At 32.9% G+C, this 52,733-nt stretch overlaps 1 protein-coding gene and 1 pseudogene across 2 annotated transcripts; both read left to right on the top strand.

The window, feature by feature from the left end:
- The first annotated feature begins 406 nt into the window (after positions 1-406).
- On the top strand, positions 407-43,904 carry LOC149093512 (crustapain-like). The gene is made up of 3 exons (XM_089268871.1): positions 407-487; positions 43,662-43,682; positions 43,755-43,904. The coding sequence occupies exons 1-3, from the start codon at positions 422-424 to the stop codon at positions 43,884-43,886; spliced, it is 219 nt and encodes a 72-aa protein (XP_089124997.1). The 5' UTR covers positions 407-421; the 3' UTR covers positions 43,887-43,904.
- A 7,555-nt stretch (positions 43,905-51,459) lies between these two features.
- LOC107362861 (procathepsin L pseudogene) lies at positions 51,460-52,525 on the top strand (annotated as a pseudogene). The gene is made up of 4 exons (XR_016199903.1): positions 51,460-51,544; positions 51,614-51,759; positions 51,846-52,248; positions 52,311-52,525. The product of XR_016199903.1 is annotated as a procathepsin L pseudogene (transcript).
- The last annotated feature ends 208 nt before the right edge of the window (positions 52,526-52,733 follow it).

Raw genomic sequence — 52,733 nt, 5'->3', positions numbered from 1 at the left:
ATGCAAAAAGACTCAACTTTTCATGAGTCAACTGGATACAATTGAGAAAGATTCTATAAAAATTTCAACCAATTTCTCTCAATCATTAATTAGATAATCGAACATGGACTAAACTTTTGAAAAATCCATTTCAATGTTAAAATTTTCGCAATCGATTGCAATTGTTGTGAATTTATTTTTTAAAAAATAAGATTCAGCATATGATTTGCCCTCATTTAATCTATCTATTTTGTAAAAATATTTGAATTAACTTAAAAGAGGATTCGCTGAAGCTATAAGTGTAACGCGTGTTGGAGCACAAATAATATCCTCTACAATGAAAACTACGAAAGACTCGACGATTCAAAAGGAACCATCGAGTAAACTGGTTAAATCTCGAAGTTCAATTCCATCTGTATCTACCCAACAACTACCAATCAAGATGATTCGAGCGGCTTTATTCATTGCTTTATTTGCCTTGGCCGCTGCTGCTAGCCTTTCCCTTGACCCCCAATTTGAATCATTCAAGTAACAGTACATAGTTTATAAAGTAAATAGTTAAAACAACTAACAATTAGTAGACAATAAAGTATGAAGCTTTAAGAACAGTTTATGAAATCCTGGGATATGTTGACACTCAATGTAATCATTTATCCTTAAAACTTTATTATCTTTTATTTTAATTCAGTTTAACGACCAACAACTGACAATGCTCATCGCTGATCTTTTTACGATCATGCAACTTGTTTTATCGATCGAGTATTCATATTCGTTCAAACGATTTAAACAAAATCGATTTACTTACTACAAAGCACCAGATAGTGTTTCCTTAAGCAGTATGGTCGAACTCACAACATGGTATAATTTCCATGTTGCTGGTGAAACAGTGGGAATGTACATTCCAAGAAGTGTAGCTAATTTATCCAACATCTTCAATTGGAAAGTAGTTAACCTAAGCAAAAATCAATTGATGTTCGTCTATAAAAATAAACCTCAAATTCTCATCGACCAAAAGACTATCGAAGATATGGAATATTCTGGTAAACTGAGTGGTTCAATAATAGCTTTCGGTGATAATGAAGCTCTTCATGTTCCAACAATATTCAATCCAAATTTAACAGGACCGGTTCCTAAATTGAATTATATTGAATTGTTGTATTTCGATGAAAAAAATACAAAGGTTTCTGTGCTTCGATCCTTATCTAGGCTTAAAGATGATGATTGGAAGTTCATTAAGGAATGGAAAATGATGGATTATATTCATTTCGACGATAAATTGTACCTTCTAATAAAGCGAAGTATTTGGAATGAAAAGAACGCAAATGTTACTCAAGAGATATCAATAATAAGATTGTGTCTTGATAAAGGAAGGGAACTTATTTCAAGTGCAATTGAGATTCGTTATAATCGACCAGAGTTTCAAACTAATCAAATTACTGGAGCCATTTTTATTTGCTTAACATTTTATAAACCCGAAAAAATATTACTGTTAATAACAAAAGAAGCTTCCAACAAGAGCTTGGTTCATACTCGATATTTCATCGATGATTTTGTTTCATTGTTTGATGAAACTGGACGAGGATGTGCTTCAGGTGCTAGTAATTACACCTTGATGCGATACCATTTAAGATCAGAAGCTCGTAGTTGTCAAAAAACTACTTATAAAAATTGTTCTTCTAATGAGAATACTGTACCTTCAGTTGAGCTCAATTTTGACCAAATGTGGGATTATCATTTTATCTTTGCTGATGGAGGGAGCAGAAATCCAGAAATTGAATATTATTACGATCATAAACTCAATCAAACTCATTTTTGCCATCAGAGAAGCGGCCTTTCACAAATTTGTATTAAAATTCACAAAAATTTCAATCAAGATAATTCAATTCAAAATGTTGAAGCTTTCTTTTATGGATATCCTGATTATAAGTTATATTTAATGTATAACAGTTTACTTCGCAGTGAAAGTCGCCAGTGTTTTCAATCGTATAACACATACCTAACATGCGAAAAAGATGGTAGAACATCTAACGATCTCGAACTCCATCATTATTTGAATCAACGACCATTAGGACATTTACAAATAACTAAAGATACCAATCAAATATTTTGGAAGGTGCACGATTTTTGTGCCGAATACAAAAGTTGTATTCACTGTTTGATGTATGGTCTGAATACGGACTGTATACTTAAAGATAATTCAAGATGTTCGAGGGATATAAACCACATTTCTCAAACTGTAGATATCTGCTTCAAAATATCTCGAATTTCACCTTTAATGTTCAATTATACATCACCTGAAACTTTAACTATAGAACTTGATAGACCACTGGAATTTAATGCCGCTCAAGAGTATTTAGTTATCAAAGCTGGTCCGAATAATCATTGCGCTAACATAACACCAAATCACAACGGATCAATCATTAATTGCTCTATGCAATCATCTGAATCGGGTAAATTCAGGATCAGTGTTAGTCTAAGAAATGATAGATATGAGGATACTACAAGTGTAGGTGCTGTATCAACGGAAATGGTTGATGTTATTGGACCCGAATTTGATTATTTACTAATCATCATTTTATTAGTTTTAGTTTTACTCTCAATTTCATTGATAGTTTATGTAGGGTGCAAAAAGCAACAGTCAAAAGATCCGAAAAAAGTTTCAACAAGAAAAGTAAGAAAATTTTCTGATTCAAAAAAGAAGCAAGGATTCGCTGAAGCTATAACTGTAAAGCGTGTTCAATCACAAATAATATCCTCTACAATGAAAACTACAAAAGACTCGACAATTCAAAAGGAATCATCGAGTAAACTGGTTAAATCTCGAGGTTCCATTCCATCTGTATCGAAACAATTGGATGTATCGAAAAGTCAAAACTCCAGCCCCAGTTTGAAGAGCACTAAAAATCTGAAATCAACAAACATTGCTGTAAAAAGTATGAAATCAAAAAGTTTGCCTGTTGTGATGAAAAGTATGCATGGGACAAACAAGTCGAAGTCCAAAATCAGTGTCTCAAATAAACCTAAATGAACTCGTTTAGTTTTGAAGCACAATACTATTTGTATCAATGTCTAATCGGGACAATTGCAATCGTCTTAAGATTCACCCTGGGATTTCAATTTTACAGAAATTGAAGCATTTTACGAATTCATTTCAGATTAATTATTAATCAATAAGTTCTGAGACTTTTTTATTTCTAACTTTCCTTCGCTTTCAAAATGAATCAGTTGAAAGCGTGTCCGTGCGAGTGATTGGTGTCAATTTAAGGTCTATTGCAGACTGAAAATATAATAAAGAAGTGAATTTTTAATAGATTTGTTTTTTTACTTTCAAAGCTCGGAAAAAATGCAAAATGTTGTTGAATAAGTTAAATGTTAGATTTTTGTGTGAAAATAGAACAGATTATGGCTAAAATCGAACGCTTTTTGTGCAAATGAATATTTAAAATCTTTGAACTTTGTGCCTACCTTTATCAGCACCCAAAAATGTTTATCAATGCCAAGTAAATGTTTTTTTGAAAGATCGATTTTAGAATCCTATGTCGATATTGGATCAAAATTGTCTTTATTTGAGACCTGCATTTCCATTGTACCTGCAATGTCTTGATTGAAACGGATAAGCTCGCGATACATAAAAATATGCAAAATTCCTGTAGTCGTTAAAACTTTTAAAGTAAACACTTTCTAGTTCTTTGTAGTATGTATTATATATCGATTTTGTTCAAATCTTTTGAAGGAATATGAATACTGAATTGATAAATCAAGTTGCGAGATCGATATAAGATTTGAATGAGCATTATAAGTTGTTGGTTGTTGAACTAAATTATAAAAGATAATAAAGATTATAGACAAATGGTTACGTTGAGATTAAAAACAAGCGGATTTATAAGCTGTGCATAAAATGGAAGTGTTTGCAGTCATAACTCACGAAGGGTTGGTGCTACGGACTTTAACCACAAGCTGAAGAGTGCATTCTCAAGGTCATTCAAGATCACTCCATTATTGAACTCTAAATGACATTTGACATTTGAGAGTACAAAATTTATCAGATCGATTAATGTTAGTCAAATGTTCATAACTCACCAATCTTACAAGCTTTTGGTCCAAGCCTGAGGTCTGTAGTATAAAGGCTTAAAATGAAAGAAAAAATGCCCGGTATTGTGCTACTTGCTGGTTGTTTGAATAAATTGGAATGCAAGAAAAATGATTTATAAAGCGGGAAAGGTTTAAGAAAAACTGTGTGGATAGTTTCATGATTCATTGCGAGCGTCATTCACATGATGTGTTGAAACAGTAACCTTTATCCAACGGGCTTATGCCATTCACTCAAAAATTGAATCATTTTATCATCTTTGAATGTCCGATTTGCTTTTATTATTAATATAAGTTTCCCTCTATTATTCATTGTTGAGATTTACGATCACTTTTGTTGGTAATTCTCTTTGTAATTAATGGGTTTTATTGATTAATGAAAATAATTGAATTAACTAATCGGATTGTAGACTAAGCTATCAAAAATGTTCAAAATTGCACTGATATAAGTCGAAAACTAAAAAACTTATCAGTTTAAAAGTTCGCAACATTGTAGGAACAATGGAAACGCAGGTCTCAAGTAAAGACAATTTTTATCCAATATCGACTTTTGACACTAAAAACGATCTTTCAAAACAAGATTTACTTAAAATTTAGCTTTACTTATATTTTGAATGGCTCTTCAAGTCTTTGATGATGAAAAAGATGAAATATTTATATTGTAAAACTGAAATGCATATTTATATGAAGACTAATTAATATTAATAGCTTTTAATTATAGCAATTCGATTTGATTTGTAAAATCAGTTTGGACACTTTGTGTTATCTCGCTAGCGTTTAGGCACCAGAAGATTATGCGTTTTATTTGTCTGAGTAGTCATTGAAAACATATACATCCATAGCTGGTTTGTGGTGCCTTCAACAAATCACTATGATAAATAGATGATTTGATTTTGACACACAAACTCTCTTGGCTGAAATCCAAATCTAAAGATGGCTAACCTTGCCTGCATAGCATAAAATTACCGTGAATTTAAACTAAAATTCATTATGAGTGTAACGCTCATATTGTGGGATAAACGAAGATCAAAATATTATAGTTTAATGATTTGAATTTCATCTTTCTTTAATTTCATGTCAAGAAGCTCTCCGCAAAGCTTTTCTACAATCCTTGGACTCTCTTAAACTTTATTTATCTATCACTTTAAATCTTATCTAAAAATCTATTAGTCCAAACAAGAAGTGAAATGTAGTTTATGAAATCCTGGGATATGTTGACACTCAATGTATAAGGTGTTCGGATGAACATTGCACAATTTATTAGTTAAAACATGAAGAAATAAAAAGAATTGTGAAGCTTTCCCTTTATGGAATGTTAATGAAATCCTAGACTCAATGTAGTGATTTGTCTTTAAATTTTATTATCTTTTATTTTAATTCAGTTTGACAACCAAAAGCTTAAAATGCTTATTCCAAATCTTATTACGATCATGCAACTTGTTTTATCGATTGAGTATTCATATTCGTTCAAAAAATTTAAACAAAATCGATTGACTTACTACAAAGCACCAGATAGTGTTTCCTTTAGAAGTGTGTACGATCTTGCATTGTATAATATTTATGTTGCTGGTCAAACAATAACTATGTACATTCCGAAAAGCGTAGTTAATTTGTCCGATACTGTCGATTGGAAAGTAGTTAATCTAAGAAAAGATCGATTGATGTTCGTCCATAAAAATAAACCTCAAATTCTCATGAATCAAACGACTATCAAAAATATGACATATTCTGGTAAAATAAGTGGTCCAATAATAGCTTTGGGTGATAATGAAGCTCTTCATGTTCCAACAATATCCAATCCAAATTTAACTGAACCAGTTCCTAAATGGAATTATATTGAATTGTTGTATTTCGATGATCAAAGTGAAGAGGTTTCTGTGCTTCGATCCTTACCTATGCTTAAAGAAGATGATTGGAAGTTCATTAAAGAATGGAAAATGATGGATTATATTCATTTCGACGATAAACTGTACCTTTTAATAAAGCGAAGTATTTGGAAAGAAAAGAACGCAAATGTTACTCAAGAGATATCAATAATACGATTGTGTCTTGATAAAGGAAGTGAACTCATTTCAAGTGCAATTGAGATTCGTTATAATCGACCAGAGTTTCAAACTAATCAGATTACTGGAGCCATTTTCATTTGCTTAACATTTTATAAACCCGAAAAAATATTACTGTTAATTACAAAAGAAGCTTCCAACAAGAGTTTGATTCATACTCGATACTTTTTCAATGATTTTGTTTCATTGTTTGACAAAACTGGTAAAGAATGTGCTTCAGGAGCTAATAATTACACCTTAATGCGATACCATTTAAGATCAGAAGTTCGTAGTTGCCAAAAAACTATTTATAAAAATTGTTCTTCTAATAAGAATATTGTACCTTCAGTTGAGCTCAATTTTGAACGAATATTGGATTATCATTTTATCTTTGCTTATGAAGGAAGCAGAAATCCACAAGTTGAATATTATTACGATCATAAACTCAATCAAACTCATTTTTGCCACCAGAGAAGTCGTTATAGACAGATTTGTATTAAAATTCACAAAAACTTCAATAACGATAGTTCAATTCAAAATGTTGAAGCGTTGTTTCATGGATATCCTATTAATCAGCTTGTGTTGATGTATAACAGTTTACGTTCCAATGAAAGTCGCCAGTGTTACCAAGGCAATGATACATACTTAGCATGTTATAAAGACATTGGATATGATAACGACGATCTGCAACTTCACTTTTATACTAATCAGCGACCATTAGGATCTTTTCAAGTTACTAAAAATACCGGTCAAATATTAATTTTCACATTGGTCGATCATTGTGACGAATACAAAAGTTGCATTCACTGTTTGATGTATGGTGGGAATACGAACTGTATTTGGTCCAATTCAATATGTACACAGGACAAAGAAAATGTTACAAAGACTATAGATTACTGCTTCAAAATAGCTCGAATATCGCCTTTAATGTTCAACTCTTCATCGCCCGAAACTCTAACAATTGAACTCGATAGACCACTAGACCTTGATGACACTCAAGAGTATTTAGATATCAAAGCTGGTCCACATAACCATTGCACCAACATAAAACCAAATCACAACGGATCAATCTTCAATTGTTCTATGCAATTATCTGAATCGGGTAAATTCAGGATCAGATTTAGTCTACGTAATGATAGATATGCTGATACTATAACATTAAGTTCCCTATCAACTGAAAAGGTTGATATTTTTGCCCCCCAAGATGATTATTTGCCGACAGTCATTTTATTATCTTCAGGTTTATTCATAATTTCATCTATAGTTTATGTAAGGTTTAAAAAACAACAGTCAAAAGATCCGAAAAAAGTTTCAACAAGGAAAGTAAGAAAATTTTCTGATTCAAAGAAGAAAAGAGGATTTGCTGAAGCTATAACTGCTGTAACGCGTGTTAAATCACAAATAGTATCATCTACAATGCAAACTACGAAAGACTCAAACATTCAAAAGAAACCATCGAGTAAACTGGTTAAATCTCGAAGTTCAATTCCATCTGTATCTAAACAATTGGATGTATCGAAAAGTCAAAACTCCAGCCGCAATTTGAAGAGCTATAAAAATCAAAAATCAACAAAAATTGCTTCAAAAAGTGTGAAGTCAAAAAGTTTGTCTGTTGCGAGGAAAAGTAAACGCAAAACAAAGAAGTCGCAATCCAAAATCAGTGTCTCAAATAAACCTTAATAGTTAAGATTTTAAGTACAATACCATTCTTTTTCATATTTTATTGGAACAGTTACAATCGTCTTAAGATTCGTACTGTTATTAAGCGAAAAAGAAAGAAAACAAAGATTAAGAGAAAGAACAGGAACTAAGCATTTTTGTTTTAAATCTAATTTTATTATTGTCATTATTATCATTATCATCATTATCAAGTAACTGCGTCTATGATAATCGTCGGCGCTTGATAGCCCGATCTATATTATCATATAAGTAGTCACTGTTGATGCTGTTCTCGTTATCAGCATCAATTTCGTCGGATTTGTGAGTTTGAATGTAACGAAGCTGAGGATGAAACTGAAAAAGAATATAAAACTTGTCCAGCTTTATCCTCAACAACGAATGCTGAGTTAACGAGGGCAGTATCAGTCATACTTTAGTTATCAAGATGTTGCTCAACACACGAAAAAATCATGCAATGACAATAGTTTTTCAACAATAAATTCGTATGCAACGTTTTGAAATCTGAACTTATCAAGCTCAGTGAAATTTATCTTGGTGATGAACACTAAATAGAAATTCTTACGTCATTAACGCTCCGATTTAGGCCAACGATCGTCTGACCTAGTAGATTTGTTTTTGTACTTTCGCAACTCGGACAAAATGAGAAACGTTAAATAAAATGTCGAATTTTTGATTGAAAGTAGAATGAAATCAGATTTATGAAAAAGATGAAATATTCTTATTGCAAAACTAAATTTGATATGAGTTTCTGTTGAAGTTTCAATTATGAAGCTCTCCGCAAAGCTTTTCTACAATCCTTGGATTCTTTTAAGTTTTATAATTTATCTATCATTTTAAATCATATCCACAAGCTATTATTGCAAACAAGAAGAAAATGTAGTTTATGAACTCCTGGGATATGTTGTCACTCAGTGTTTTCACTTGTCTTTAAACTTTATTATCTTTTATTTAAATTCAGTTTAACTTCCAACAACTTAAAATGTTTATCCCAAATCTTATTACGATCATGCAACTTGTTTTATCGATCGAGTATTCATATTCGTTCAGGAGATTCACACACACCCACATGCATCACTACAAAGCACTAGACAGTGTTTCCTCTAGAAGTTATTATGAACTAACATCATATGATATTTATGTTGCTGGTAAGACGATAACTGTTGACATTCCGAGAAGTGTAGTTAATGTGTCCGAAATCGTCAATTGGAAAGTAGTTAATCTTGATAAGAATAAATTGGTGTTCGTCCATAAAAATAAACCTCAAATCCTCATCGACCAAAAGACTATCAAAAATATGACATATTCTGGTTATGCATTAAGTGATTCAATAATAGTTTTCAGTGATAATGAAGCTCTTCACGTACCAACAATATTCAATCCTAATTTAACTGAACCATTTCCTAAATGGAATTATATTGAATTGTTGTATTTCGATGATCAAAGTGAAGAGGTTTCTGTGCTTCGATCCTTACCTATGCTTAAAGATGATTGGAAGTACATTAAGGAATGGAAAATGATGGATTATATTCATTTCGACGATAAATTGTACCTTCTAATAATGCGAAGTATTTGGAACGAAAAGAACAAAAATGTTACTAAAGAGATATCAATAATACGATTGTGTCTTAACAAAGGAACTGAACTCATTTCAAGTGCAGTTGAAATACGTTATAAGCGACCAGAGTTTCAAACTAATCAAATTACTGGAGCGATTTTCATTTGCGTAACATTTTATAAACCCGAAAAAATATTACTTTTAATTACAAAACAAGCCTCTAACCAGACCTTTATTTATACTCGATATCCCATCGATCATTTTGTTTCATTGTTTGATGAAACTGGACAAGGATGTGCTTCAGGTGCTAATAATTACACCTTAATGCGATACCATTTAAGATCCGAAGTTCGTAGTTGCCAAAAAACTACTTATAAAAAATGTTCTTCTAATAAGAATACTGTACCTTCAGTTGAGCTCAATTTTGACGGAATATGGCCTTATCATTTTTTCTTTAATGATGGAACAACTCATCATGCACAAATTGAATATGCTACCAATCATACTCTCACAATCAACGGCAGTTTAACTCGTTTTTGCCACAAAAAAAGTGGTTGGGACTATCATTGTTTCTATATTAACAAAAAATTTACTACCTTTAATTCAATTCACAAGGTTGAAGCATTCTGTCAAGGGTATCCTAATTTTAGGTTTTATTTAATGTTTAACAGTTTACGTTACAATGAAACTCGCCACTGTTATCAAGTCAACGGATCATACTTGTCATGTTACACAAGTGCAATATCTGAAGACGATATCCAGCTTCATAATTACTTTAATCACCGACCATTCAACGTTCTTCGAGTTACTAAAAATACCAATCAAATAATTTCCACTAATTTATGGAAAAATTTTTGTTTCGGATATAAAAGTTGCATTCATTGTATGATGTATGGTGTGAGTAGGAACTGTATTTGGTACGGATCAGGATGTAAGCAGGAGATAAAAAATGATACACAAACTATAGATTACTGCTTCAAAATAGCTCGTATTTCACCTTTAATATTCAACTCTTCATCACCTGAAACTCTAACAATTGAATTCGATAGACCACTGAAACTCACTGATACTCAAGAGTATTTAGACATCAAAGCTGGTCCACATAATGATTGCACCAACATAAAACCAAATCCCAACGGATTAATCTTCAATTGCTCTATGCGCTTATCTGTATCGGGCAAATTCAAGATCAGTGTTAGTCTACGAAATGATAGATATGCTGATGCTATAACATTAAGTTCCCTATCAACTGAAAAGGTTGATGTTGTTGTGCCCGAAGTTGATTATTTGCCGACAATCATTTTATTAGTTTTAGGTTTAGCCTTAACTTCATTGATAGTTTATGTTGGGTATAAAAAGCAACAGTCAAAAGATCAGCAAAAAGTTTCAACAAGAAAAGTAACAAAATTTTCTGATTCAAAAGAGAAGCAAGGATTTGCTGAAGCTATGACTGCTGTAACGCGTGTTAAGTCAAAAATAATGAAAATTACAAAAGACTCGACGATTCAAAAGGAACCATCGAGTAAACTGGTTAAATCTCGAAGTTCAATGCCATCTGTATCTAAACAATTGGATGTCTCGAAAAGTAAAAACTCAAGTCCCAGTTTGAAGAGCACTAAAGATCAAAAATCAACAAAAATTGCTGTAAAAAGTATGAAATCAAAAAGTTTGCCTGTTGTGGTGAAAAGTAAACGCAAAACGAAGAAGTCGAAATCCAGTGTCTTGAAAAAACCTAAATAAACTAGTCAAGTTTTGAAGTACAATACCATTTGTATCAATGTCTTATTGGAACAATTACAATCGTCTTACGATTCACCCTGGAATTTTAATTTTACAGAAATTGAAGAATTGAATTCATTGCAGATTAATGATTGATCAATAAGTTCGTTGACTCTTTTATTTCTGACTTTCCTCCGCTTGAAAGCTTAATCAGTCGACAGCGTGGTTCAATTTGAGGTCTATTTCAGACTTAAAATAAACAAAATTGATTTTTTGATAGATTTTTTTTTGTACTTTTGACAATCGAACAAAATGTAAAATGTTATCAAATACATTTCAAATTTTTTAGTGAAAATAGAACAGATTCAGGCTAAAATCGAACTTTTTTCGTGCAATGAATTTAAAATCTTTGAACTTTCTGCCCACTTTTATCAACGCCCAAAAATTGTTTATCAATGCAAAGTAAATATTGCTTTTAGAGATCGATTTTAGAGTCAAAAGTTGGCATCGGATCAAAGTTGTCTTTATTTAAGACCTGCGTTTCCAGTGTACCTACAATATTACGAACTGTGAAACTGATGAGTTCACAATACATTAAAATGTGGGAAATTCCTGTAGTCGTTAAAACTTTTAAAGCAAACACTTTCTAGTTCTTTGTAGTAAGTATTCGTTTTTGTTTCAACCTTTGGACGAATATGAATATTGAATTGATAAATCAAGTTGCATTATCGTAATAAGATTTGGAATGAGCATTAAAAGTTGTTGGTTCTAAACTGAATTAAAATATACAAAAAAGATTTCGATAGAAGATAACAAAGTTCAAAAACAAATGATATATTGTAAGTAAACATATCCCAGGATTCAATCCCTGCATCAGCGAGAATTTGATAATTTATTGTGCTACTTACTGGTTGTTTGAACAATTTGGAATGCAAGAATCAAGATTGATAAAGTGCAAAAGGTTTAAGAAAAACGATGCGGATAGTTTCATGATTCATTGCGAGCGTTATCCACAGGACGCGTTGAAACAGTAACCGAAAATAAAGTTCGATCTTAAAGGTATTTCTTGTTAGATGGCGACTATGAAAAATCTCGACTTTTGTTGACTTAAGTCTGACTCCTAATGTCTTAAAAAAATAACTATTAAATATATTATAATGAATTGTGGAGCTTTCTCTTTATAAACAGTTTGTAAAATTCTGAGATGTGTTAACACTCAATTTGGTGAATTGTCTTTAAACTTTATTATCTTTTATTTTAATTCAGTTTAACCACAAACAAACTTATAATGCTCATTGAAAATCTCGTTACGATCTTGCAACTTGTTTTATCGATTGAATATTCATATTCGTTCAAAAGATTCAAACACACTCAACTTACTTACTACAGAGCACTAGACAGTGTTTCCTTTAGAAGTTATTATAAAAAAACATCATATGATATTTATGTTGCTGGTGAGACGACAACTATTGACATTCCAACAAGTGTAGCTAACTTGACCGACATCGTCAATTGGAAAGTAGTTAACCTAATAAAAGATCGATTGATGTCCGTCTATAAAAACAAACCTCAAATTCTGGTTGATCAAAAGACTATTAGAGCGATGAAATTGAAACCTGGGGCTAATACTTTAACTGGTCCAATAATACAGTAGTTTTCAGTGATAATGAAGGTCTTCATGTTCCAACAATATTCAATCCAAATTTAACTGAACCATTTCCCAAATGGAATTATATTGAATTATTTTCTAAAACTATAAGCACGTGTTACACGTGTGCAAGCACAAATATCACCTTCTAACATGAAAACAAGAAAAGACACAACCCTTAAACCTAGACCGTTGACTAGACCAATCATTCATTCAAAGGTGTAACATGTTGCTATTGAAAACTAAAAAAGACTGGTAATTTATCAAGCATCGATTGATTAATAATAAAGACTTGAGTAGTTGGAAACCATACGCTTCCAGCACAGAAGAGACCATACGCTTCGAGCACAAAGTGAAGGTCTAATAAAAAGAAAGAAAATTAAACCTTGATGCGGTTTCAGCACTCAACAAGTTTAAGAGCTAAATGAAAAAAACAAATTAATTAAAGAATAATGAAAATTAAACGCCCAGGCTGATCTCGCTAGATTAGACATTTCAATAGTTTACTATAGTTTATAGTTTACTAGTTTAGTTTACTAGTTTATAGTCTATAGTTTACTATTTTCAATAGTACGTTGGATTCGCGAGATTAGGGATATCGTTCAAAACGCGAAGAAAATGAAACCAGTTAATTGTGAGACAGATGAAATGAAATATTTATAGCAATTATTTATTCATGTGTATAGTAAGCACAATATTTATTGGGAATAAAAACAGTCTCGATTTGCTCCCAGAAGACTTCAACTAACAACAGTCTCGATTTGCCCCCAGAAGACTTCGACTAAAATCAGTCTCAATTGGCTCCCAGAAGACTTAGACTTGGTCAAAGCCTTTGATGAGGAGGACGTGACTGTGTATGCTCGAGGTTACACTTTCCGCTTCTGTGGCGCAGGTCTCAGCACCAGGACCATCGGCATTCGTCATGAAAAAAAGTGTAATGCCGAAGGGGCATCCAACCATATTTGTGACGTACCGCACTGTATTGTATTGGCCCATCAGTCTTGACTCGCCCACCTGATGGCAGATCACTAGCAGACAGTCAGGACAAGATAAAGATTAAAATTTTTATACCAAATGCATTTAAAATGATTTTGAAGAAAACAAAAAAATAATTTTTATAATTGATTTCGCTTCTTTTTTATAATTTCGGAAATATCAGATAAGTACAACGCGTTTCAATCACAAAAAAATTATATATTAGAAATTCAGTTAGAAAATACATGTCGAAACTTGTAAATCCAAAAATAAAAAAATTTTTGTTTCTAAGTTTTACCATGCATTCTCTATGAGTAGTGATACAGTAGAGGAACAAAACTTGAAAAAAAAATTTTTTGACTTTTATATTTGTCTACTGTATCGCTACCCATAGAGAATGCATGTTAAAACTTGGAAAAAAATTTTTGGATTAACCAATTTGGAAAGATATTCTTCATAAAGATATCGTTTAAAACGCGACAAAAATGAACTCAGTTAATTGTGAGATAAGTGCACCCTGTTACATCGTCCTCGTCAAAGGCTTTCACCAGTTTGAAATCAGATGGCAGCAAACCAAGGGGCCTCGCGTCATCCGCCTCGCCTGCGTTGGTTTCCAGCCGGTTGGTATCCTTGATTATCACCAAGGTATCCTCCCACTCGGCAACGCCAACCAGGGTCCGAGTACCTTTCCAGTATCCACGCCGTTTGATAGATTTGATTGGGTGGTCACCAACGGTGATGAGGGTGCTGTTGGTGCTGGTGATGAGGTTGTTGTTCGTGCTGGGGTACGGCTGGCCATTGTATGATGAATGGAGAGAGAGAGGAGAGAGGAGTAGGAGAGAGAGTAAGTGTGTCCAAGAAGTATTAAGAGCAAAATCAATTCTAAAAGCTGAAGACTGAATGAATAAATCTGAAGATCCAACTCGCTTTATATACTAATTCTTCATCAAGATAACTTATCGGTCATCATCTTAAGTGCTTTTCTGCAAAAAAAACCACAAATTTTTGTTTACCTTATTGAGACCTGGATCAGATAAGATAACTCATCATGATTTATCTAATCTTCAAATCAAAATGTTTACCCCGGGCTATACGAAATTATTAGGAAATTTTGCTCGTAAGTTAATCGATTTCATTAATCTCGAGTATCAAAAGATATTTCCTAACTCACGCGTTCACGGCAATTAAGAAACTGTTTAATCTCGAGAGATCAGCCCCGGGCGTTTAATTTTCCTAATTCTTTAATCAATTAGTTGCTTTCTAAAAGTATCATGTTTCTTCATTTACCTCTTTAACTTGTTGAGTGCTGAAACAGCATCAAGGTTTAATTTTCTTTCTTTTTATTGGACCTTCACTTTGTGCTCGAAGCGTATGGTCTGATTTGTGCTGGAAGCGTATGGTTTCCAACTACTGACTTGTGTTTGATTTATTGATCGCATTTCAAATAACTATCATGTATTTATCCTCCATAGCCTATGCGCGGAAATTCTCGGACAGATAAAATAGTCGAATTCTTAGGGACCCATTTTCATTGAATTATGAATCAAAACTAATCTTAAAATTATATCCCATTGAAGCTCAATAAATTTAGCTTGAAACAAGTCTGATTTGGTGACAATATGTCTAGACTGTGAGTTTTCATTAAAATTCAAAGATTTTAATGTATTTCCATTCTCTACCAGTCATACCTGACAATGATTTTTGCTAGTATTCTTTTCGCTTCGTAATTACTGGGCTTTATTGATTAATGAAACTAAAAACTGAATATACAAAGAAGGACAGGCAAAATGTGGCATTTTCGGCCTGTGTTCAGAATGGGTTAGACCAAAGCGAAAGCTCATGATGAGTAGAGTATGCTTCCCTAGAAATCCAGGCTAAATTCAAATTCCCTGGGGAGTTATTCAGCAAATCCCTTGGGACCCCATAAAGGTCGCATCAAACCTAGTTTTTCAGATAGAACTTTTCATTTTGATTATGATTATATGTATGTGACCCTAAACCTGCGGCTTTGCGAGTTATTTTACTTCAAAATGCAAATGAATATGCAAAGTCATGGCGTTTCTTAAAAATTATTAAACTTTGAATGTTAATTTGCATACTAACAGTTTCTTTGACCGATACTGTACATCTAATAAATGCCCTGGTTGTGCAAATAAAGGTATACTTTTATGCTTCAACATTTCAAAAAAGAGGGTGACAGAAAGCCTATGTAAAACTGCCCATTGTTAGCCAGCTATTTGATAGCGACATTCGATAGAGGACATATAAGCAAGTAAAAGTCCCCACAGGCATAAATTTCCCAGTGCGGACTTAAGGCATGAAAAACGCGTTTGGAAGTCGGAAAAAATAACATCGAGATAACAACTTTTAATGAATATTCGAGGCTTATAAACGATAATTAAACATGCCTTTAAGTTTATTTTTTGCAAACAATACTCCGTTAGCTAATTAAGTTTTTGTGTATTAAAGTATAAGGAAATGCCAGATTTGGCAAGAAAGTCAGTGAGCCAAAGATTTGATAGAATTTTTATAGGTTTTTTCAGATGCCCTTTCATATGGACTATGTTTGGTAATTGTCATTTCGGACTTTAGAATATTTCTGAAGTTTGGCAACTACCACCTCGGTGCTGCCTATTCTTTAATTTGCGTGAGCCAAAGATTTGACACAATTTTTATAGGTTTTTTCAGATGCCCTTTCATATGGACTATGTTTGGTAATTGTCATTTCGGACTTTCGCGTATTTCCAGAGTTTGTTGGCTTTGTTTTTTGCCAGAGCTCCTTTAGTGTTATCCAGTCATCACCACGAGGAAATTAAATAGGTTCCATGTTGTTAAGTGTAGGATAGACTATGTAATTAACGGGTTTATTGATTAATGAAACTAATTGAATATACAAATTTCATTGACGCAAAAGCACTGATATAAGTCGAAAACTACAAAACTTATCAGTTTAAAAGTTCGCAACATTGTAGGCACAACGGAGACGCAGGTCTCAAATAAAGACAATTTTGATTCAATATCAACTTCTGATGCTAAGGACTTCTAATTGTAGCAATTCGATTTGATTTGTAAAATCAGTTTGAGCACTTTTTGTTATCTCGCTAGCGTTCAGGTGCCAGAAGATGATGCTTCTGATTTGTATGAGTAGTCATTGAAAACATATACATCCATAGATGGTTTGTGGTACCTAATCGCTATGATAAACAGACGATTCAAATTTTTTGACTCACTAACCCTCTTGGCTGAAATACAAATCTAAAGATGGATGGCTCGCCTGAATAGCATCAAATCACCGTGAATATAAAAAAAGTTCATTTTGAGTGTGGCGCTGATATTGTGGGATGAACGAAGATCAAAATAGTTTAATTATTAGAATTTCATTTTTCTTTAATTTCATGTTAAGATGAAAATAAGTGATAAATTCTCGTCATTTTCAATATTTATGCATAAAAAATTCGCTTTGAAGTTTCTGTTGAAATTATTGAAATATACACAATCTATTATTCCAAACAAGCAGTAAAATGTATTGTTAGTTTATGGAATCCTGGGATGTGTTTATTAAAAATGTATTCATTTGTCTTCAAACTTTATTATCTTTGCTTTTAATTCAGTTTAACAGCCAACAGCTTATAATGCTTATCTCAAATTTTATTACGATCATGCAATTCTTTTTATCGATTGAATATTCATATTCGTTCAAAAGATTTAAACAAAATCGATTAACTTACTACAAAGCACCAGATAGTGTTTCCTTTAGAAGTGTGAAGAATCTTACATCGTGTGATATTTATGTTGCTGGTGAACTCATAACAATTGGAACTCCAACAAGTGTAGTTAATGTGTCCGACATCGTCAATTGGAAAGTAGTTAATCTTGATAAGAATAAATTGATGTTCGTCCATAAAAATAAACCTCAAATTCTCATCGACCAAAAGACTATCAAGGAAATGGAATATTCTGGTAAATTAAGGGGTGCGTTAATAGCTTTTGGTGATAATGAAGCTCTTCATGTACCAACAATATTCAATCCTAATTTAACTCAACCAGTTCCTGAGTGGAATTATATTGAACTGTTGTATTTCGATGATGAAAATAAAAAGGTTTCTGTGAAGCGCTCCTTACCTTGGCTCAAAGATGATTGGAAGTTCATTAAGGAATGGAAAATGATGGACTATATTCATTTTGACGATAAGTTGTACCTTCTAATCAAGAGAAGTATTTGGAATGAAAAGACCAAAAATGTTACTCAAGAAATATCGATAATACGATTGTGTCTTGACAAAGGAAGTGAACTTATTTCGAGTGCAGTTGAGATTCGTTATAATCGACCAGAATTTCAAACTAATCAGATTACTGGAGCTATTTTCATTTATTTACCATTTTATAAACCAGTAAAAATATTACTGTTAATAACAAAAGAAGCTTCCAACAAGAGTTTGATTCATACTCGATATTTCATCGATCATTTTGTTTCATTGTTTGACAAAACTGGTAAAGAATGTGCTTCAGGTGCTAATAAATACACCTTAATGCGATACCATTTAAGATCAGAAGTTCGTAGTTGTCAAAAAACTACTTATAAAAATTGTTTTTCTAATGAGAACACTGTACCTTCAGTTGAGCTCAATTTTGACGGAATATGGCCTTATCATTTTATCTTCGCTGATGGAAGAAGTATTCATCCACCACTTGAATATGATTACAATCATAGCCTCAATCAAACTCATTTTTGCCACCAAATAAGTGATTGGGAACAGACTTGTATTGAAATTTACAAAAACTTTAATAACGACAGTTCAATTCAAAATGTTGAGGTGTTTTTTATTGAATACCCTATGAATAGGTTTTGGTTGAGGTATAACAGTTTACGTTTCAGTGAAGGTCGACGGTGTTTCCAACAAAATAATACTTACTTAACATGTTATAAAAACGATGGATATGAACAATTTATAGACGATATGCAACTTCACTGGTATTCTAATCACAGACCATTAGGGCACTTTCAAGTTACTAACAATACCAATAAAATAATAATTAAAATATTGAGCGATTTTTGTGGAAAATTGAAAAGTTGCACTCATTGTTTGATGCATGGTGTGATTGAGAGCTGTATTTGGTCTAATTCAAGATGTAAAAAGGACATAAAAAGTGTTAAACAAACTGTAGATTACTGCTTCAAAATAGCTCGAATATCACCTTTAATGTTCAACTCTTCATCGCCTGAAACTCTAACAATTGAACTCGATAAACCACTAGACCTTGATGAAACTCAGGAGTACTTAGATATCAAAGCTGGTCCACATAATCATTGCACCAACATAAAACCAAATCACAACGGATCAATCTTCAATTGCTCTATGCAATTATCTGAATCGGGTAAATTCAAGATCATATTTAGTCTACAAAATGATAGATATGCTGATGCTATAAGTATAAGTGCTTTATCAACTGAAAAGGTTGATATTGCTGCGCCCGAAGATGATTATTTGCCGACACTCATTGTATTATTTTTAGGTTTACTCTTTATTTCATTGATAGTTTATTTAAGTTTTAAAAAGCAACAGTCAAAAGATCCGAAAAAAGATTCAACAAGGAAAGTAAGAAAATTTTCTGATTCAAAAGAGAAGCAAGGATCCGCTGAAGCTATAACTGCTGTAACGCGTGTTGAAGCACAAATAATATCCTCTGCAATGAAAACTACGAAAGACTCCACGATTCAAAAGGAACCATCGAGTAAACTGATTAAATCTCGAAGTTCAATGCCATCTGTATCTAAACAATTGGATGTCTCGAAAAGTAAAAACTCAAGTTGCAGTTTGAAGAGCACTAAAGATCAAAAATCAACAAAAATTGATGTAAAAACTATGAGATCAAAAAGTTTGCCTGTTGTGGTGAAAAGTAAACGCTAAAAGAAGAAGTCGAAATCCAGTGTCTTGGATAAACCTAAATGAACCAGTTAAGTTTTGAAGTACAATCGTCATAAGATTCACCCTGGAATTTCAATTTTACAGAAATTGAAGCATTTTAGGAATTCATTGCAGGTAAATGATTAATCAATAAGTTCTGTGACTTTTATATTTCTAACTTTGCTCCGCTTGCAAGCCTAATCAGTCGAAAGCGTGGTTTCAATTCGAGATCTATTATATATTCGAAGTAAACAAAAGTGAATTTTTGATAGATTTGTTTTTGTACTTTCGACAATCCAACAAAATGTAAAACGTTTTTAAATAAAATGTCAAATTTTTAAGTGAAAATAGAACAGATTTAGGCTAAAATCGAATTTTTTGAATGAATTTACAATCTTCGAACTTTCTGCCCACTTTTATCAGCATAAACTGGTTAAATCTCGAAGTTCAGTTCTATCTGCATCTAAACAGTGGATGTATCGAAAAGTCAAGTCTCCAGCCCCAGTTTCAAGAGCACTAAATATCTAAAATCAACAAAAATGGCTTCAAAAAGTAAGAAATCAAAAAGTTTGGTAAATTTCATCTAAAAGAGTAACCCGGATAATCAATAAGTTCGTTGACTTTTTTATTCCGACTTTGCTTCGCTTGCAGGCCTTAGCAGTCGACAGCGTGGTTTCAATTCGAGATCTATTATAGGTTCGAAGTAAACAAAAGTGAATTTTTGATAGATTTGTTTTTTTACTTTCGACAATCAAACAAAATGTAAAATTTTATTAAATAAATTTCAAAATTTTAAGTGAAAATAGAACAGATTCAGGCCTAAATCGAACTTTTTTTCGTGCAATGAATTTACAATCTTTGAACTTTCTGCCCACTTTTATCAGCGCCTAAAAAATGTTTATCAATTCAAAATAAATATTGCTTTTAAAGATCGATTTTAGAGTCAAAAGTTGGTATCGGGTCAAAATTGTCTTTATTTGAAGCCTGCGTTTCCAGTGTACCTACAATGTTCCGAGCTTTGAAACTGATAAGTTCACAATACACAACATGTATAAAGTATAATATTTAAAATTCCTGTATTCGTTTAAACTTTTAAAGTAAACACTTTCTAGTTCTTTGTAACTCTTTGTATGCATTTAGATTATTTTAAATTTTTTGAACGAATATGAATACTCAATCGATAAGGCAAGTTGCATGATCGTAATAAGATTTGGAATGAGCATTATAAGTTGTTGGTTGTTAACTGAATTTAAATATACAAAAATAATTTTAATAAAAGATAATAAAGTTCAAAGACAAATGAATTTATAATATTGTTAGTAAACACATTCCAGGACTCATAAGCTATCCACAGCTAAGCTGACCACAAATCGATATCATGTCTATAAAGAAGACGATTTTATTCGTTGCACCAACTTTTCATCTCTAAATCATTCAAAAGTGATAATGATGGCGTTTACAATGAATTTAATCAGATTCTATCTATTACGATTAGCCAAATCTATGGATTCGATGAGCCATCAGAGTTTTGAGAAGCGATTCATAGATTTGCTATCAACTGGAACAATTTTCTTTATAAAAATTGCATGAAGCATTGCGTGTAGCATGAAGTGCGAGTGACATATAAAGCGAAAAAAAATTTTGTTTCCAAATTCCATTATACGCACATAAAATGAATATGGTTATTGGTACGATTGTTTTCGATTTTTCTTAGGTTTATATTGTAGAGGACTGAAAATTATTAGACACGTATTTTTGCTTTTATTTCGCTAGTGAGCAATTCGTGATTTAGAGCCCTTTTCAATCGCGACAGTCAAGTCAATGTGAAGTGTACGGAAGTAGCTGTAAAATTTATCTTGATAAGCAAGAAAACATTTTATTCAAAATTGATTTGACACTCTTGCAAATCGCGAGCTGGCTGGTTTGATTGTGTGCCATCAAATGAGTGCGAAATAAACTAAAGTTCATTATTAGCCCAGTGTGTATATCGCGCGATGAACCACACTTAAGTTCGTTATGATTTTATTTTCAACATTGTTTCATATTTGTGTTAAGACGAAAATATGAGATAAATTCGTTACAATTTTGATTTTTTTTTATTTTTCGAACGATAAGGACTCGTTCAAGGTCCTATTCCTTCGCATCCAGGTGGACAGCGAACGCAATGAATTATGAAACTATAGTTACAGTTTTTCTGATGTCCTTCGATTCTTTTGAACTCCCAGTGAAATTATTTTCTCGCGGCTTGTTGCATCAACTCTTGCAGCTGATATTGGGACACGAAATGTCTGCAATTTTCATGCGATCATGTTGCGGTTTATGTGCATGAATTCGCGACATGTACATGAAGTAAAAAATATGAATTTTGATTCTCATGTAATCATTTGGTAAGGCTTTACTATGGCCCCGTTCGCGGAACCTGATGAAACTTTCTATATAGACTATTTGAGCTGCCATAAATGTATTGATGATATTCATTTTATGCGGAAACATCTACTTCCGGAGATACCGGAAGTGGTTCATATCTCAGGAACGCTTATAGATAGCATACCCTAGATAACTTTGTTGGATAGGTCTCATCAAGATCTATGCAAATATGATAATGCAAGATGCTTTACGCATGCGCAGCGATTTTTGAACAGAAAACCCTCAATAGATGGAGCCAGGTTGGTAGTATCTTTTTCCGCACAAAGTAAAATGTGGTCATTTTCAATTTGATTGTTGAAGTGTTCACATCTATTCTCACATTTTTACGCTTTTTTCCTTTTTTCATTTTTGGCTTTTTTTGTGTGCAATGGCAAACAATATAAGGTGGTCCAACAGAGAGTTGGAAAGGAACTGCAGTACCACTGCAGCAGCTTTGGAATTCGCCCGTGAAAGAGGATTGCTGCGCTCAGAAATGACCTGCAGTCAACATCGGTCGGAGATGATTTTATACAAAGAGAGGGGCGCATATGGTACTTTCAGGTGTCATAAAAGCCATCCGTCAAACAGGCCAGGTGAGCGAAGTGCGGCTTATAAAACGTGGTTCGAAAACCAAAATTTGAAGGCTGATGAGGCATTCAGACTTATGTTCTGCTATGCGAAAGACAGGTCATACAATGAGGCCGTCGCAGAAACTGGGGCATCAACGCGCACGATTGCCGATTACTATTGGCGTTGTCGAGAATTGATCTCGGATGTTTTTATCGACCAGCAAGAAGACCGAGGTAAAATCGGTGGCGTCAATCAAGTCGTTCAAATAGACGAGGCAAAGTTTGGGCGACGCAAGTACCATAAAGGCCGAATAGTCGAAGGTCATTGGGTTTTAGGTATCATCGCCGACGGATCAGAAGATCTTCGACTCGAAATTTGCCCCGACAACGACCGAAGCGCTGATATATTGGTTCCACTCATACAAAAACATGTAATGGAAGGGTCGACCATTCATACAGACGGGTGGTTAGCCTACAGACGCTTGGAGTCAGTTGGATATGTTCACCACACAGTGAATCATAAACATGAGTTCGTAGCCGCAGATGGAACCCATACAAACCGCATTGAAGCTAGTTGGCGGCCAATGCGAAGTTACTTTGCTGAGAGAAGAGTCCCAAGAGAGGATTATGCAGACTACGTCATTGAATATCAATGGCGAAGATATTGCCGAAAAGAAGGAATTGACACATTCGAGTTTTTACTTGACGCTATTGCTAAGGCTTACCAAATATAAATAAATCAGACTGTTGCCTGACCCATAAAAATTTATGTTGCAAATACATGTTTTGTAAAAATAATTACTGGTTTAAATTGCAAATAAAAACTTATAGATAACATTTAGTCAATTTGTAAATTTACTTCGAAATATTGAAACGGGAATCGGCGCGAATAAATCCTAACCTAACCTAACCTAACCTAACCTAACCTAACCTAACCTAACCTAACCTAACCTAACCTAACCTAACCTAACCTAACCTAACCTAACCTAACCTAACCTAACCTAACCTAACCTAACCTAACCTAACCTAACCTAACCTAACCTAACCTAACCTAACCTAACCTAACCTAACCTAACCTAACCTAACCTAACCTGACCGACCAACCAACTTTACGTGCCCAAACCTAACCTAACCTAACCTAACCTAACCTAACCTAACCTAACCTAACCTAACCTAACCTAACCTAACCTAACCTAACCTAACCTAACCTAACCTAACCTAACCTAACCTAACCTAACCTAACCTAACCTAACCTAACCTAACCTGACCGACCAACCAACTTTACGTGCCCAAACCTAACCTAACCTAACCTAACCTAACCTAACCTAACCTAACCTAACCTAACCTAACCTAACCTAACCTAACCTAACCTAACCTAACCTAACCTAACCTAACCTAACCTAACCTAACCTAACCTAACCTAACCTAACCTAACCTAACCTACCCTAACCTAACCTAACCTAACCTGACCGACCAACCAACTTTACGTGCCCAAACCTAACCTAACCTAACCTAACCTAACCTAACCTAACCTAACCTAACCTAACCTAACCTAACCTAACCTAACCTAACCTAACCTAACCTGACCGACCAACCAACTTTACGTGCCCAAACCTAACCTAACCTAACCTAACCTAACCTAACCTAACCTAACCTAACCTAACCTAACCTAACCTAACCTAACCTAACCTAACCTAACCTAACCTAACCTAACCTAACCTAACCTAACCTAACCTAACCTAACCTAACCTAACCTAACCTAACCTAACCTAACCTAACCTAACCTAACCTAACCTAACCCAACCTGCATAACCAAACAACCTGAAGTTTCAATCAAAAAGCAGTCGCGAGGCTACAATAACAGTCATTTTAGGCAAAAATCGATGAAAATGACTGTTTTCTGAGTTTTTTTTGCATTTTCTTCTCTGCGCATGTGTGGAATTTCTGGAACTACATCAGTCTATAGATCTCGATTTGCACTTTCGAAAAATGCACCATATAACATTGTAGCTATATTGCCTGCTGAGATATTAGCTACTTCCGGTATCTCCGGAAGTACACGTTTCCGCATAAAATGCATATCATAAATCGATTTATCGCCGCTCCAATATTCTATATATCAAGTTTCAATATGATCAGCGAACGGGGTCAAAGTAAAGCCTAGCCAATCATTTTAATTGACTAGAACAGGTATGAATTAAATGAATCTAATGCACATGGAACATGATAATGTGAAATAGGATATTTTCATACTTCGCGCTTCATAGCTTGTTGCCATATGATCGCTTTGAGTCGCGTAAAATGTTAACATAGCTATTTTGCTTTACATGCTACTTATTTATGTTAACTGTCATTATCTTATTCAAGATTCAACTACAATCATCATTTATATGATTACATTCATTCTTAAATAAGTGAAAAATACAATTAAACTCGGTGATAACAATAGGAATTAATCATGGTAAGTGTAAATGTTGACCTGATCTTGACTCAATCTAATAAACATCTTTCATGTTTTGTTTTCTTGTAGGATCTATCATTTATCTTTAACATGGCTTGTTCTTCATGTCATATGGAATTCAATCATCAAGAATACATCAATATTCATGAATGTTTCTGCTTGCTTTGTGACAGATGCACGAAAGACAAAGACAGATGTGATAATTGTGACAAACCATTACACGATCAACACTTTACACGCGTCAATAACATTCAAAGGTGCCATTATTTTTTCGATTGTTCATCTTTTTCTATTGGAATATGTAGCTGTGTCGAAAAAAGTCTTTGTGAAAAACACATCAATCATGTTCATAGGAACATAAAAAATAAACCATGTAACCCGAAATACCATGATATTAATGGCAACAAGCTAATGTGTACTCAATGCTCATTCATGGTGGCCTGTTTCATCAATCAAGTGAATAACGAGCGAATATGTATCGATTGTGCGGCTGATGCTCAAAATGTCATTCCAATGGAATCAAATCTGGATGATGGTGATTTATATTTAATGGTTTCCAATGCAGCAAAGAATATTGAATCATATCTTGAAACCATGGATTCTGAGCTTGAAAATTTGACAACAAGATACATTGTGGATAAAGCTAATATTGAAAAGAATATTTTATCATTTGTAAGCTATTATCAAGAGTCTTTGTCACGAAATGAGGAATCATTGAAGCTGATGGAACAAAAGCTTAAAGATGCTAAACTCATGTTACAGCGATTCAACTCTCATAAACATATGATAACTCGAATCATGAATATTTTATGTGATAAAGCAGCGATTTCGAAGGACAACATTATTCAGCAATTATAAAGCAATTGGAAAGATAAAATACTAGTCAATGAGCGTGATTTGAAAATCGAGTTTCGTGGTGATTTTATTCAAATTGATGGATCTATTGAATACTTGAAGAATCCAGAGACAAATGTTACAATCAACATCGAGCCACCAAATTATGACGATACTAGTCTTAAATCAATTGATCATGGTTCACATGAGTCAATACACGAAGCTCAAGTTAATGAAAAATCACCAAGCCGTTTAAATATTCATCAAGATAACTCATTTATCAGTGTAAATTCAAGTATTATGACTGATTTTCACACTTCAACCCCAAACAAAAGGATGCGTCAAGAGGACTCAACCAATCTTGGAGCCGCATCAATTCCACAATTTCAACTAGCTAGTCAACTTGAGTTGAATCATGAACCATGTGACCATTCAATTGATTCAAATTATCATGAGCTCAAAATTACACATGTTAGAGATCCATTTTGGTTATACATAGAAAGACCCGAGATGAAAGAAAAAAGAAAAGCTATTCTTGAATCTCTTAAGAATCTAAAGCATGATGAATTGATGAATGCTGTTAGCATCAGACAAAATGATATCGTAATTGTCAAAGATCATCCGTCATTCAAGGAACCAATCAAACGCGCACAAGTATCATTTTACAACTTGGCAAAGAAAAAATGGAAGTTGAAGCTGATTGACTTTGGCAATAGCATTGAAGTTGATGCCAAGCAAATTTATACTGCGAAACAAGATCTCAGCAGCATAGATATGACAGTGTTTCGTGCAAAATTAATTGGTTTAAAACCTAAGTCAGGTTCATTTTTCATGAATCATTTAAAAAATAATGCAATGTATTTCATCAAAATGTCACTGATTCCTCGTGATGAAATCGTCATGGTTAGAAGAATTATAAGAGATGGTGATTCATTTTTTTGCAGCATAAAGTCAAGTATGGAAAATGAACTAATAGACTGGACCAATGAGTTGATTAAAGCAAATCATGCAATGATATATAATGATGTTGATGGCTTACCCTTAGCATTCACTGATTCAAACTCTTATTGTTACTTATACCATTTCTACGGCAATTGCAATGGATTTTGTGGTCATTGGCACAAGTGCTCATGGTGTACCGAGATGCATAGCCTCAAGAATTGTAAAGCATATAAAGAATATGAGAAAAATGCCAATGCTGTTCAACTAAATGAACCATAATTCAATTTTTATTTACATGAAATTCATCAGAGGTTCAACAATCATCTTTCTTTTCATTTCATGAATCATTATTTTCATTTTTACGTTTAAAGTCAAAAATATTTTTTCATCATTTATCATATCATAATAATGAACATGTTTCAAAACAGATTCAAGATTTTCATTACTTTTCAAAACAAGAAAATGATTAACATGTATCTTTTTCACTTGTAAAATGACTTTTTCATCGAGTAAATAAATTTTTGTTATAATGAAAAACTCATCACCATTCTTTATGCACGAATTAGAGCGTACTCTCTTTAAATCATAATCAATTGTTGTTAAGGAAATCCATTGGCAAAAATAATGATCGGATTTTTTAACGAATTTAACGTTGTGACAGCCTATTGAATCGAGATATCGTATCAGTTCTTCACTAGCTCGCTCCTTAAGACTCGGGTGACTCTTTTCATGTTTATTTTGTAACTTGAAAAATTTAGCGACATCATGATTCATGGTTTCAGGGTTCATTCTTTCTTTCCATATCATATAGTTCATATTGATAAGATTCATATTGATTAGATTCTGTGAAGTTGCAGTGTACGTTCGGACTAGTTTCTTCATGTGACCCATCTCATTTTCACTCGAGAAGGCTGATGTTGAACCACATGGTCCAAGAGCCATTTTTGAGCTCAGGTTTATAATAAACATCTTTACATTCATACTGAGGGAATAAACGTGGCTCGCCAGTATATGGACCATGAGAATGATCGTCTTTGCATAAGAACCAATACTTTTTGGTGATATAAGATGTCACATCTTTCCAGTATTTTGAAAAATTGAATGTATCAAGTTCAAGTAATCGTGATGAATTTCCCCATGTGATTTGCAGAGCTCGCGATACTTCCAAAGCTTGAGATTTAGATAGATGAGACTCGCATATAAGTCGTGTTAACACATTCTGCATGGTGACTTGATGATCTTGCAACGGCGTTTCTTGATCCATGGTGACTTCAATTGAATCCACTGAATTGGTTGCATCCGCTGGATTATCATCAAAATCTTGAGAATCATTCACCAATGTTGAAGCTTGACTAGCTTGATTAAGTAAATCACAAATGATCTCATTTTTTTGCAGTTTTTTAGAACGAAAATATGTCCAACGACTCATGATGTGAAGAAATATATCTTAAAAAGCAATAGAAATATGTGATATCAAAACTTACACTGACCATGAGTCTTGCAATGCAACTATGTAAGATTGATCAACCTTTAATCATGATAAGATAAACAAAAAAAACTATTTCCGAATTCAAAACTCATTTCCTTTAAGCCATTCTTACATGTTTCATTGTTAAGTAACTTTCATTGTTCTCGTTATTATATCATATCATTACTACTATCATGGTTGGACCAATACGTAAGAGTGTTTCTCGAAAGAATCGTATCCTTTCAGGTCAACCCAGATTGTTTGATTTCCTCAACAAGAATTCAAATGTCTCGAACAATCGAAAAATGAATACTGAAAATGATTCATCTCCTATTATTGTGCCAACCAAGGATAAATTGTCCATGAGCTATGGATCAACTATAACCGAAAATGATGAATGTTTCTGTTTTATCCTTGGTCATGTTGTTGACAATGTTGATTCAATCAAACCATACATATTACGAACAAAGGTTGAAAATGTTACAAATGAAATAAATGGATTATTAAATAGATACGTGAATTTCAAGTGTTATGGATTCATGAATTTCGGGAAAATCATATCTGCTGCAGGTAAGAAATCATTTAATGAATCATTAAACATTTAAAAGATTATTTAACATGAGTTTCTTTTATCAGTTAACATGGACAAGATAAAAAAAGCAGTTGGTCTTGCAAAAGAAAGACTTAAAAACGTGGAAAAGGCTATTCAATGGGAAGATGATGATATCCTCTATAACCTGCATGGAATAACTAAATTGAATCTTGCCTTGAAGGACAATATTGAAAAATCAACAATTTATAAAATTCTCGATGAAGAGAAAGCAAGAAAAGTGGATCATACGAGCAAAGAGCCATGTGACGATTTCAATGATGTTTTTCATGGTTCAAAACTCAACAGTGATGTTATAAATGGTTCAACAAGCAAAGAGAACAAATCGAATAATCATTCATCATGTGAAAGAAAGCAAGCTCGCTATAAGATTCAAGATCCAGAGGTTCTAAGGTCTGTTATTTCAAAGAAAGAAGAGGAGAAAGTTAAATTGAACACTGCTATTTCATCAATCTTCTCAAGAATTGACGAACTGATTCCTACGATTGATAAAACATCAGTCTCAGCAATCATAATTACCAAGATTTGTGATTTACTGAAAACAATTCATGAAAAGATGATGATTGAAGATAGCTTGAAACAAAAGGATTTTCCAGTTTTCAGGACTCAAAGCTACACTGTCCATGTAGACTCGGAAAAGGTAAGCATTTTGCATTATGAAAAGAAACATGAATGTTAATTCAAGTATTTATTTTTTTCAGAAACTTGTTTCAGTCTCTGGATTGAAAATAATTTTTCCTGTTGATGGATACGCAATGGCAATGAGTCGAGAGAAACCTAAACATGTTGTTTCAATGATCATCAGGAAATGTGTTTCACCAACAATGAAAGAAGGTGCAAAAATAAAGACTGATTTTTCGCCGAATAATTTCATCATGCGACTTGGTGATGAAAAATTAAGTGATCATGAAAGATATAAAAATGGAAAAGACGTGATTGATAAAATAATAGGTATATGTTACTCAATTCATGTGTATTTTATCACTAATTCATGTTTTTTGTTTCTCAAGACTATGCTCATTATTCTCGCAGCGTCCAAGAATACAGTCTAAATGATTATTAAGCGTGTATGAAACAAGTGAGGAAAGCATTGGCTGATCACAATAGAAATGACAGGATTTCGAAAAAAAGAAAACATGATTCAACCATAATTAATCTGGAGGACGAAGATTCTTACAACTCAACAAATCAAGAATCAAAAATTGGAGAAGCTTCAACATCACGAATGCACGATGTTGTTGCTAGTATTTCACTGAGTGGAGGTACCCATAAATACAGCAATGAATTCGACGATTATGCATCAAGCACAGAGGTTTCAGATAATAGTTCTGATGAAGATAACGAAATAAGGATGAATAAACGACCACGTATTCATGATTCTGATGAATCAGAATAATTTACATGTGACTTGAATTTTTCGCTACTTGATTAATTTATTTTCATTTATTATTTACGTTTTTTCTTGTTTTTTGTAATTGACTTCATGACTAAATGAAATCTAATGAACATTAAAATTATTTTCAATTATGAAAATTGGGTTAAAGTCTTATCTCTGGTAATCGATCCTCTGCGGCATCCTATTCGTTTCATGGACGCATTGTAAACTAGTGATTCGCAGTCAACGTGCGACATTCGCATTTCTCATGTTTCGTCTACATTTTTGCCGCATTTGATAGCGGCTTGCGAACTTACGACAGTCATTCATGTTCCGTATATTCAAGCGACTTGCGGTTGAACGAAAACATGTTTTTTCATTCTAATGGACGACCGTCTTACCAGCAACATTCGTAAGACTGCAGTCTTGACGCAAACAGTCGTGCTGTTTCACTGGGCTTGGAGATAATTTGTCTTACATTTTAAATCGTACAATCTATTAGTCCAAGCAAATAAGTACGTATTAAAATGGATTGTGAATTTTTCCCTTAATGCACAGTTTATGAAATCCTGGGATGTGTTTAGTCTCAATGTAATCATTTGTCTTTAAACTTTATAATCTTTTATTTTGATTCAGTTTAACTACTAAAACCTTATTACGATCTTACAACTGTGAAACAATTACAATTGACGTTCCAACGAGTGTAGTTAATGTGTCCAACATCTTCAATTGGAAAATAGTCAATCTAACAAGGAAAGAGACCCACCTGGTACGATTTGATTCGGAAAATTTCATGATCAATCGATGCTAATAAGTTAAAAAGATGTTTGGTGAAGTGTTAGGACCTGCAAATTTTCGCTTCAATTTTTATTTCAATTTTAAGTCTGATCAGGCCTATTGTTATGAATTGAAACTATGAAATTGCCATTCTCAAGTTGAGACTAACATTCATTTTGTTTGATTTTTGTGCAATGTCTTTGTTTTAGTCATTTTCAGTTCATAACAATAGGCCTGATAATGACGAAATTAAGTGATAAAACCGTGCCATCTTCAATATTTATGCATGAAAAAAGGTCGCGTTGAAGTTTCTGTTGAAATTATTATATATACACAATCTATTAGTCCAAACAAGCAGTAAAATGTATTGTTAGTTTATGGAATCCTGGGATGTGTTTACTAACAACGTAATCATTTGTCTTCAAACTTTATTATCTTTTATTTTAATTCAGTTTACCAACAACAAATTACAATGCTTATTAAAAATCTTATTACAATCATGCTACTTGTTTTATCGATTGAGCATTCATATTCGTTCAAAAGATTTAAACAAAATCGATTGACTTACTATTGAGGCGGTAGATAAAGCTTTATTCTAATGGTGATAGAAAAGAGCTATCTGCTTTTTTTTCGGGTAACACATTCAAGACAACAAGTTAGCGATTGTGACGAAAAATGAACCCATTCCGCAAAACATAGGGCAAGATAGGGGCTAACAAAAAAATAACCGATTTTTTCGATTTTCGGCATTCAATGGCTAAAATCTAGTCACTCCTTGAGTTTTTATCTTGCATTTTAAAGACAAAACATAACTAGAACTCACACCAACAGAATGGGCTCAAAAAATAAGTTGTACTTAACCTAAAACTCGTAAAAGTTCCATTGTTCACCAATTCCTCTTTTGTTGTTGAATCATGTGTTTGCGGAAACAGAAATGAAACTGTCATAGCTAGATTGGTAAACATCTTAGAATGCAGTGGATGATAAAATCTTATAGAATGAACTTTGCTTGTAGCACAAGAACTGTTTAATTGCAGTCTTTCTCGATCTCATTGATAATATGGGGTGGGCAGTTGATTTAGTCAGTTTTTCGGAGTTTTTTGGTGCAAACCCTGATTGTGTGGTTAATCGAAGAAGTTTGCATTGCTGGATCTAGAATTTGATACTGCACCGTTATGCATTGATATCCTTGAAAAAATTGACAACTTGACTGTTAAGACTACTCAATGAGAACTGTTTAACGAAAAGCCTTTTGACCGCATTAATTGTTCATTATCAGAAATTAAACTTCGTTTGAAATTAACTAGTTAACTATTTAGTTTGGAATGGAGATGAGTTTACCTAAGGGGTAAAATGACCTGCCAAATATTTCTAGAATATCGCCATCAAGCGGAAATGAACAGAACTAGGTTAGAATAAAGCTTTATCTACCGCCTCAATACAAAGCACCAGATAGTGTTTCCTTTAGAAGTGTGAAGAATCTTACATGGTGTGATATTTATGTTGCTGGTGGAATAATAACAATTGAAACTCCAACAAGTGTAGTTAATGTGTCCGACATCGTCAATTGGAAAGTAGTTAATCTTGATAAGAATAAATTGATGTTCGTCCATAAAAATAAACCTCAAATTCTCATCGACCAAAAGACTATCAAGGAAATGGAATATTCTGGTAAATTAAGTGGTTCAATAATAGCTTTGGGTGATAATGAAGCTCTTCATGTTCCAACAATATTCAATCCAAATTTAACTAAACCAGTTCCTGAGTGGAATTATATTGAATTGTTGTATTTCGATGATAGAAATGAAAAGGTTTCTGTGAAACGATCTTTACCTTGGCTTAAAGATGATTGGAAGTTCATTAAAGAATGGAAAATGATGGATTATATTAATTTCAACAATAAATTGTACCTTCTAATAAAGCGAAGTATTTGGAATGAAAAGGCCTCAAATGTTAGTCAAGAGATATCAATAATACGATTGTGTCTTGATAAAGGAAGGGAACTTATTTCGAGTGCAATTGAGATTCGTTATAATCGACCAGAATTTCAAACTAATCAGATTTCTGGAGCGATTTTCATTTATTTGCCATTTTATAAACCCGAAGAAATATTACTGTTAATAACAAAAGAAGCTTCCAACAAGAGCTTGATTCATACTCGATACTTCATCGATCATTTTGTTTCATTGTTTGATGAAACTGGACAAGAATGTGCTTCAGGTGCTAATAATTACACGTTAATGCGATACCATTTAAGATCCGAAGTTCGTAGTTGCCAGCAAAATACTTATAAAAATTGTTCTTCTAATGAGAATATTGTGCCTTCAGTTGAGCTTAATTTCACCCAGATATCGGATTATCACTTTATCTTTGCTGATGGAGAAAGCCTTAATCCATCAATTGAATATGCTTACAATCATAGCCTTAACGAAACTCATTTTTGCCACCAAAGAAGTGGCATGCAGAAGGAATGTATTGAAATTCACAAAAACTTCAATAACGATAGTTCAATTCAAAATGTTGAAGCGTTGTTTCTTGGATACCCTATTGATCAGTTTGGTTTGATGTATAACAGTTTACGTTTCAGTGAAGGTCGACGGTGTTACCAATACAATAATACTTACTTAACATGTTTTAAAAACGATGGATTTGAACAATTCATAAATGATATGCAACTTCACTGGTATTCTAATCACAGACCATTAGGGCACTTGCAAGCTACTAAAAATACCAATCAAATAATACTTTACACAATAATCGATTTTTGTGGCAATCTGAAAAGTTGCACTCATTGTTTGATGCATGGTGTGATTGAGAGCTGTATTTGGTCTAATTCAAGATGTGAAAAGGACATAGACAGTGTTAAACAAACTGTAGATTACTGTTTCAAAATAGCGCGAATTTCACCTTTAATGTTCAACTCTTCATCGCCTGAAACTCTAACAATTGAGCTCGATGAATCACTAGACTTTGATGACACTCAAGAATATTTAGTTATCAAAGCTGGTCCACATAATCATTGCACCAACATAAAACCAAATCACAACGGATTAATCTTCAATTGCTCTCTGCAGTTATCTGAATCGGGTAAATTCAAGATCAGTGTTAGTCTAATAAATAATAAATATGCTGATACTATAAGTACTCATTCAACTGAAAAGGTTGCAATTGTTGCGCCCGAAGATGATTATTTGCCAATAGTCATTTTATTTTTTTCAGGTTTATTCTTGATTTTATTGATAATAGTTTATTTAAGGTCCAAAAAGCAACAGTCAAAAGGTCCGAAAAAAGTTTCAACAAGCAAAATAAGCAAATTTTCTGATTCAAAAGAGAAGCAATGATTAGCTGAAGCTATAACTGCGGTAACTCGTTTTAAATCACAAATAATATCTTCTACAATTCAAAAGGAACCATCGAGTAAACTGGTTAAATCGCTAAGCTCAATTCCATCTGTACCCAAACAATTGGATGTATCGAAAAGTAAAAACTCAAGTCCCAGTTTGAAGAGCACTAAAAATCAAAAATCAACAAAAATTGATGTAAAAACTATGGAATCAAAAAGTTTGCCTGTTGTAATGAAAAGGAAACGCAAAACGAAGAAGCTGAAATTCAAAATCAGTGTCTTGAATAAACCTAAATGAACTACTAAATGTAGTTAAGTTATGAATAACAATACCATTTGTATCGATGTCTCATTGGAACAATTACAATCATCTAAGATTCACAAGATTCACTGGAATTTTAATTTTACAGAAACTGAAGCATTTTACGAATTCATTGCAGATTAATGATAAATCAATAAGTTCTGTGACTTTTTTACAGCTGACTTTGCTCCATTCTCAAACTGAATCAATCGAAAGCTTATGTTTAGGTTTAGCTCGAAGGTTTATGCAAGCAATTAGTTTCAATTTGAGATCTATTTCAGATTCAAAACAAACAAAGTGAATTTTTGATAGATTTGTTTTTGTACTTACAAAACTCGAACAAAAGGTGAAACGTTTGTTGAATAAAAATTTTAAATTTTTGTGAAAAATAGAACAGATTCAGGCTAACATTGAACTTTTTTCGTGCAAATGAATTTACAATACTTTAACTTTGTGCCTACTTTTATTAGCTCCCGAAAAATGTTTATCAATGCAAAGTAAATATTACTTTTAAAGATCAATTTTAGTGTCAAAAGGATCGAATCAAAATTGTCTTTATTTGAGACCCGTGTTTTCATTGTGCCTACAATGTTGCGAACTTTTAAACTGATAAGTTTTGTAGTTTTAGACTTATATCAGTGCTTTTGCGAAATTTTGAAAGCTTAGTCCATTATGAAATTTGTATATTCAATTATTATTAGTTTCATTAATCAATAAAACCCAGTATTTACATAGTCTATCCTACACCTAACAACATACAACCTATTTAACTTACTCCGGTGTAGGTCAAATAGGTTGTCACGAGGAACCGTCGGAAGTGTATGCTTTTCTAAAGTGATTTTATATTTCATTTTTGAATTATTGAAATGTTGAAACATAAAAGTATACTTTTTCTTGTACAACCAGAGCATTTATTAGATGTATTTTGTAAAGCAAATACAAATCCTCATAGAAAAGCATAAAATTTTTTTAAAAAAAAGGACATAAAATGCCGAAAGCGAAAAGGCGGCAGCTTTTTTCGTTAAATTAGTTTTCAATAAGGTATAATGTACCGATAGCGACCAATGAAATCTAAATATCGATTTTACACTTTTACACGGTTCCCTCGTCAGTATTATAAAACTTTCCCTTTATGCACAGCTTATAAATCCTAGGATTTGTTTAACCTCAACGTAAGCATTTGTCGTCAAACTTTATCTTTTATTTTTATTCAGTTTACAACCAACAACTATTTCATCGATGGTTTTGTGTCATTGTTTGACTAAACTGGTCAAGAAATTCACAAAAACTTCAATCAAGATAATTCGATTCAAAATGTTGAAGTTTTCTTTTTTGGATATCCTTTTTATCGGTCATTTTTAAGTTATAATAACCTGTGGATAAAAAGTTAGAGAATTTTTGGTTTTTTTCTTATATCTCGTAAGATAATGGCTGAATTTTTTAGAAAATTCAACATGTTACAGTTAGATAGTTTAACTTTGATATCTGAGAAATCTAGAATGAAAAAACCCAAAGGTCACTCCACAATCATCGCTCAGACTCGGAAGAGAAAAAAATGTTTGAAAAACTCTTTTCGATATAAAGGGTGAGGCATAAGTCGGGTGACAAATTTAAATCCAATAATAAACTATAAAAAATCGGATTAGGTTAAGAAGTTTAGGTTTTTTAGATTCACGAGAATGTGCTCTTTAATTAGGTATATTGTTTTTGATAATTCAACATACAACATGTCTAAAAAACGACAAAAAAGGTGAACATATTTATTCTCGTTTGTGCCAATTTTACTTTGCAAATGGTGAAAATGGCTCTTATCGTATAGCATCGTACCAGAAGACTCTGGCGTTGACCTAATGAACAACCTCAAACGTTTTGTCGTTTTTTAGACATTTTGCTTGTTGAATTTTCAAAAACAATATACCTAATTAAAGAGCACATTCTCGTGAATCTAAAAAACTTAAACTTCTTAATCTAATCCGATTTTTTACCAGTTTATTATTTGATTTAAATTTGTCACCCGACTTATGCCTCGCCCTTTATGTTAAACTCTCATAGACAGAAACCAATTTTCGAGACTAATTCATATTTTGGTTATTTGGTTGAGTAACCTATTACCAAAGCTACACTATCCAACTATAACATGTTGAATTTTCAGAAAAATTCAGCCATTATCTTACGAGATATAAGAAAAAAACCAAAAATTCCCAAGCTTTTTCCCACAGGTTAGTGTGCGTTTAAATTAAAGTTGCCAGTGTTATCAATTCAAGGGTGAATACTTAGCATGTCATAAAGGTGATGGATCATCCTTAGACAATTTCAAACTTCATCGATACTTTGAAATATTTTCGAGTTTCTAACGATACCAATCGAATATTTTCCATTTCTTACAATAATTGTTACGAATATAAAAGTTATATTCATTGTATGATGTATGGTGTGATTGAGCACTGTATTTGGTCTAATTCAATATGTACGCAGGAGAAACTCAATGCTATACAAACTCTATTGCTTTTTAATAGCTTCAATTTCACCTTCAATGTTCAACTCTTCATCACCCGAAACTATGAAAATTGCGCTCGATTGACCACTGGGCCTTGATGACTCTCAAGAGTATTTAGATATCAAAGCCGGCCCACATAATCATTTCCCAAACATAAAACCAAATCAGAACGCATCAATCTTCAAAGGTGAGGTTAGTCTAAGAAATGATAGATATGCTGATTCTACCAGTATAAGTGTTCAATCAACTGAAAAGGCTGATATTGTTGCACCCGAAGTTGCACAGTATTATCGGCAAATAATTATTTTATTGTTTGCAGGTTAACTCTTGAATTTATTATTATTGATGGTCTATGTAAGGTGTAATAAGCAACAGTTGAAAAACTTCAGAAAATTTTCTACTTTAAAAAAGAAAAGAGGATTTTTTGAAACTACAAGCGCTGTAACACACGTTCAAGCACAAATATTACCTTCTAACATGAACACAATAAACGACTCAACCATTCAAACTAAACCATCGAGTAAACTGATTCGATCACTAAACCATCGATTCTTTCAAATTTAGTAGATAATTTGTCTTACATTTTAAATCGTACAATCTATTAATCCAAGCAACTAACAAGTATTACAATGGATTGTGAAGCTTTCCTTTTATGAACTGTTAATGAAATCCCAGGATGTGTTTAGACTCAATGTAATGATTTGTCTTTAAATTTTATTATCTTTTATTTTAATTCAGTTTGACAACCAACAACTTACAATGCTTATTCCAAATCTTATTACGATCATGCAACTTGTTTTATCAATTGAATATTCATTTTCGTTCAAAAAGTTCAAACACACTCAATTAACTTACTACAAAGCAGCAGACAGTGTTTCCTTTAGAGATTTTAATAAACTAACCTCATATGATATTTATGTTGCTGGTGAGACAAAAACTATTGACATTCCTAGAAGTGTAGCTAACTTGAATGAAATCGTCAATTGGAAGGTAGTTAACCTGAGAAGGAATCAATTGATGTTCGTTCATAAAAACAAACCTCAAATTCTGATTGATCGAAAGAAGATCGAGGATATGGAGTTTTCTGGTAAATTAAGTGGGTCAATAATAGCTTTTGGTGATAATGAAGCTCTTCATGTTCCAACAATATTCAATCCAAATTTAACTGAACCAGTTCCTGAATGGAATTATATTGAATTGTTGTATTTCGATGATAGAAATGAAAAGGTTTCTGTGCTTCGATCCTTACCTATGCTTAAAGATGATTGGAAGTTCATTAAGGAATGGAAAATGACGGATTACATTCATTTTGACGATAAATTGTATCTTCTAATCAAGCGAAGTATTTGGAATGAAAATACCGCAAATGTTACTCAAGAGATATCAATAATACGATTGTGTCTCGACAAAGGAAGGGAACTCATTTCAAGTGCAGTTGAAATTCGTTATAAGCGACCTGAATTTCAAACTAATCAGATTACTGGAGCTATTTTCGTTCATTTAACATTTTATAAACCCGAAAAAATATTACTGTTAATAACAAAAGAAGCTTCCAACAAGAGCTTGATTCATACTCGATATTTCATCGATCATTTTGTTTCATTGTTTGATGAAACTGGACGAGGATGTGCTTCAGGTGCTAATAATTACACCTTAATGCGATACCATTTAAGATCCGAAGTTCGTAGTTGCCAAAAAACTACTTATAAAAATTGTTCTTCTAATGAGAATATTGTACCTTCAGTTGAGCTCAATTTTAGCAAAATATTGGACTATCATTTCATTTTTGCTTATGGAACTAGCATACATCCAGCTATTGAAGACGATTACAATAATTACATCAATGAAACTCATTTTTGCCACCAAACAATTGGTTATAAACAGATTTGCATTGAAATTCACCAAAACTTGAATTACGATAGTTCAATTCAGAATGTTGAAGTTTTCGTTTCTGGATATCCTTATTATCGGTTACATTTATTTTACAACAGTGTACGTTTAAATGAAAGTAGAAGGTGTCAACAAAAGCAGAATACGTTCTTGGCATGTTATAAAAGCGGAGAACCATATGCAAAAGATCTCCAACTTCATCATTATCTCAATCACCGACCATTTGGATTTTTTCGAGTTTCTAAAGTTGCCAATTACATTACTGGCATTACTTATTCATATTGTGTAGATTATTTCAGTTGCATTCAATGTATGATGTATGGTCTAAGTATGAACTGTATTTGGTCCAATTCAATTTGTACGGAAGATGAACAAAATGCTACAAAAGCTGTAAATTATTGCTTTAAAGTGGATCGGATTTCACCTTTAATGTTCAACTCTTCATTACCTGAAACTCTAACAATTGAATTTGATAAACCACTAGAACTTAATGCATCTCAAGAGTACTTAGTTATCAAAGCTGGTCCACATAATCATTGCACCAACATAAAACCAAATCAAAACGGATCAATCTTCAATTGCTCTATGAGATTATCTGAATCGGGTAAATTCAAGATCAGTGTTAGTATACAAAATTATAGATACGCTGATACTATAAGTTTAAGTGCTCTATCAACTGAAAAGGTTGATATTGTTGCGCCCGAAGTTGATTATTTGCCAATAGTCATTTTATTGTTTTTAGGTTTACTCTTAATTTCATTCTTGTTGTTAGGCTTTGCAAAGCGCAATAAGCTACAGTTGAAAAACTTCAAAAAATTTTCTATTTCAAGAAAGAAAAGAGGATTTTTTGAAACTAAAAGCGCTGTAACACGCGTTCAAGCACAAATATTACCTTCTAACATGAACACAATAAACGACTCAACCATTCAAACGAGACCATCGAGTAAACTGAACAAATCATGGAGCACAATGCCATCTGTATCCCAACAGTTGTATCTATCGAAATTAGAATAACCTTTAACTTTTAGTACCTAAATTGAAGTATTCATTCAAAGTTGTAACATGTCAATATTGACAACTCACCAAGACTGATAATGTATCAAGCATTAATTGACTAATTAACATGTGACTGATTTATTGTGACCTTCCATATAAGATCACCGTTGAAATATTAAGCGAAAAAATTGAGTAAAGATTGCGATCAAAAGTTTTGCCAATTGTCTCACAAATCTATTGTCTAATAGCTTATTTATTGTCTCTTCAACAAATCATTATTAACATAAATAATTTCAATTATTTCGACTCATTAACTCGCTTGATTATAATATAAATCCAAAGCTAGCTGGCTTGTTTGCGTAGCATCAAATTAGTGCGAAAATAAAGTTCATTCAGCCTTCTTTTCAAGGTATCCTTATTATCAGTTTTGATTGGTGTATAACAGTTAACGTCTCAATGAAAGTGGCCAGTGTTCTCAATTCAATGGTACATTCTTAACATGTACTGAAGAGGAAAGAACACTCACAGACAATTTCATTGATATTTTAATCATCGGTCATTGGGATATTTTTGAGTTTCTAAAGATACCAATCGAATATTCTCCCTGTGGTTCCATAATTGTAAATAAAAGTTGCATTCACTGTATGGAGCGAATGAGGACTGCATTTGGTCCATAATTGATTCAATATACATAAATGTGGTTGCCCCGAAGATGATTACTTGCCAATAGCCTTTGAAACATTACGCAAAAAATTGAGTTTTATTAAATTTAAGGATTTCTGAATTTTAAAAATGGAAGTTATTAGTAAATTGAAACATTTTAAGAAAAAATGAAAAACGATTAATCAACGAATAGTCAAGTTTATTTTCCTTCGCATCCAGGTGGTTATTGCTCGCAATGAATTATGTACATAATTAATTAGTCCAAACAAGGATTATTAATACAATCCTTATTAATGTAATATAATGTAGTTTATGAAATCCTGGGATGTGTTTAAACTTATTTTGATTCAGTTTGACAAGCAACAACTTATAATGCTTATTCCAAATCTCTTTACGATCATGCAACTCTTTTTATCGATTCAATATTCATATTCATTCAGAAGATTCAAACACGCTCAACTGACCTACTACAAAGCACTAGACAGTGTTTCCTTTAGAAGTTTTTATGAACTAACATCGTATGATATTTATGTTGCTGGTGAAACAATAACAATTGACATTCCTACAAGTGTAGTTAATGTGTCCGACATCGTCAATTGGAAAGTAGTTAACCTAAGAAGAAATAAATTGATGTTCGTTCATAAAAACAAACCTCAAATTCTGATTGATCGAAAGAGGATCGAGGATATTGAGTTTTCTGGTAAATTAAGTGATTCAATAATAGTTTTCAGTGATGATGAAGCTCTTCATGTTCCAACAATATTCAATCCAAATTTAACTAAACCAGTTCCTGAGTGGAATTATATTGAACTGTTGTATTTCGATCCTAAAAATGTAAAGGTCTCTGTGAAGCGATCCTTACCTTGGCTTAAAGAAGATGATTGGAAGTTCATTAAAGAATGGAAAATGATGGATTATATTCATTTCGACGATAAATTGTACCTTCTAATCAAGCGAAGTATTTGGAATGAAAAGACAAAAAATGTTACTCAAGAGATATCAATAATACGATTGTGTCTTGACAAAGGAAGTGAACTTATTTCGAGTGCAATTGAGATTCGTTATAATCGACCAGAATTTCAAACTAATCAAATTACTGGAGCGATTTTTATTTGCTTATCCTATTATAAACCCGAAAAAATATTACTGTTAATAACAAAAGAAGCTTCCAACAAGAGCTTGGTTCATACTAGATATTTCATCGATGAGTTTGTCTCATTGTTTGATGAAACTGGACAAGAATGTGCTTCAGGTGCTAATAATTACACTTTAATGCGATACCATTTAAGGTCCGAAACTCGTAGTTGCCAAAAAACTACTTATAAAAATTGTTCTTCTAATGAGAATACTGTACCTTCAGTTGAGCTCAATTTTGACCAGATATCGGATTATCATTTTATCTTTAATGATGATAAAATGATTCATCTACCATTCGAAGATGCTTACAATCATAGCCTCAATCAAACTCATTTTTGTCACCAAACAAGTGGTTGGGAACAGATTTGTACCGAAATTCACAAAAACTTCAATCAAGATAATTCGATTCAAAAAGTTGAAGCTTTCTTTTATGGTTATCCTCTTTTGAGGTTGCATTTAAGATATATCAATGTGCGTTTAAATGAAAGTAAATATTGTAATCAAGTAGGGTATGGTTATTTATTTTGTTTTAATATTTATTATAAAAGTAATTATTCGAGCATAGACGATGCCCATCTTCACAATTATCTCAATCATCGGCCACCAGGATTTTTCGGAGTTACTAAATATTCCAATAGAATATTTTATAAATTTCGTGATTTATGTCATTTATACAAAAGTTGCATTCATTGTTTGATGTATGGTATGCATACGAAATGTATTTGGTCCGATTCAAGATGTGAAATAAAGAAAGAGCAAAATGTTATACAAGCTGTAAATAATTGCTTTAAAGTGGATCGAATTTCACCTTTAAAATTCAACTCTTCATTGCCTGAAACTTTAACAATAGAATTCGATAAACCCCTGAAACTCACTGACTCTCAAGAGTATTTAGATATCAAAGCTGGTCCACATAATTATTGCACCAACATAAAACAAAATCACAACAGATCAATCTTCAATTGCTCTCTGCGCTTATCTGAATCGGGTAAATTCAAGATCAGTGTTAGTCTACGAAATGATAGATATGCTGATACAATATTATTAAGTGCCCTATCAACTCAAAAAGTTGATATTGTTGCGCCAGAAGCTGATTATTTGCCAATAGTCATTTTATTGTTTTTAGCTCTATTCTTAATTCCATTTTTGTTAGGCTTTTCAAAGCGCAATAAGAAACAGTTGAAAAAATTCAAGAGCATTTATAAATATGATACAAATAAGAATGCGAAAAAATTTTCTAATTCAAGAAAGAAAAGAGTATTTTCTAAAACTATAAGCACTGTTACACGCGTTCAAGCGCAAATATTACCTTCTCACATGAACACAATATACAAATCAACCCTTAAAACTAGACCATTGAGTAAACTGAACAATTCATGGAAAAAAATGTCATCTGTATCCCGAACACCGTATTTATCGAACTATTTTACTTTTATTAATAATAAATGAATTTAATCATTCATTCAAAGGTGTAAAATGTTAATACTGATAACTAACAAAGACTGGCAATGTATCAAGCACTTATTGATTAATTATAATAATAATATATGATATAAATGATTACCACCATGACATGTTATCGAGTTCAATGAACAATTAATTTAGCATAACAATGTTTAAACATAATTATCAAAAATCGAACCAGTCAGATATATTCGTAGCTGGAAGATTCGACATAAGGATTTCTGAATTTGGAAAATGAATGAAAAATTGCTATCCGACTACCAATCAAAATGATTCGAGCTGCTTTATTCATTGCTTTATTTGACTTTGCCACTTCTGCCAGACTTCCCTTTGACTCCCAATGGGAATCATTCAAGGTAAGTTTATTTGAAGTAAATCGCTTCGATTGTGCGATTAGTGACTACTATTCTTGTTTCATTGTTCAACAGACTAAATACGGCAAATCTTATGATTCGGCTGAAGAAGAAACCTACAGACGAAATGTTTTTGCCCAAAGAGACTGGAAAAGATCAAGGCTCATAATGAAAGAGCATCCAATGGTGAAGTCACCTACAGATTAGGTGGAACCCTACAACCATCTCTACAACAAAATGGATTATTATTATTACGTTCAAATTGTACAATCTATTAGTTAAAACAAGTTTATGAAACCCTGGGATGTGTTTACTAACAATGTATTCATTTTTCTTTCTTTTATTTTAATTCAGCTTAACAACCAACAACATATTGTGCTTATCCCAAATCTTATAACGCTCGTGCAATCATTTTTATCGATCGAATATTCATATCGATTCAAAATATTTATAATAAACAAAATTACTTACTATTAATACAAAGCACCAGATAGTGTTTTCTTGACTGATCTTTACAATAACAAGACATCTTATGGTATTTATATAGCTGGTAAAACAATAACAATTGACATTCCAACAAGTGTAGTTAATGTGTCCGACATCGTCAATTGTCTAATTATTTTTTGTCCTCCTCAATATAAACCAGAAAAAAAATCGAAAAAAATCGTACCAATTGGCCACCTTCCCTTGTAAGTTTTATTTTGTGTAAAGGGTGTTGCGGATAAAAACTAGAATTTATCTTACCTAAAGATGATCTTACCTATTTTGATAAAGATGATGTTGACCATGATAGCAATGAAGATAACAAAATTGAAGGCGAAAAAAACGTAGACAAATAAATTCATCAATAAATCGTCATCTTTATCAAAATTTTAGTTAAGATAAATTCTAGTTTTTATCCGCAACACCCTTTACAACAGTTTACGTCTCAATGAATGTCGCCAGTGTATCCAAGCTATTAATAGATACTTAAAGTGTTAAAAAAATAAATTAACATCTATAGACGATCTCCAACTTCATATTTATTCTTATCACCGACCATTAGGGTATTTTCGAGTTACTAAAGATACCAATCAAATTTTTACCACTTCTGCAAATAAAGATTATTGCGGAGAATATAAAATTGTATTTAGTCCAACTCTAGTTGTAAAAGGGATATTCACAATGCTAAACAAACTGTAGATTACTGCTTCAAAATAGTTCGAATTTCCCCTTCAATGTTCAACTCTTCATCGCCCGAAACTCTAACAATTGAACTCGATAAACCACTAGACTTTGATGACACTCAAGAGTATTTAGATATCAAAGCTGGTCTACATAATCATTGCACCAACATAAAACCAAATCACAACAGATCAATCTTCATTTGAAAAATTCTAATTGCAGGCCATTTTGCCTATTCTTTTTGACATCCTCCTTTGATATGAGTTTCTGTTGTAGTTAGTGATGTTAGATATGAGTATTTTTCATAAATCGATATTTTTGATATCGATGTATCAAAAAATATCGAAAAATCTGTTTTGTGGGGAAATTTGTCTAAATTAATTGAATAAGTTAATGACAGTCAGTCACTTAGTCATATGTTCATAGCCTTAATTCAATTATACTACTTTTCAGCTGCAATATGCTAATATCTTTGAGACGAGAAAGAGAGTTCATGGATAAACACGTAAATTTGAAAAAATCGGACGCAATAATGGTCAAAGATGGAACTTGAACCATTATTTCTGTTTTTATATCGATACCATATCGTAACTCATATTGATATTTTCTGCTAAAAAAATATCGATATATATCGGTTGATTCGATATATTAGCACATCACTAGTTGCAGTTTCAATTAAGAAGCTTTTCTACAATCCTTGGATTCTTTAAACTTTACATTTTGAATTTTATGCACAATCTATTAGTCCAAAAAACAAGTGAAATGTAGTTTATGAAATCCTTGAATATGTTAACACTCAATGTATTCATTTGTCTGTAAACTTTATTATCTTTTATTCTAATTCGGTTTGACAACCAACAACTTACAATGCTCATTGAAAATCTTGTTACGATCTTTCAACTTTTTATATCGATTGAGTATTCATATTCGTTCAAAAGAATCAAACACACTTACTTGAATCACTACAAAGCACTAGACAGTGTTTCCATTAGAAATTTGACAAATGGTACTTGGTATGATATTTATGTTGCTGGTGAGACGTCAACTATGTACATTCCAACAAGTGCAGCCTTCATGATCGACATCTTCGATTGGAAAGTAGTAAACCATAGAAAAGATCGATTGATGTTCGTCTATAAAAATAAACCTCAAATTCTGGTTGATCAAAAGACTATCAGAGAGATGAAATCGGAAACTGGAACTAATAATACTTTAACAGGTTCAATAATAGCTTTTGGTGATAATGAAGCTCTTCATGTTCCAACAATATTCAATCCAAATTTAACTGAACCATTTCCTAAATGGAATTATATTGAATTGTTGTATTTCGATGATGAAAATGTAAAGGTTTCTGTGAAGCGATCCTTACCTATGCTTAAAGATGATTGGAAGTTCATTAAAGAGTGGAAAATGACTGATTATATTCATTTCAACGATAAGTTGTACCTTCTAATAAAGCGAAGTATTTGGAATGAAAAGACAAAAAATGTTACTCAAGAGATATCGATAATACGATTGTGTCTCGATAGGGGAAGTGAACTAATTTCGAGTGCAATTGAGATTCGTTATAATCAACCAGAGTTTCAAAATAATCAAATTACTGGAGCTATTTTCATTTGCTTAACCTATTATAAACCCGAAAAAATATTACTGTTAGTAACAAAAGAAGCTTCCAACAAGAGCTTGGTTCATACGCGATATTTCATCGATCATTTTGTTTCATTGTTTGACAAAACTGGACAAGGATGTGCTTCAGGTGCTAATAATTACACCTTAATGCGATACCATTTAAGATCCGAAGTTCGTAGTTGCCAGAAAACTATTTATAAAAATTGTTCTTCTAATCAGAATATTGTGCCTTCAGTTGAGCTCAATTTTGACCGAATATTGGATTATCATTTTATCTTTCCTGATGGAGGAAGCTACAATCCACAAATTGAAAATGCTTACAATCATTACTTCAATCAAACTCATTTTTGCCACAATAAAACTGGTTCGAACTATCATTGCTTCAAGATCTACAAAAACTTAACTACCAATTTGATTCACAATGTTGAATCATTTTGTCAAGGGTATCCTATTTTTAGGTTACATTTGCTGTATAACAGTTTACGTTTTAATGAAAGTCGCAGGTGTTTCCAAATGAACGAAACATACTTGACATGTGATAAATATGGTAAACATTCAGCCGATCTCAAACTTCACTATTATATTAATCACCGACCATTAGGATATTTTCGATTTTCTAAATATATCAATCAATTTCATTTAGTGTCCGACGATTTTTGTTACCTCTTCAAAAGTTGCATTCATTGTATGATGTATGGTTTGTTTATGGACTGTGTTTGGTCCGAGTCAAGATGTAAAAAGGAGGAAAAACCTGTTACACGAACTACTGCTGATTACTGCTTCAAAATAGCTCGAATTTTACCTTTAATGTTCAACTCTTCATCGCCTGAAACTCTAACAATTGAACTCGATAAACCACTGAACCTTGATGACACTCAAGAGTACTTAGATATCAAAGCTGGTCCACATAATCATTGCACCAACATAAAACCAAATCACAACGGATCAATCTTCAATTGCTCGATGAGGTTATCTGAATCGGGTAAATTCAAGATCATTGTTAGTATACTAAATGATAGATATGCTGATGCTATAAGTGTAAGTGCTTTATCAACTGAAAAGGTTGATGTTGTTGCCCCCGAAGATGATTATTTGCCGACAGTCATTGTATTATTTTTAGGTTTACTCTTTATTTCATTGATAGTTTATTTAAGTTTTGAAAAGCAACAGTCAAAAGATCCGAAAAAAGTTTCAACAAGAAAAGTAAGAAAATTTTCTGATTCAAAAAAGAAGAAAGCATTCGCTGAAGCTATAACTGTAACGCGTGTTAAATCACAAATAATATCATCTACAATGAAAACTACAAAAGACTCGACGATTCAAACAGAACCATCGAGTAAACTGGTTAAATCTCGAAGTTCCATTCCATCTGTATCAAAACAATTGGATGTATCGAAAAGTCAAGTCTCCAACCCCAGTTTGAAGAGCACTAAAAATCAAAAATCAACAAAAACTGCTGTAAAAAGTATGAAATCAAAAAGTTTGCCTGTTATGATGAAAAGTAAACGCTAAACGAAGAAGTCGCAATCCAGTGTCTTGAATAAACCTAAATGAACCAGTTAAGTTTTGAAGTACAATCGTTATAAGATTCACCCAGAAATTGTAGCATTTTAGGAATTCATTGCAGGTAAATGATTAATCAATAAGTTCTGTGACTTTTATATTTCTAACTTTGCTCCGCTTGCAAGCCTAATCAGTCGAAAGCGTGGTTTCAGTTCGAGATCTATTATAGGTTCGAAGTAAACAAAAGTGAATTTTTGATAGATTTGTTTTTTTACTTTCGACAATCAAACAAAATGTAAAACGTTTTTAAATAAAATGTCAAATTTTTAAGTGAAAATAGAACAGATTCAGGCTAAAATCGAATTTTTTGAATGAATTTACAAATGAATTGACAAATGAATTTACAATCTTCGAACTTTCTGCCCAGTTTTATTAATATCAGCGCCTTAAAAAAATGTTTATCAATGCAAAGTAAATATTGTTTTACGTTAAAAACGATTTTATGTCAAAAGTTTCTATCGGATCAAAATTGTCTTCATTTGAAGCCTGCGTTTCCATTGTACATACAAGGTCTTGATTGAAACTGATAACATCGCAATACATATAATAAAAATATGTATTAGGTCATCCGGTATAGTTTTCCCCTTGGTATGAAGGAATGACTTTTTGGTGGATTTTAAACGCCTAATGACCTTATCAGGCCTTAAAACAAATCTACCTAGAGAGAAAACGCGTTCGAACTTGATCATCTCAGTGCGCAGGCTCATTATTCAAAAATCACATTTTTTGCGACTTTCGACCATAAACTGTTCAATATTTCGCTACACATGGATTTTTTTTGAGGTTTGAAAGAATTAATCAGTAGCCAGAGAATACATCTCGAATATAATGAGCAAAAAACTGTTGTTCTGACGTTGAATGTGATCTTGCATCAGCCCACAACGTGAGTACAGGCGAGCTGAGGGACACTGTCAATTTGTTGTCACTTTTCTGATTTGATATAGAACTCCACCATAGAATGTGTGGTATCGAAAGATTTCTTAGACCTTTGAACAACGTTCTGAGCGGAAACCTGATCGCTATCTCTTAACCCAATCCTTAAAATTCGAATGAGAAGCCACTTACCCCATTTTCAAGCTGTACTGCGTTCTGAGCGCTATTGATGCCGTTTTATGAGCCCTAAGAGAACAATCTTAGCATCATGCAATACACACATATCATGGCTTTACAATGCCACAGAAACCATAAATTTCCCTACTAGTTCGTATGAGTTATAGCCATTTTTCGAACTTGAGTCGTTCCAAAAATTTAATTTTTTTCGTAGTAATTCACAGTCGTTCATGAATTGAACAAAAGAATGATCAGGTACAGGGTTGATGATGATGACTGTGGTGTTTTCAGGTCTCGCGAATCTGAAAACGTCGAATTCGTCACAAAAAAATATCATCTTCATACCGAGGGGAAAACTATACCGTATGACCTAATAAAATTTCTGTAGTCGTTAAAACTTTTAAAGTAAACACTTTCTAGTTCTTTGTAGTAAGTATTGTACCAAGGGTTAGGAAAAAGATGGTACCGATTTCAAACTGACATATCTTTTGAACTAATCATCATATTTATTTCAAATGTTCAATATTATGTCCTTTACAATACCAAATTTTACGACAACGTCGAGGCCAGGATTTCAAAGCATTGTCAATCAATGATTGAGGCACTTTACTCCAGGCCAGCCTTATTGCATTTTTTAAAGCACGTAGAGACTGAGGGTTAATCTGGTCAACAATCCGTTTCATGTAAGGCCAAATTGCATAGTCCATCGGTGCACAATCAGGAGAGTTAGCCAACCATTTTTTACGTCTAAGGAACTTGATCTTTTGCGTTTCAAGAAAACGAAGCGTACTTTTGGCCGTATGTGACGGCGCTGAGTCTTGTTGAAAGACGTAATCGTTTTTAGGGTATAATCGACCCAAATCCTTGTTGATAAATGGTGTTAGAATATTGTTGACATAATATTCGGCATTGATCTTTGCTTTATAGTCAACAAAAATGAGGCTTGATTTTCCAGCAGCCGAAACAGCACCCCAAACCATCAAACCTGGTCTTTTGTGTCCACTTTTTTTCTTGGTTTTTTTAGGTTCTTTCACGGTTGGGTCTGCATAGTAAAAGTCAGTTTCCGCACTTCCATGAGATAAATAAAACATTTTCTCATCACTAGTGATGAATTTATTCCAACCTTTCTTGATGAGCAAGCGGTACAGAGGCCAACTTCGCCGTCGTCTTTGTAATACTGAATCGGCATTTAAAGCGTGAATACGCCGCTTTTTGAACTTTTTCAAGTTAAAGATCTTGTCCCTATAATAAATTATAGTTGGCGAACTAACTTGGAACTTCTTTGATAAACTTTTAATAGTTGGAGGGTTTGTTTTTAACAGCGCTCGCTTTAATTGATTTTGTTGCCTCTGGGTTAACTTGCGTCGACGTCCTCTTTTACCAGTTTTTGATGATAATTTTGATCTACCTTCGATCTCATTCTTCACAATAGAAACTAGATGAGCACTTACATGTAAATTTTCTTTCAATAATTCCTTAATTATCATACTTCTTGAGTATGAAAGGCTTAAAAGGTGAGAAATTCTAGCTCTCACGTAATCAGACGCTTTTTTGCCTGTCATCTTCACACTTCAAAAAATTAACAATAAATGAATTTGTTACATTTTTATCTTCAATTTGATACTAAATAGACGCCAGTAAGACTAGACAGTCTGGCGCTATGGCGAGATGAAAATGGTACCATTATTTCCTAACCCTTGGTATATCGATTTTGTTCAAATCTTTTGAAGGAATATGAATACTGAATTGATAAATCAAGTTGCGAGATCGATATAAGATTTGAATGAGCATTATATGAGTGATCCAGGAGCTGGGTATTCAGCAACACCGACTGACCATAAGTCGATAAAATCAGAACAAAGTTGTTAATAAAAAGAGACAGTACTTGCATATTGTATTAATATACTTGCTATTTGTGAAAATTGCAAAGGTTACGATCAATTGACATTTGCTTATTGAGCTTGACTGATTTGTGATAAAACTACATGTAAACCAAGTGTAAAGTACGATCTCCGTACGAATTATCTCCGATAGATCAGTTAATTTCAGATAAAATCTTAGTGATATGATTAGATTTGATATGTTTTCATTATTGCTGGTAAGATAGTGCGTGAAACAATGGAATTATCAATTAAAATGAACAATTCCGATGAATTTTATAATCGAAGTCTCATCTTTCTGATTTTTTGATGAAAGCTCGTGATTTTTGGTGATTTGGTTAATTTAAATCAAAGTGACATTTAAATTCATTGTTGTTTATTTTTATCACAATTTTATTCAATTTTTAATCACAGACTAGTCCACCATATAAAAAGAGAAGCCAACGTCCATAAGAATCATTAGTCTAATAATTAATTATTGTTCACCCAACAACTACCAATCAAATGATTCGAGCTGCTTTATTTGCATTGACCGCTGCTGCCAGCCTTTCCCTTGACTTCCAATGGGAATCATTCAAGGTAAGTCTATTTTATCAAACTGACTTGAGATTCGTGAAGCGATTCTTATTCCTGTTTCATTGTCTAAAGACTAAATACGGCAAATCTTATGATTCAGCTGAAGAAGAAACCGAAATGTTTTTTCCCAGAAACTAAAAAGGATCAAGGTTCACAATAAAAGAGCAGCCAATGATGAAGTTACCTACAGATTAGGAGTCAAAAAGTTCTCGGATTTGGTGAGTTGAAAACTGTGGAATTCAAGGCTTAAGAATTTATCAAATAATTTAATAAAAAATAATCTAACTCATCAAATTTGTTGCAGACCGCCGAGGAATTCAAAGCAAACCATCTTGGATACAAGCCTGCTCGTCGACCCGCTCCTCTCGTTCACAACGTAAACTACACCGTCAAAGTTCCAGCCTCAGTTGATTGGCGAACCAAGGGAATTGTTAGTGAAGTCAAAAATCAACAGCAATGTGGTTCATGCTGGGCTTTCTCTGCCATTGCTTTTATCGAATCAGCCAACGCTCAAAAAACGGTAAACTTGTTGAACATTCTGGTGACGGACAAGATTATCTCAAATGTCGATACACTGCCTCAAATAAGGGTGCTTCAATCACATCTTTTGTTGATGTTCCAGAAGCTGATGAGAAATCTCTTTTATCTGCAGTTGCTGAACGTGTTGTTTCAGCCGCCATTGATGCTGATCCAGTCCAGGATTATGAGTAAGTTAATCTTTGCAATTGAAGAAAGGCAATTTTTCATTTTCAACATTTTTCCCCTTTAGATCTGGTATTTTAAATACCGACGAGTGCTCAAGTGACCCTAAAGATCTTGACCATGGTGTAGTTATCGTCGGATATGGTTCTGAAAATGGTACTCCATATCGGATTCTCAAGAACAGTTGGGGTGAAGATTTCGGGTGAATCAGGTTACTTCAGAATGTACAGAGGCAACAACATGTGTGGTATTACTGGCTATGCTTCTTATCCGATTGTTTGAATGGTCAATAACTTTTGTATTTATCTGAACTTATTGATTGATTAAATTTTGAGCAAAGATATTTTGTAGAACTGTTGCTGTAAAAACTGATTTAACACTCTTGCAAATCGCGAATCACAGTATAAATTGAGATCAAAAGTTTTGCCAATTGTCTTAAAAATCTAGCTGTTTAGTGGTTTCTTCAACAAATCACTTTTATGAATGAATG

This window comes from Tetranychus urticae, chromosome 3 (assembly GCF_039701765.1).
Source record: "Tetranychus urticae isolate SD_2017Ah chromosome 3, NJAU_TeUrti_SD_1.0, whole genome shotgun sequence".
NCBI lineage: Eukaryota > Metazoa > Arthropoda > Arachnida > Trombidiformes > Tetranychidae > Tetranychus > Tetranychus urticae.
This window is presented reverse-complemented; position numbering and strand designations above follow the sequence as displayed.

Excerpts from the sequence above, each read along its gene's own strand:
- LOC149093512 (XM_089268871.1), top strand. The coding sequence starts at position 422 with ATGATTCGAGCGGCTTTATTCATTGCTTTATTTGCCTTGGCCGCTGCT. Across the intron at positions 488-43,661 it reads CTGCTAGCCTTTCCCTTGAC|TCCCAATGGGAATCATTCAA; the intron begins CCCCAATTTGAA and ends CTTCCCTTTGAC. Across the intron at positions 43,683-43,754 it reads CCCAATGGGAATCATTCAAG|ACTAAATACGGCAAATCTTA; the intron begins GTAAGTTTATTT and ends ATTGTTCAACAG.